Source organism: Manduca sexta, chromosome 23 (genome assembly GCF_014839805.1).
Source record: "Manduca sexta isolate Smith_Timp_Sample1 chromosome 23, JHU_Msex_v1.0, whole genome shotgun sequence".
NCBI classification, from domain to species: domain Eukaryota; kingdom Metazoa; phylum Arthropoda; class Insecta; order Lepidoptera; family Sphingidae; genus Manduca; species Manduca sexta.
This window is the reverse complement of record NC_051137.1, coordinates 603137-675225: the sequence shown is the minus strand read 5'-3', so window position 1 is coordinate 675225 and position 72089 is coordinate 603137. Positions and strand designations below refer to the sequence as shown.

Genomic DNA, 72089 nt, shown 5'->3' with positions numbered 1-72089 from the left:
GTTTGCATAAAAACGGAATCATTTTCAATTTGGCATTTACTATTATTATCGTAATAAATTGAATTGAAAAGAGAAATATTTGAAATAAAAATACAAAAGTTGGGAACACTTGCTCGTACACAGTCGGCAGGATTTGAACCTGCGCTCCCACATGGAGAATCTGAAATCTACTGGGACGCCTTAACCACTCGGCCACGACTGCGTGAGAATATTTAAACAAAATAGCGTATTTATAATATCTATAAATTTTCGGGAAATTTATAAATAAATGAAATACATAGATATTATAGTATGAAACAAAATTTCTGCCCGCGGATCCATCTCTCCGGTTAAAAACAACGTTGTAGCAGTCAAGTGTAGTGTATGTAGTACATTGGCATTAGGAGTACTTTGACCCGCGTCATAAGATTTGTCAGCCGCCCAACGTCGGCAGGGCGAACAAGTGACCCGAGCAACACATTATTTTTAATAAGTGGACAATCATTTGTATGAATTGCCTCTGTAGTTGTGTTTGGGCTAAATGCAGGTTAAAACTCTAGGTAGAGTAAAGTTGTATTGGGATTTTCAACTCAGTATCAGTTTTTAGTATTACACAGCCATGCCTTTTGGCAGTGGCGCTATTAGTACACTTATTTTTCGCCGTGAGTATTCCGTTCCATGGTGTAATGGCAGGGAGCATATCGTCATATCGGGCACAATTCCAGTGAGGCGGTACTGAGTAGAAATACCCAACTTTACTCTGCTTTATCCGGGGTTTGAACCCGAGACCTCAGCACTGCAGTCACACTACACTACGCCACCGAGACAGTCTTCGTTATTGTGCTCGGCTAAAGTTAATAGTCTCGTCTTTGTTACATGAGGCCTAAAATAGTTGGCGAAATCTAGTTTTGATAAAACCTCTGTTCACCCCTGAAAAGAATGCGTGATGCTATGTTTGAATAGTCTGAGACTTTCCCGCCCTCACACTGACCACTACAACTCCTGTAAGCCGGGATCAGTAGTGACACGCATTTTATCACACCGAGCAGTGAAGCTCGGAGAGTCTCAGGGAACACTAAAAGTTTGAAGAGATTATTTACATTTGTGATAGTTAGCAAATGGGTTTAGGCGCTAAATCAACACCGCGCGGTATTTAGGCGCGTCGGGTCCAGATCGCGCGATATCGCGACGAATTGGCGATGAGCACGCGACATCGACTGCATTCGCACGTTGTGTAATGGAGGAATTAAGGTAGAGACCACTGAATCAGACGATGCAGCGGTTCGTTTTATTTAAAATTGTATTATATCAACTACTTATATGTATAGGTACTCTATACAACATGTAGCTGGCTTACTATTACAAGGTCCGATCGTAATTTTTATTTATGTTGAAAAAAATGAGATTAAAAACTATTTCGCGTTGATTGAAATTTGAAAAGACAAAAAATCATGTTTCCCCGCTTTTTTATATTTCGTAATTATTTTATTGTAATTTTTTTGTGAAAAAGAAACATGGAATCATGTGGTGTATAACTCAATATGTGTATAAAATGTAACAAATCGTTTACGATTTAATTTAAACCAAAGGATAACAGCTTGGCAGTAGAAACAATGCCAATCTAGAAAAAGTCTTGGGTACTAGTTACTTTTATACAGGCACTGCAAAGTGACCCCACTGCGCCCGATGCTAAGTGGAGTGGGATCGTATAGAATGTGGACTGACAAGAGATGATTACTCCTCGACAGTTGACAGAATTATGCCGGCCTGTTGGAAGAGGATATACTCAGGCTGATCCCGGAACGAGACACGCTTACGTGGGCCACTACGGCGGGTTTCAACACCTTGTGTACGGTGGTCGCTATATAATATACCAGCAAATCACTTCAGACGATGTTTTTAGCCTTCTATTTGATTTGATAATAACATTGATATAAATAAATCTACATATATAAAAATGAATCCCTATTTCTCTTGGTCACGCCATCCCGCGTGAACGGCTGGACTGATTTCACTTTTTTTTTGTTGTGTTTGTCATTGTTAGGAGAACGTTTTTATGAAAGAAAAAATTCAAAAAATTGCGCGGAAAATTACAAAATTTAAAACTTAAAGAAAATATTAATTTTATATAACTGTCAATTGTTTGAAATAACTGTCAGCGATTGACAGAATGCGCGCTGCAAATTCATAGTTAAGACGGGACAACGTCTATCGAGTGAGCTAGTGATATTATAAATATTGCATAGAAACTATCTCGTGACAGCGAAAGAGACGGCAATACACGCAAGTAATCGAAGATATCAGTAAATATACACGCATAGCGTATGTTTGCCAGGAAGACATAACGTTTGTATTGAGTTAGCAAAGCAAACATCGCTTGTGTTATTGAGCGGAACGTCTCGTCAAATGTAATTATGTTATATAGTTCATATGATATTATAGTAATAATTGTCTATTAAGAGAAAATAAATATAGACAACTATCATAATATAATCCCGATTTCAGACATGGGTAAATGTTGTCCACTTATTGCTAATACATGACAGAATGGCGGCGACGTTACCAATTTGTTTTCATAAACTGACAGTTGCTAATCACTATTTGCTTAAGAAGTTCATAGTTGCTCCAACTATTAACCATTTTAATGATTTGGGATCATGAATTTGGTGTAAGAAGTTGAGAGCCGCGCTGTCTTCTTTCTTATTTGAAAAAAAATACGGTCTACTTATCTTCGAGGGTTTGGTAGACAGGCAACTGGTGAAACCACTTTTCGTAAATTATACATACTAGTACCTCCCCTGTTTTGCAACCTTAAAGTAGTACTGGCTTCACGTTAGACCCGAATATCCTGAGCTTAAGTCTTTGGGTCCGCTTTCATGACTTTTATACGGGCCACAGTTACGCAAAGGTTGCTCGTGCCTTTGCAATGCGTGAGATGGTGTCCTCTTCTGCACCTCATATTTACAACACGGTGCCACTGAAACATATGAAGTTCTGGATTCGTCCAGGTGAAGCGGTGTCCAGGAGCTGTAGTGGTGTTGCTTTGACCTGTAGAACAACTCGTGGCAGCGTTGTTAAACTTCGGAAGATATCCTCAAAGTAAGTATTTTTGTCCAGCGTTGAAGCTCACATTTCGATGTTGCGACAAGCTGCCCTTTTTAGATTTCAGAGGCTGCTTTTTGAAACTTCTTTTACTATTTAGTCTCGTGGTTCAATAAGCGTCAAATGCTATTCTGTCTTAACTGCCGAAAATAGACCTGCCCTAAAGATTTCTAGACCAAACAGACACGGCTTTAACCCAGTGAGTTCCGCGGCATTTGCGAGATCATCTATTTCTATATAGTCATATGAGATACAAATTCCAATACCGGCCAAAAACACTAATTCCAATAAGACGTGCTTTACTCATAAAACTCACAAACGCTAAACAGTTGTACGTGCAGTTTGTGGTGCGAACAACGTGCGCTAAGGTGGGAACGAATGCTAAGTACAACAGGGATCACAATATGTCTCGTTACCGACACATTATGCAATCGTGTGCGAGCGGCTCGCTGCATCGCTGCACAACCATGCACTATTCGAAGGATTCATGTGCGAGATTTTATTTCAATAATGTTACCGAGTTAAGCTCACAGCAATGCTATGATAATAAATCTGTTTCGCAGTGATTTCGGCATAAAAACCCTTGCAGTGCGTAGGTACGGGATGGAATGGAGTGTTGTAATTATTTAATATTATTGACATTACTTCAGTGTGCTACACAGTACAGTGTTGTACATCTACGGTTCATCACATTTAAATACTACGATGTTATAGGATTCACATGTATTACATACGTCATAAATGGTATACCGGGTAATTAGCATATGCGTTCTCGAAAAACGTAATTTCGTTGCCTGTTCTAGAAACTAAACGTAGAAGTACACGCTTATTTATTTGTAATAATGAACACCAACAGCACAATATATTACATCATTCAATATCAAAAAGCAATAAGGTGCAGCATCTGATATGTATGCCACTAATAGGTAAAAACAGCATTTACCACTAACTCTGACTAAACATTCTTACAATAAAGATGTTATTTTCCTTCCTGAACGCAAAAGTGTAGTTATCAATCTAAATCCGACTTGACTCAGGCAGAACTCAATATTAAGTTAATCGGGGGTCAATGGCGCTTGAGTCTCGCACCCTGGTCATTCGTATGGTGTGCAAGTGGATTTTCCCCGGACCTCTCTATAAACGGCAAGGCCGAGCTCTGCCATCTCTCGAGAGTTCGCTGCGGGAAATTCCTACGATTGATGTACAATTTGTACTGATTTTAAGAAATGTGGCATCGAATATTATTTGCGTACCTTTCCTACATGTAGTGCTATTATTGATATATGAAGTGGTATGTCTCTTGTATTTGAGGGACTGATTGAGCAGGTACCACTGCCAGCAGCAGTTGTATTTTGGTTTGTATGGTATTATAGCAAGTATAAATGCCGAGTATTGTAAGTATTTATAAGATCATTCTCTCGTCTCAATCATGCATGTACATAGAAATGTAATTGTGCAACGTTGTTGACTAGTTGAGAGTCAATGATGAATGTTGAAAATACAGATTTAAAAACAACGATTTAAGTAATAATCCAAAAAAAAGGTTGTCTAGGTTTCTAAAGCCGTATTATAATACAAAGCAGTGGCGAAGGGTGAAAATTTTCAAAAGGTAACCCGAGGAAATATTTTTTTCTACAATTATCATGTAATACGCTGTTCACAATAAATTAAAATCAGTAAAATATCATAATCTATCTATATCTATACTTATAACAAATCTGTAGAGAGGTCAATTCTGTACATGAAATATATTTCCAAAATAACTATCAGGGGGTGATTAGGGATCGATACTGATGCCAAAATGCAATTAGTAAAATTTTTGTCTGTCTGTCTGTCTGTCTGTGTGTCTGTCTGTATAACCGTTATAGAAACAAAAACTATTCGACGGATTTTAACGAAATTTGGTACAATTATTTGTCATACTTCTGTGCTGGTTATAGTATACTTTTCATCACGCTACAATTAATAGGAGCAGAGCAGTGAAGGGACATGTTGGGAAAACGGGAGAAGTTACTCCATTTTTTAAGCTTCCATCGCGTGTGCAACCTTAATGGTTAAAGCTACACGGAAATCATGTATGACGGAAATGTTCTCCTTAAAATTATGTAAAAAATATTCCACGACAGCATATGTCTATCTTTTATGGTTGACTCAAAATAACACGTGTAACTCCCGATAGCTTAGCAGTTCGAAGCTTTCTCATTATATTTGTCTACTCTTACGTTTATAACACTCTCAGTCATCCCTAATTAAAAAAGTTAACATTATTAAATATTCCATAAAAAATAATCATAGAAATCGGTATAGAAACACCAATGTTATACATGAAATACGCTAATAATAAGCCATCACGCGTGAATACTGAATCATGCTATAAGGATTATTTTTGTATATATATATAAGGTCGCGAACGCACACGCAGGCGGCTTGCTTGGCACCTAGAGGCTAGCGAATCACCTAGCGAGTAGCTTCGTAAAACGAACATTCTCGGACGTTCGCGACCGGCTCCATTTTTGAAGTGCGAAATCCACGCGGGCTAAGCTGCGGGCGGAAGTTAGTACATAATAATTTCCTTCTAACATAAACATTATGTCTAAACTCTAAATTTAACAAATAATCACATATTTTGAACATAGGTACTTATCTAAAAGAGCCCAAAAAAAATTAATAACCCACACTATACACAAACACTAATTATACATTCTAAATTATTAAAAAAAATTCCCGCCAATGGCCCAACATTAAGCCGCAAATTCTCGGGTTACCCTGAAGTACACATACACTCACGCACACATGGATTTTTACGTCACTTCCAAAAGATTAGACAAAGACTTGAATAAACTTATACTACTTTATAATAACAATAATAATTAACATACAGATATATTATGTGAAATATGAAGTTTGGATTCAAAATATGGAGTTATCATTGTGTATCATGCTTAGCCTATTGGTTTAGTAATATGCTACATGAATGGCTTTGAAAGTGAAGTTGGTAATTAATTCTATGTTCAGTTTGAGCAAGTGACTTTTATATTTTTAACAGACAAAACATTTACAAGTTTCTTAGGATTGGAATTTGTGCGTGATTCAGCGATAGGCTTGCCATTTTATTACTTGACAGAAATGAACCAGGAGAATTGGGTGCAGTGATAATAGCTTACTTTCTATAAATTTGAGCGAAACATGACGCCTACAAAACAAGTTCAAACTTCGAAATTTGATAGAAACAAGCGACAACAACGTAGATTTGTTAAGCACGGTTTCTATTAGCCGGTATTGTAATATATCAGAGCAGATAACAGTGTAATATATTAGCTGGTGAGTGAGTTGTACGGATCGCGGAAGGCGGGCCGCGGTAATAACTGTAGATCGCGCGATACGGCGCGGTGTGGCGGCGCGCGGCGCGGCGAGAGCACGCGACCTGCCGCCGCGCCGAGCCGCGCTTTGGCGCTGCGGCCAATTATGTTTCATTTATACATGTTTTTGTTATATGTTTGTACATATTGATTATTGTGGTTTGGTTATTAATCTTATCTTACTTTGGAATCTGATTTTTAAATAGATGGCGCTGGTGTCGTATAAATGACGTATCGGTATTCGCTACAATAATTTAGGGATTTTTGTAGCCGGAGTGTCAAAGGTCTTTTCATGCTCGCTAAGCCGTCAACGCCTGGTTATAAATAGATATAGGTATTGTGTTATATATATGTATTACGACATGTTTTTTGTATGTAAAGCTTGAAGCGGTAGAGAGGCATACTATGTCTTACACTATGTACCCTTTTGAAATATTTAACTGTGGAAATGGATATAATTTAAACTTTTACTGTTAATTCTTGTCAAAATCTTGCCTTTTTTAAACGTAACATCTAACCCCGTCATTGTACTTTACTGTCTGGATGATGCACTGTACTCCACTTAGGTAATCCCAAGTAGCTCATCCTTATTTAAAAATATCCTACCTCGTGATATGAACGAAGCTATTACGAGCACTATAGGTGTATAGTTCCGCTAGGAACAGGTTTATGGGGAGCTGTAAATTTTGACTGCAGCTTAGAAAATGGCGTATTAGCGTACATTACAATGTCGTGACGTGTTTTATGATGAACGTTTATGAAATAAAAATATAGAATACATAACGTAGTGTTTGTTGGCCGGTTGAGAAGCAAGCGTCGTTGGTGGAGGGATTTTTATGTCCGCCCGGATAGCGATACCGTACAAGACGTGTCACAACCCGCCATAGTGACTCAGTCTAAGGAATGCAATCTCGTTCTCGCGAGATCGAGATCTCGAGTAAATCTATAAGGCGACTAAATTGAATAAAAATTCAATAAATTTAGAAATATGCACCTTGTAATTTGTTCTTGTACTTTTTTCTGGAAATAAATTATTTATTATTATTAAAAAAAATCTAGTTACCCTCTCATCTATGCTCCCAAATAAATGGTAATACAAATACTAACTACATAAAATTCACTCGAGACTCGTGATTTTGTTTTTATAATAAATACAAAACTATTATTATAAAAATTTCAAAAAAATATAGGAAAAGCAAAATGTCCTTCCAAGGTGAAGCGCAGTCGGTAGGATTCGAACCTACGCTCCCAGAGGGAATCTGATTTCTAGTCAGACGCCTTAACCGCTCGGCCACGACTGCTTATTGGTACAAGACATAAATGTGTTATTGGTTCGTTGTAGTTTTCGTAGTTAGTTTAATTTTTACTGTAAATTTTTTCACACTAAGCCATCAAGTTCCAATCTAGGGTTACAAAATATTATTACGCGCGTGTGTAACGCGACAACGACTTTGTCACCAAAAATAAGGAGCTTAATATTCTTAGAGATAAAATTTCTAATTTTAAAAACAAATTATTATCCTTGTAAAATGTATATTAAATATATTATTAAAGAGTTCCATGGTCATACATCTGTACATATTGTATATAATATTGTTCTACCTAAACATAGCGAGTGAATTATTTTCCATTCATCTATATGTGTACTACGTACTAGATTTGGCGTTCCGAACATTCAATGTGTTCATCTAAATTGAACTGCAATCCATTCAAACTGACTTTTGTATTGTCAATATTGACAGCTTGTGGTTGTGTACGGAGTGGCACTCATGATATAAAAACTCGAGTCTAAGTGTAAACCTGGATTTGAATAAAAAAAAATAATGAAATAAGTAAAATTATTTGTTGTACAAGTGAATAAATAGGTTATAACAGTGACGTTTTGATTGCCATTTAACTTCAGATTTCGAACATATAGTTTATATGGAAGTTCGTGTCTATAGAATATTCGTCAATGTTTCCATTTGATCACTCGTAAAATTTGACTGGAAGCGATGCAGGGTTGGAAAACGGCGGGAAAATAGCGCTCGGCGATTTCCGGCTCATTGGACGCCGCGGAAGGGCAACCCGCTTCCGACCCGGGAATGTTGTTTGTGCTCGTTTCTGTGTTTTGCGAATATTTTTTATATTGTTACGTAGATGTCTAATGATTTATGGCAAGAATAAAAACGGTTTTGAGGTTAAGATAGGTAAGATGTAATAATATCAGCCCTGCATTATACTGTCCCACTGCTGGGGCCTCCTCTACTGAGAGTGATTAGGCCTCAGTCGACCACGCTGGCCTAGTGTTGATCGGCAGACGTCACATACCCTCAAAATTCCGATAGAGGACTTCTTAGATATATAGGTTTCTTCACGACGTTTTCCTTCACCGTTAAACACACGAAATATAAAAATATTTTTTATACTTCCTAAACAAAACATTGTGAAACGCCAATCATTTTTACAAAAGCCTAACCCTTGGCAACAACCGGTTCGTTTGAAAGTCGAAGCCGGTTAAAATGGCGGCGCAAAGCCCAGCGGTGGGACAGTCTGTCAAAGCGAAAACTGTAGTTGCCAATGATATTGTATTTGAACAAAACAAGAGCCATTAGCGGACGGACGCTAATTGCAACCTCCTTGATGTATTACCACTTAGTATAAATACTGGTATATTTGGACAGTAGGATAGGTTTTTATTAATTTTATTAGTTACAATTATTTATTGGATGATAAAGTTAGACTTGTTTATTATGTCTGCCAGTGAGTGTCGTAACGCCCTGATCCGTAACATTAGGGCTTCAGATACATTTTGAGAATATGACTGGGCTTTGAAATTAGCGAAATTATTTTTTTCGGGAAGAAGAACAAACATACATACATCCATCCTCACAAACTTTCGCATTTATAATATTAATAGGATTAATTAGTTTTGTCGCCGCCCATACAGCTAACTTTACGTACCACAAACACCCGCAATGTCAAAAAAAAAACATTTATGCGTCAGCTTTAAAACAAAACCATAAGGAGGAATGAGACAGAGGGAAGGAAGAACGGTCTTTGTAATTATGTGTTATTGGCAAATATCTTCAAAATTTCAAATTTCTATTTAAACAATATATTATATACTTATATTTAAAGGTATCTACGTAAGTATACAAAACCACTCAGCCATCCATTTTTGAACAATACGCCTAAGCCTAACTCGCCGATAAAAGTACCATTTAGCTTACTTTTATTCCAACTTAAGTTCTCTAAGGCTCCTAAGAGGCCCGCCATTTACCTGATTCCTTAAGAAAATACTGTAACATGTAAGCGCGTTACCGTTCTCTCTATGTGGAGCGCGGCGGGTAAAAGTTAGGTATTTCAATAATGATAAATAACTTTCATTATAAATATAGCTTTATTATTGGTCGATCAATGAAAGCGGACACATTCACATTACTAATAACAATACAATTATTTACAGTGCGTTAACAAATATTTCCTAATATTATTATAGATGTCAAATAAACCTCGGGCTATATTTTTTGACTTTGTTGATGCGTGAGTAGACAATAAACAGTATAGTTAAAGACCGGACATCAGAACCAAATTTGTGCTCTAAAAGTGATTACCAATTGTTAATAAGTCGTTAAGCGACGATAGCCTAGTTGGGTGTGGAACGGACTGCCAAGACGAATGTCAGCAGGTTCAAACCCAAGGGCACACCTCTGACTTTTCTAAAAATCATGTGTGTATTCTTTGTGAATTTATCGTTCGCTTTAACGGTGAAGGAAAACATCGTGAGGAAACTTTTTTTTTTTTTTTTTTTTTTGGTTTCGCGGAGTAAGTCCCTTATTACTACCGCCCAGCCTTCATGGGGGGCGACTGAGCGGTTATGCTGGGGTAACCGTGCCTTACGGCCCGGCGTTGAGCCGCCCGGATTTGATGACGACCTTCGGGCGACCGCCGGGCCGAGTTCCTAACCCTATATACAGCTAACCTATGCACGGCCTACCAGCTAAAACTCCGCGGTGGCCCTCTTCGGCGCATTAGGGACGACTGCGGGCTTCCTCTGACGGAAGTGTCTAAGTATTCGTCCGCAGCCGCCCCTGCGCGGTGCCGCCTTGCGGCCCGTCTCCTATGGGGGGGGGCTCAGAAGCCCCCGCGCACCGAAGGACGCCCTCGGCGTCTACGGCAGCATGAGACCAACTACACGCTGCCGTCCATCCCGGGGGTCAATCGAAACATGTGCAAAATTGCACAAAAATGCACTAGGGCGGACAGCCCCCTGCTGCCCGCCGACGACCCCCTTCGTGGCCCCTATTAGTCGCCTCTTACGACAGGCAGGGGATACCGTGGTGGAATTCTCCAAACGCCCCCATTCCACAGTGCGGATCGTGAGGAAACCTGCACATCTGAGAAGTTCTCTATAGGAATTTCGAAGGTGTGTGAAGTCTACCAATCCGCACTAGGCCAGCATGGTGGACTAAGGCCTAATCCCTCTCAGTAGTAGAGGAGGCCCGTGCTCAGCAGTGGGCAAGTATATAAAACAAGGCTGATATTATTATTATACTAAGTCGTTATATTTGAATGTCCGTGTGATAAGATCTCACAGCGTCCTTAGATATTAAAAAAAAAACTACGCAAGTTACGATATGGTAAGTATTTTACATTGGTGTTTTGCTATTTCACGATAGATTGAGTAACCATAGGATAAGCCCAATTTTGTTTGACAATGTTCCCAATGTCTGCTCTATATAATCCCAGAACTCTTTGTGCGTGAGCAACGTGTCGTCATGGCGACTGCTTTATGATCATTGTACGCACCGGCTTTCGATAATCGACTTTATGCTGTACCTAGGAACGACTACTTTTTAACACACGTTGGCAAACGACTGTCTGGAGTATCAAAATCATCCGATTTTCAATGATCTTTGCCACCAATAAACACGTCAAATTTTAGTGTAGTCAATTAAAATGGGCGAATTTTTTATTCTCAGCTCGACACAACAACGTTAGATGTGAATGAGCCGGTGGTATCTCACAAAAGTTTAAAAAATCATGCCTCTTATATTTATAATAGACTTGCAATGAAATGTATGTTCGGGCACACGTTGAATACTGAAGAATCTGCTAAATTATTCAGTCGGATGGTGAAGGAAGAAAGACGGGAAATCTTTTATCAACGTGTTGGTTTCTTTGTTCAAAAAAACATAAACTACTGCCCGAAAATTAAGTGAAACTTTCTTTATGCACCATAATCTGATAATAATAAACATAATTACGATAATTCAAGCTCATAAATTTTTGTTTGCAAATTGATTATATTTGACCACTTTGATGATTACAAGGAAAATGACCTAAAAATCAATTTCTTTTTTACGATTCGACTACAACAAAACAACTTAAGTATTAGTCATACAGCCGTACACGACAATAGGAACAGAATAGGCCGCATGCCGCATAGTAGCCGAATATTCGTTGCAAGTGTAATATATATCTATTTTCTAAACGACACAAACAATAAAATAAACGACATAACAGGACACATTACTGGACTCCAAACATCAAACTTCAGTCTAAGGATGTCCACAAACAAGCAGTCCTGACCTCTGGTGCCACTGACCCTCACAGTTCGCAAATAACACCAATTAAAACGGGATTAACGTAACAATCCCACAATAAGCAATTCCAACGAAATTGCCGAGACAATGTTCAATCTTCAAATACAATTTTGAAACTAAAACAATAATAATAAATAGCGAATGAAGGACTCCACTTAAGTGTGGCCTTTAAACTAGCGTTACACTATCAGAAATAAAGTATGTGTAGTTGATACAACTACCTGAGTACTTATAGCACGCATACACTGGTGGTAGGTGGTAGGTACTACTGGTGGTAGGTCTCTAATATGCGAGAGTCCGCTTGGATAGGTACCACTGCAATGTCTATTTCGGCCGCCAAGCTGTAGTGTGTAGGCACTGTTGTGTTCCGGCTAGAAGGACATTGTAGCCAATGTAACTACTGGATATAGTGTGACTTAACATCTCACGTCTCAGGATAGTGTTTCTACTATTTATGGGCGGTTGTATCGATTACCTTCAGGAGAACGGCAAGCTCGTCTCGTCATTGAAAGCAATAAAAAGAATAAAAATATAACTTACAATTTGACATTTTCCATTGGATGATCCCTACTGCTATGGTTGTGAAATTTCGACCAAGCTCCTTAATTAAAGATTAAAAAAAACTATTCGGCAGCCCATTTATAATTCTTCGGGTAATGCATATATGAGTAGTAAATATATGGTACTACATTACATTACATTAATATTTAGTACCCCAAGCGCCAAATAGTCGTATCAAGTATGAAGTATATCTCTATATTCGTTTGACAATACCTCAAATAAGATTCGTACTTTTGATTCCCATACATTTTGAGTTTCTATAAATCTCCGTGCTTAATGGCCAAGATGCAGTATTTTAGTTCCAAATACGCTCGCTGAGCGCTCTTTCAATTTCAATGCAAAAATGTACTAAAAAATAACTCATTAACCTATAACACGTAAATTAACGCTAAGGGTATGGCTGACCCACTTTCGTTCTACTTCGTTTGCTAGCTTATAGGACTAAAATACTTACCATTCATATCTTTACAATATTATCCTGCCAATTTCGCAAAAGACAAACGAAAATTAGCAGTCGAATGTGGAAATATAAATCTTAACTTATAAATTAATCCAAATTTCCTGGCCGTAACCTGGGTGGAGTATCAATGGACAATTTCTAGAGCCGTACGTCTAAGCGCAGTTTGATACTAGGCTCAGGATAGGCTGTGTATTTACGACGGCTTGGGCTAATGGCTTTCGTACAGATATTAGTGTTCGGACGTTAATCTGGTGTAATAATCTGGTAATACCCCGGACCTGTTTGTTCTTTCGAATTGGTTTCTGGTTTACGAGTTTAATAAAATTATATTCGTTTTTAGAAATTGTTTTGTTTTGTAAACTTAGAGAGGTTTTAATCCCAACTTATAGCGCAAGCTTAATGACTCTTCTGTTCATTTACTAAAATGTTTTCCAACAATCGACCAGTTACACAAATCCATTGTACTCACACTAGTTTGTTGAGACGTTCCGGATAGTGTGTGACCGCATTAGACAATTACCCGTCGGATCCGGACGTCTCGAGCGGCGTGTCCGTCCGGCCGATAGAGTTGTACCGCTTCCGGCCACCGCAGCACTAGTGACGAGGGGCAAATTACCCCTGCTCTTTAGTTGCTTGTAAAGGAGCTGGTGTAGTGGGAGCTATGTGGTGTCAGCTTTTGTTAGCTAAAGACTGCGCGAAGGAAAGTTTTGCATGGATTGATTGTATGGAGAAGAGTGTATGAGTGCTGTATAATTGATAGCAGAAGAAAAGAGAGTAAAGAAGTAAAAGTTCAAAGTACACTCCACGATAGTTCTTTATCAGTACAGTAAGATTAACGTATAGTTAATCTAGTTATAGTTCTTTATCAATACACGTAAGGTAGAAGGAGAAAGTGAGTCCAGCAAGTCAAGACAGTGATAGCATTTTAATAATGCGAAACAGAGGATACAATTTTACAATGTTTTAGAACTTGCAGTTAACATTTAAGTTTTCTACTAATATTATAAATGCGAAAGCTTGTGAAGATGTACGTATTTTTGTTCCTCTTTCACGACAAAACTACTGAACGGATTTGGATGAAACTTTACAGTAATATTGGTTATACATCAGAATAATACACAGGCAATAATTTATAACGATTTTGTGTTATTTGGTCATAATATAACGATATATATCGACGCTAGAAAGCATAAACGCTGTAACCCTGAAAGTATGAACTTTACACCAGAGCCAAAAAACTTTTGAAATTTTAGAAAAAAAATCATAACTCGTGAACCGTTACACCTACAAGCTTGCGGTTTTTAGCAAAGTTGTGCAGTTTGTGCTCAGCTATAATATGGTCATTAGCTATTTCACCTAAAGTTCCCTGGACAAGATTTAATATGGGTTACAGCAAATAGAACTTTTTTTTGAGACCTTGAAAAAGCTGTAACCATATTAGACAAAGTATAAAAGATTCTTTTTGTCACGTTTTTGGGAAAGCATAAAAATTGTAATTAGCATACTCTCTATTTTAAAATGCTGTAAGCAATGAAACAGACTATACTTAAACGTCAAAAAATTGCTGTAACTATGGTAGAAGTTGAAATAAAAGACTTTTAAAAAGTTAAAAACTAATATTTTTATTAGGAACTCTCTTTTTGACTACAAAATTATTATATTAAATTAACTTTTATTACTCTACTGTATATTCCGTTGTAGAAATCTCTCTTACATTAAATGGTAAGCAATAAAAACAATCTAAAAATATAAAAATGAGTAATCCTTTACTTTTATGATTCAACCTCTCATTGATTTTTAACTCTACTATATTATAGACTTTTTTTTTGTCATTAATCTTCTGAACATCTTTATTCCTTTTGAACAGCGTTCTTCGGAATCAGCTTCTTTTGCTTTGGAATCTTCGAAGAAATAACTTAAAAATGAAATTCTTAAAAAAAATCATAATCGAATCATAACAACTAGCTTTAAAAGCTATTTAAGCAATATTAATAATTAAATCAAACAAATAATATAAATACAATTTATAAAATAAATGAAACAAATACAATAAATAAATAGGTAATAATAATTGTTTTCTTCAACTAAATATTATAGACAAAATTAACTTTGGTCAATATTTCCTTGTCATAGTACGTTCGATTGTTGAGGATCTTTTGTTTCTTCAGAATCATTATTGTTATTATTAGGTATTGACGATGAGTATGGAGCTGGTTTCGTAAAAGAAAACACGGTACCTTTTTGGTTCCAACGTTTTCTTTTTGGAAATTTCGACCTTCAGAATAAGCCCCGTGGACTGCTGGAAACGAAAGTGAATACTGAGGAATTAAAAGTTATTATGGAAGCGGATCCATCGCAAACCACTTTAGAGTTAGCTGCAGGGTTAGGTGTGAGCGATAAAAGTATTTTAATCCTTTTGAAGCAAATCAGGAAAGCAAAATAGCTTGAAAGGTACCTCATAGATTGAGTGAATCAAACCAGCAAAATCGCGTCGAATGCTGCGTTACATTGCTCAACCGACACTATCATTATAGGATTTGTAATCGAATGATTACCTGTAATGAAAAGTTCTTCACAATGGCTGGATCCTAGAGAACCATCCAAATCCTGCCCCAAGCAAAAATTTATTCAAAAAGGATTAGTTTTGAGTGTTTGGTGGACTAGTGCTGGTGTCGTTCACTAACGCTTTCTAAAATCGGGCCAAACGACTATGGCAGATATCTATTATCAGCAACTGCAAACCGTGATGGGCAAACTAGCTGCCAAAAGGAGGCTGGTTAATCGCTGTAGGCCACTGCTGCTTCAGGACAAGGCTAGACCACACACTGCACAACAGACAGCCACTAAACTAGAGGAGTTGCAATTTAAATGTCTGCGACATCCGCCGTTCTCTCTCCGGACCTTGCTCCAACAATTACCATTTTTTCAGTAATTCAATAACTTTTACAAGGAAAAAAATTCGACTCCGATGTGGCATTCCAAACCACCTCCAGAAAGAAAGTTTATTGATTCTCGCCCCCATGTTTTTTTTAGTAAAGAGATCAATGAACTCCCTACAAATAGTAAAAATGCATAGCTGATAACAATGGCACATACTTTGATTAATTAATTATATTTAAAAAAAAATCCATTATGTATTTTTCCCATACAAAATGCCAATTTCTCATGTCAAAACCTAGTATTAGAATTTCTATCAATTTTCCGTTTATTTCTTTATAGATTTTTTCACTGAGAATCGTTATTATTTTATTATTATAATTTTCAGTTTCATCTGTCATAACATCATTATTTGAGATGGAATTACACTCTAGTATTAAATATTTTCGCCATATACGACGTTCAAACGACATCTGAAATCAAATTACTAAATATATTATTTAATTAAGTAATTTTAACATTTATTCTTAAAATGAAAAAAAAAAATCTTAGGACGTTTTTATTATAACTCACAGACTTATTTTATCTACTGCTTTTGCTTATCAAAATTACAAAATTTTCTCTTCAAAAGATCTCAAGAAATGCTTCAAAATTGTATTACTAAAATTAATATTGCTCCTACATTTTACATAACGATAGTAGTTAGGTTATAATTTACCTATTACAGTAAATCAGAATAAAAGGAAACATTGGACAATGGTTAATTAGTGTATAATCAATAAAAAAAATATGAATGTAATTAAAAACATATCGTTAAAAGAGCGCCCAATTGGCGGAAAGCTCCAACTTACAGCAAACACAACACTGCACGACACGAAGCGACTAAGACGTTTCGTCGGCTGCAAAAAGGTGCCACGCGACTGTATTAACGCAGTAATTCAAATATTTTCAAACGATCGATACGGATCGTATTTTCAAACGATGTAAAAGGATTTAAATTAGTAATCTCCTCATGTCACATACCATGTAAACGTTGTAACCTTTAGAGTGTATATTACTTACATACCGTATAAACGTTGTAACCTGAGTGTGTCTAAAAGTATTGTCCCGTATTAACGTAGTAACCATGGTCACACTTTAGATTACAACCGATTAAATGGTGTAAGTACCTTTACTACAAAAAAACTAGTTTTTCGGTGGGTTACAGCAATATAAAGTCTGAGATATGTAAAAAAATCACCAAAATTTTACGCTGTGCAAAAATTTTTTTTGATCCTAAAGCAACGAGCATGCGTTCATTCGACGCAGAAAAATTTTCTGATTCCAACGGTGTAAAAAACATATTTTCGATATTTCAAGGGTTACAGCGTTTATGCTTTCCAGCGTCGATATTATCAAGTAAGTCGGAAAAAAGTCTCCCGTAAAACTCCTTAACGCAGGTATAGCCGAGAGCAAAACCTAGTATACTATAAAAACAAGATTGTGTATGTAAAATCTTAACCATTACGAATATCCTGGTTACCAATTTTGAAGTGTTTGCCTCATTATAGTTAAACATTTGGGAAAAGGTGTATGTATGCAGTACAACCAAACTCAACGCAAAAGCATTATTTAAAAAGTCACATGAAAACAAAATTCGCAATTTTGTTTACTTGAAAGTCATACTTATTCCAGTTATTTTAGATTAAAACACAAAGTACTAAATCCATGTTGAAAAGCATTCTATACGAATAATCTGAAAGTATATTTTTTTAAATGACAAACTATTTTTCAAAATTGGTTCATGAATCAACTAGTTTCGAGGTAACTAACATAAAAAATTACACATCGAATTCATAACCTCCGCCTTTTCCTGAAGTCGGTTAACAACAAAGGTATTAGGTTTAACAATAAACAAAAAGGAGTGCGTAACATAAGATGCGCAGTCGGTAGGATTCGAACCTACGCTCCCAGAGGGAATCTGATTTCTAGTCAGACGCCTTAACCGCTCGGCCACGACTGCTTGTTCGAATATGACGAATAAAGCCTTCATTTACTCAAGCCTGCTTATTCAAGTTTATAGTTACATACATTTGAATATTCATCCTTAATTTAAGAATGGAAGTGGGGCCAGTGTCCTTGAGCGTTGACCTTGGACGCTACACCTAAACTAACTAGATGGCGGTACGTGTAGCTACACGGTATTGTACAATTACATCCTTAATTGTCAAAATATTAGGTATGTCAAAGTTACGTTTAAAAATATTACGTACTAGCTTTTGCCCGCGGCTCCGCCCGCTTTATAAAGTTTTTCGGGCTTAAGTTTTCCGTTATAAAAGTCACGCTGTATATTTTCCCGGGAACCTATATTCTTCCCAGGGTCTCAAACTGTCTCCATACCAAATTAAAAATCCCATTTGTATAAACTTATAAAAATATTTCCGCTAAGATAAACGTGTCTAAAAGTTCTTGTGCAATATAGTAAGTACTGCGAGAACTTGCTAGTCTAAAATCGGCTCTAGTGTGTACTAGACTCTCGTTTTGTGGTCCAAAACATGTCCAGGTATCGACTTTAAACGGAGCCCAAAATAATAATATTCAAAATGGTGGCCAGCAATACCAAATCTAACATATTTTTCTGTCTAGTGACTATTGATCCATAATATCAATATTTGTAATAAAAGAATTCAAACATCCACCCTCACCCAAATTCCTATTATTGTAATATATCGCAACACCGAAAATTACTCTTAGTTACCGAGTGACAAAATATACATAGTTACCTAAAAATATTTTAGTTTGTCAAAAACCTTTAGTATGGAAGGGTAAGACATTTTTTAATTCTTATTTGTGTTTTTTAATTTTACATAGAGTGTATACAGTATTTTAGAATATTTTATGTTACTTAGTACATAATATACACATCCTAATTGAAATGATGTCGACATCAATTTGTGAGAGCGCCTGACTGCGCGTAACTGCAAATATTCCTGTTACTATAAGCCGTTGTTTGAGTAAGCGTTTTTAAAAATAATTAAATATTTTGTTATATACAACAGTATTAAAAAAAAATAAGATGAGTGTATTTAAAAATAGAGTATAGTATTATTTCAGAATATAGTTAACTTAAGTAAATAAGAGAGATATCGAAATGTTAACGATGTAAAATTCTTACCGTTGAGCGATGTTTGGCAGATATTAATTATGATTTTATTCACAGTATCGTGTTTAATAAAATAAAAATACGCCGCTGTGCAAATGACCATAAACCAAACTACTTATTTCTTGAAAAATATTTACAAAGAATGCTTACATTATTTTTTGCAGGACGCCCAAAGTGGACATAAAATTGAGTTTTACATATCTTAACCCCAGAATCGATTTGTCGAAACCTCTACGAAATAAATTGACTTAGTCACTACTTTATAATTAACGTGTTTGAAAATACCGTATAAATCTACCTGGGAATCAAACAAAGGATTCAATCCACACGACTAGTACGGTACGGTAGTCGCTGCCACTAAACGTAATAATGTGCCATCGAAATCATCTAAACACTCCTAAAATTCCATCAGGCATACAATAAGTAGAAAGCTTCCGCAGTAATGTAAGCCAGGATTTTCTTGGCGCTCTCTCGTCTCTGCGTCCACTCGAAATGTTATTCTAGCATCAGACGGCCCGTAAGCCACCATCGATCATGCTCAGCACAATGTATTGACGTCACAATGCATCTCCGCTCGCTGCAGGCTCGAATGGAGGTGTAGGGGGGTCATAATGAATTTACTACTCCATCACTCTACATAGAGCTTTGATTGTAGCCTATGTTTTGATTGGTAGGAGGTTATGATGCCCATTGACCCCCTATGAAATCCAGCCCTGTGTTGCCCGATGGTATGCTATTGGTGAATCTATTGTTCGGATAAGCTTGTGAATTCAATACTAGTCATGCTAAAATGGATCCGTTGTATGATCACGTCTATGGCATTGAGAGGTAGACTGAGATTAATTCTGAAACCGTACATGAAGATGTTAAATAGACATTTGTGTATTGAATTGTTTGCGATGAATGCTGGATTGATTCAGGCCTGATCGGGAGATAAACTGTACAATGTAATTGTACATACATACATAACATCACGCATTTTATCCCCGAAGGGGTATGCAGAGGCGCAATTAGGGCACCCACTTTTCGCCAAGTATGTTCCGTCCCATGATGTGATAGGGGGCGAGCCTATCGCCATATCGGGCACAAATTCCAGACTCCGGGCTGATACTGAGCAGAAAAACCCAAATATCACTTTACCCGACCCGGGATTCGAACCCAGGACCTCAGAGCGCTATTGTACCGGACGTGCAATACAACTACGCCACCGAGGCAGTCAATGTCAATTACAATGTAATTGTAATTGCGCTTATATATTAAAGTATAGTTATTGGATATGTAAATAGTAGAAGACATGAAAACCTCGTTTCGGAAGCCAAGTGAGCATGGACGCCGCTAAGATTAGTTTTAGGGAGATACATCTGCACCTACGCACTACATAATATCATTAAGATTCTTTTTTTTCAAATTCAACTCGTGCGGGCTTTTGAAAATGCTTTATCGTAAAAAAAAACTGTTGTCGATAGTTCCCATTGTTGCAAATGTATTCAATGACATATTTTGTGTGATTTATTTCTGGGCAGGGGGGATCACATGCCCCTACTTGTACCCCCCTCCCGGCGCCCATGCAAGTGAGTAGACATACACATAATTGGTTTCATGCAAATAAGTTGACAACATCTGGAAATAGCTAATGGTTGATAACATCCACATCGCATTCTTAATAAAATAATGACCTATTTCAAAATTGATAATTTGTGGCAGTCGTCGGAAAACTAATTTTAGTTTGCTACCTTTTTTTTTGAAGTTTCTATAAAATTGATATATTAAAGATAGGTAAAAAATGAAACCTATAGCATGAAAAAAGGGAAAAAACTAAAAGGTCGCAAACAGAAATTGGTTGTTTGACGATTCCCACAAATTGGCAATTTTGGAATGGGTCATTATTTTACTAAGAGTGCGACATATGTAACACGTGTAATACGGGGTAAGCAACCTTTTAAATTCATGGATTAATTATGTATAGAAATAATTTGCTAATTTCTAATTAGTGTAGAATTTCGTACAAGGAAGTGTGGAGCGTAACATAATCTCGCGTTTGGATGCCGTCAGGGTAGGCCTGCAATTAATATCAACATAGAATACAAAATAGTTCTGGTACCACCCACTATTATTTTACTTCCGTCATATTTGATAAGGGATGGATCTATTTCCTAGAGATTAGTCCTCTGAAAGGTGAACTTACAAAGGCTAAAGAAGAAGAACAATCTATAGAAATGAATAAAGGTAATTTATGAATTTTTGGGTGCGTCATCTGACCATTACTGGTCTCTTATAATCACCAACAATTTGCTGGTAGTAGTATATATTTAAACGACCAATGCACAAGTTGTGAAAACCTGCCATACTGACCCACGCAGGAGTGTCGCGGTCAGGGATCAACCTGTATAACACATATTCGTAGATTCGGTTTAAACCGGCCGGCATAATTGTGTCCACTGGCGATAGGTTTCCGTGCCAGTACATATAAAACAATACTAAACTGCCCTATTTTCGATTAAATGCCAATTTTCGGACAGACAATTTAGTCACAAATACTTCGATGTTTAGTGTTCGATGTCATTAAGTGACACATACGAAAATTGTAGTGTTTGAGGGCTGATTAGTCTATACTGTAGAATATACTCTGTAGACTTTCAAGGGGACAGCCAGATGCGAGGGTAGATAGTATATAGCATACCAGTTGGGTACAAATTACTCGATACCAGCAAATATTCACATTACATTCACCTGAACAATGTTGTGTATAGGCGAATTTTCAAAGATATCTCCGCAACAAAACCTTTGGAAAATCTCACAATTCCGCACAAAGCGATCGGTGGCGTATCGTTTGATGCCGGATCTACTGTATCTTGCACGGTATTGTGTTGCACATATGCAGAAATATTTTATCGGATTATTGCTACTGATATACTTAGCATTGGTACAGGTTCTCCATGAGGCTAGTTAGGGTAACGATGACCTAAAATTTGTTTATTTTTGTTTTTTGTTTTGTTTATTGTTTATGACGATTACCCCTTGGCAGTCGACATAATTTTGGCCACCTGTTGGATACACACAGGCTGATCCTGGAACGCGAAACACTTATGTGGGCAACTATGGCGGGTTTTACCACCTTGTGTGCGGTGGTCGTTATCCAGGCGGATAAAAAATATATCCCACCACCAGAACACACACATTTCGGTGTCCACACTTAAACGTGTGTACGAGTGCACACTACACTGATCGAATCCACGTGCTCTCAAAGCCTTTAGTACTAATATAAAGATTATTAATAAGTGATTAAGGCGATACCTCAAGATCCATTTTCATACATTTTGTTTCACCTTTAATCTGGGTAACTAAACAAGTATTGGCAAGTAAAGAATTTAAATTCACGTCTAGTTAGTGATTAGTTCTCGCAGTTGAAAGAAAAACGTAAAAATAATTAATAATCATGGATATTTCTGCCTTTAAAATTTCGTCATATTAAATTCTTTACTTGCCAATACTTGTTTAGTTACCCAGATTAAAGGTGAAACAAAATGTATGAAAATGGACCTTGAGGTATCGCCTTAATTAAGAGTTATTACTTTTTGTTACTGACCCTCAAATAATTCGAGTAATAGAAAAAATGATATTGATAAGACATTGATTACATAAATTAAGTATACTCAATGTTGATTAGGAGACATTTTATCAGGAGATCCGCTGCTATTTTACTATACTCATATAGAACTGTGAATATTTATGAATAAGTATGTATGTGTAGATGTGTGGATGTTTTTATGGTTCTGGAGTGGAGGCCACGAACTGGCAAGCCCAGCGTTGGCCGTCCACCGACGAGGTGGACAAATGACCTCATAAAACTCGCAGCAGGTCGCTGGATGAGGACCGCTTCCAATAGGTCGATCCGGAAATCTTTGAGAGAGGCCCATGTTCAGCAGTGGACATCCTACGCATAATTATGATGATGATGTTTTTATTATTTGTTACAAGTTCACGCTCTAATTGCTGAATGAATTTGAACGAACTTGACTAAGTTATTTATATTCCAGCAAATTACTGTTAGACGTAGATAACGATTAAGGATTTATACGCGAGCTAAGCCACTTCTAAAAGCTAGTATACTATATACAACAAAACCTTATTGCAAGTCAGACCCAGGTGTAACTCGAAGCTGTCTCGCGGAGATGAGCTCCGAAGTGCTACACGACGTAAAACTGCTCTGAGCTACTCAAGTTTACAATGTGTGAATTAGTTCACTTGAAATTAATTAACAGGAACAACTGACGTTTCGGCCCGGCGTAGTAAATTACATCTACACGTGATTAATATTATAATGATAGACGTTTCATATTACTTGTATAATGCGAGATCAATGAAGAATTTCTTATCTTCAGTACTCTTTTCTCATTTTATGCACCGGAGTTTGCGTTTCAAATATGACTTGTTCCTAATTTTTTATTATATTATCTTTAACATTAATAATATGGAGATTATAAATACTTTTAATATTTCTTTAATATAAGATAAGAGTTTTAAATAATTGCGGCTCATACATCAGGCGCGTGGTTTTCGAACCACTGCTATTTATATCTTTACTATAAAAAATAGCTTATGTTTACTAGAATATTCGATAAACAAAACAAAGAGCCGTTGGAAATATCAAATCCGTGGATGATACTCTCAATATTTTATGAATGAGTGGGCCTGCGAGGGTGACAGACGCTCAGTCAAGGCGTCGCGGGCGTCCGTCACTTGGTATTGTGTACAGACGGGAATCGAACCCATTACTCCTCGCGCCGAACACCATTTGTCTCGCTCAGCTGGGTGGATGGTTTTTTGATGGAAGGCAACATTGGTAACGTCGGAAACTATTGCCTATATTTTAGGGATCATATTGTAAAAACTGTAAAGGTTTATTTCACCAGGTGCTTCTATTGAAAAATCGTCTATATTTTTTAAACTGTTACACAGAGTGTTATATTATACTTGCATGATCCTACATTGTATACGATCTTTATGAAAGATGTAAAGTCTCGAAATGCCAAGTAATGACCCCGGTTACGATTTTGTTCAAAGCAGTGAATAATAATGTATGTGTACTGCTCAGTGCGACGATAGATAGACAGTATTTCCTATATTAACCTTTGCCAATGCACTACTTGATCTAAGCAAACCTACTGTTGTATACTAGAATCCTTCTATATTAAATAAATTTACCACCTTTCGATACCCATTACTTCTTTGCCACTTCAATCTATTTGGCGTACAGATACCCAAAGCTTCGATATACACTGTTTATTCTTCCTTTAGTGTATGATGTTTAATACAGGATCTCTGTGCCTGTCGCGGATCCACTGGGCGTGGGACAGTATTCCGTTGATTGAATTAAGAAGCTCGTCTCACTCAAGTACTTCGCAAAGAATCGCCCTATTTTCCGCATGAAATGAGTCTGTCCAACAAGATTTAGGTATGGGGTACAACAAGGCCACTTTTGGACAGTATAATGTACAGGTTTTACTCGCAACTCCATAATGAAAAACCTTTTTCGAAATAAAGATAATTTGTGTGGTCTGTATGTTTTTCTGCATTCGATTTATTAATTAAAAAAATATATCCAGTTCAGCCAGGAGTTATTTTATTAATTGGTGATCTGGATGTTCTTCGGTATTTAATAATAAAAAAAACATTTATATGCGTAGTTAAGGTAGGAGTTGGTCTATAAATGTGTCAAATTTCACTAAATTTTATTATGCCGTTTGTGTAGGATGCTTTAATAAATACACAATTTTTTTTTACGCACTTTCACATATAACATCAGAAAGATTAATTATTTTTCATTCCAACATCTTAAAATTTCTTGAGCTTGTAATATTGTTTGGATAATTTATTTGTTAAATAAGGCAAAAAATTAATAACATAATTACAGTAGTTAAGTGCGCCTCGGTCCTAACACTTAGCAAGCGAAACTTTTGATTTGTACACAGTCTCACGGCCGTTGCCAAGGAATTCTCATTACTTCTACTCTATTACTACTCGCTCACAGGGACTACAGTCTACACTGCTTTAGATTCGTCTTTTTGATTTAATTTATTATCTTATTTCGTAGGTGATAGGTATCAATGTAAAAGGGTCATTTGTGTTTGGAAATGTATTCTAAATGTCTATATCCAAGTATTTCAGCAGTATTAGACTTAAAACCGAATCTCTTATAGTGAGGAATGTAATGTAGTAACTATGCTCCTATTTCCATTTAGTTACTTAACAAAACGATTGTCCATTATTTTCTATATCATATTAATTCACCTTTACAAATGCCATTTTATATTCAAATATAACGTTAGTGTGCACGTCGCCTTAGCGCAGTGAATAAGGAAGTCGCTTTGGCTGAAAATTGGGCGTTCGCAGGAGCTAGCTTTATTCCTTGCTCAGTTTATTAGAAGCCCGCGTCCGGCTTTCTTGTTACAACTGCGCCCGTCGAGTTGTCGAGTTGTCTGCAACTGTCCCCCGCACTCGCCGCCCTGCGCCGCGAGGTTTTATAAACGCCTTTATATTTGATATAGATTGAACACAAAAAGCTAATATAAGGTTCATTGCATGCAAGTGTACCATTTATATCTTCATGCGGCAAATCAGTGAAATTACTCAGTATTTTGGAATTTGAGATTATGGAATCATTGGACCGAATCGTGTCGTCATTCAATTATTATAACACTCTAATATATAAGTTTACTATTAAATCAATACTACTTACTTTTACAAATAAAGCAATAAAAAATCCTTTTACATTTATAGTTATTTTCGTACAGCTGAAGAGTTATTTAGACACATACAATCCACGCAGACAAATTCGCCGGCACAATTTATATTCGGACAAACAAAATTTTAATGCAGAGCGTCGAGATAATCCTGAAATTAAAAATTCAGCGCAATTAATTATTAATATTCTTAAACTCACCCGGAGTCTTGATTAAGTGGGTGTTAATTTGGGTGAAGGTTCTTTCTTCCCATTCGACTTCGCGTTGCCGTTGAATCGCAGAATCAGTCGGCAATTAATCGACCCATTAAGCAATACAATGGAATGTTCGAATTAATTGCACATAATTAAATCAACCATGATTTTTCTTTGCGAAATTCGCACAGATTACAATTTTTCTCGTATAATTATTTTAATTTGCAATGCAACGTCCTTGTAGATTTCGCTAGCTTTTTGCAGTAGTTTCTAATAGATATGAATTTGAGATATTAAAGTTTTTTTTTAACTTTATTGAAGATAAGCTTACAGACTAATAAATTAACAAAGTGAGTTACATCAATAAGCGAAATTAGGTTGCTAATTACAAGCTTTCACCTATAAATTATCAATGTAAAAAACATACATTACAGTACTCGATATTCCCAATCAGAGAATGCACAAAACCAAGATGACGATAATGTTGATACCATTATATACAACACTTATTAGTGTTGTATACTTATTACTTATTAGTAAGGATGCTAAGAGCATTTAAGAAGTATTTAGAAGCCTGTGATGCGTTTACGATATCTTTGGTATTATGAGTATATGGGTTAGGTTGAAGCAGGCAGTGTTTGTAATTCAGAGTTATTCTTTTTGAGCAATCATGACATTACTGATAGCAACTTGCAAGTCTGGTCCTTGATGCAATTGTATATAAATAAGTTTAGTTGAATATGAAATGAGCAGTCTTTAAAACGAGGTTATGTTGACTCATCTTTGAGTATATTCCTTATTATATAGTGGATAGCTAAGTACGATAAGCCACGTTCTGAATGTGTAGTAGAGATGGTCACCTTTTTCGCAGGTTCGCAGCGCCGACATCGGCGGAAAGTTTTTGATTTGTTACAATAAACTCAACTCTTACGCTGGAAATGTAGGGTGGCCATCATTTGCGACTTGATTGAGACTTTCTACTTAGCTTTTGGTGTCCCGTGTCGTAACGACCTGTGCTTAAAAATTGGTTGCGACGTCATTTTTCTCTGCATTTAATGAATCGAGGCTTTGGAAGTTGAATTTTTAGCATATGAAATACGCTTTCAATAAATTCTAAGAAGAACACGGAAAGAACTCTCCATATTTATCTATTAATGAAAGATTCAAAAATTAAATCAGAATATGGCTGGGCAACAAATAAAAATTTAACTTGTGAGCTAATCACATGGTTTCGTCCTATAAATTATGTAAAATTAGAAAGTTCAATGATTATTCAGTTAAACTCCACACAAACCCGAAACAAACATTACCGTTAATGTCCATGTCAACATACAGACAATATAAGAGAAACTTATCTAAATACAGTTTTTGTCTGAGTTATCCAAATATAACTAATATTAAACGAACCAGACTGTAAAAGTATATCTTTGTATATTTCCGTTCATATGTATACTGGCCCGCCTACTAGTACAAAGAACCTTCTCGATCGTGGCACATTTCAGTTCACGAAACAAAGCGTGCCTGTTGCTAAAAATAACACGAAAAGGTCATGGATGAATGTGATAAAATACAAACGACATCGGTTTAGTAACTTTGTAGGGACTTGTGTTTACAAGTAGTTAGGTGTAGGTGTTTTTGAAAGTTAAAATAAATAGCAAACGCGCCGCTTGCTTTAAAGTAAATGTTACGACTACATATAAACAAGGCTTCGTCAAAATAAACGATAGAAACAAAAAAATCGAAAAGAAAAAAATAAACCAAAAAATATCCCCCTAAATCCACAAACGTGGTCACCCACCTCGGCCGCCACGTCGGACCGATCTCCGTATAAATCTGTACATTTTTCCAACACGAACTGAATTCAAATAAGTTGGGAAGTTTCAAACTGTGTTGATACATGTTATGGGGCTTAGGAAGTTCCCGGCGCCTCTGTTACGGGCTTGGGCTTAGCGGGTGACCTTGTAATAGTGACAGGTTCAAGGGGAGTATACAGTTGGATTGTTAATCTTTGATGCGGCATAAAAATGATAGCATATTTTGTTTATAGTGTGGTTATTGCTGGTAGAATGGTATATCATATGGTGTAGAGTATCCGACGGAGTTAGAGGGCTAAATATTCGCCATAGCGGTTTTATGGTCAGGTTGGGTCCACCGGAGAAAAGCATTATCATCAGGTACATTGTAGTCATCGCTGAAAATCAGTGCCAGGTGGACCGTTCCACCTAGGACGCTGAGCCCGTGGTCTTTCTGATCATACTACGGACGAGGATGAAAGGGGGATTTTTTGTGTAGGTACCTATTTTAAGTATCTTACTTATAGTTTTATGTATACTAATTATGTCATCTATCGCTGTACTGCTGTGTATACCTATTTCTTTCCGCCACCTGGTCCAGAGACAATGGCCGAATAAAGAATTTTAATTTTTTACATTGTAGTGTCTGCAGTAGTAAAAAAAACGTTATTTGGTGAACTTAGCTTTAGGTAATAGGGTAAGCCAGTAAGTCCAATGTTTCCATGTTTATTTTTTAAATACTCATACGAAAAACGTAACTTATTAAAAATGTCAACTGAGATCTCGCCAAGGCCACATCAACCGTACCTAAAACCCTATGAATAAAGTAAACAAACCGCTCCCACATTATTTTATAAAGCCCAAGACGAACCGTGCGAAAGGAAAATAAAGCTTATCTAAAGTGAAAAAATGACAAACAACAAATCCCAAACGGTCTCTAACCGAGAAACTAAGAAAAACTTGATCACGCGTCCAATATCTCCGGGTCCCGCGGGAGGTGTGTAAATATTGTATACCTAATAAAAGTAATAGGAGCCGTCTGTGCATCAATACGCGCGTTATCATGCCGGCGCAGACTACCCTCATTTCGGGCCGATGGCGTGGACAAATGTCTTCGCGTCTCGGTGATTTTTTACCAGCGTTCAGAAACCAGGTCAGGTATTTAATTAAGTTAGATTTCTGAGAAATTTTCTTATTTGAATTATAAAGGGACGAGGGATGTATGAGGTGTCATTTTACGCTTCGTTTGTTTAGTGGCTGTGTTCTTTTTAGCTACTGGCGAGGGTCTGGGTTCGATGTCTAGATATTGTGGATCAATTGTGAATTTTAGTATCTTTATTTTTATAGAGACATATCCAATATGGTACTAGACTCACCCCTTTTAAGTCATATAACGGACCTTCATTAAATTAGTCGAAAGTCTGTACAGAAATTACCACGCGCTCACGTTATCTTGGTTCCCTAAACATATTGGTTGAACCACCACACATTTCTGATGAAAACCCGCTCAGATGAATGTTTCTCGATATTCGTGATTCAGAGTCAGCCGACGTACATGCAGTGAAATTCTTGCTGTAGCGCGATGCAAAATCGCTTATTTTACTCTGTACCTATAACGGGTGCAGTACTATGATTTGCAAGTTATAATCTCAAAAATATATCAAGACTATCAGTCCACAATTATCTCCCATGAATAAATTATAATAGGTCAGAAACCCGAATCCAAGTTACAAAACAGATAACCGTAAAATGTAAAATTTTACTACCCACCACAGGCAATAGGTATTAACGTCGGCCGAGCACAATCCATCAGAAACTAGGGAGAATTAAATTCTCATCCCAAAACGAACCTTAACGCGCTAAGCTCAAGATAATTGCCGCTGATTGTCTCCCAAAGCCGAAGTTAAAGAATCGACTAAAGTTATAGGGGGGAATTGGCAAGGGTTAATGTGGGTAAAGCAATTAAAGTTGCTGATCCCCTCCAAGTTAGATGTCCGCCAGCCGGCGGTTAATTTACCCGGATTTAGTATTAAACACAGCTTTTGATTTGTTTCGTTTTAGCGGCTAGTGACTTCGATACGTCGAGACGGCTCTAATAAAGTAGTCTGGCAGCCGAGGTATATGACAATTGATCAGCATTGCCTGGGAACACAACGCTAGAGGTGTTGCTGTGTTGCTGATTTAAGGAATAGGATTTTTATTACTTATTTGATGTAAGGAATATTCCTGATATTCTATATTTAAATTTAACATGACGAGCAAGTCTGTTGTTAGTTACTAAAATAGGGGACCGGACTCATTTTTGTTCTTTATTATTATCAAATATTTACGTTATATAAATTATAACACAGAAAGAATTATTTAAATCCGGTAAAAAATCAACAAGTCATAAGTCTTTCAATTTCGGTAGAAGGGGCAAGTAACGAGAAACAGAAAAGAGGCGCAATACCCACGTGTGACGTCATCGGGCATTACGACGCGTGCAAAAGAAAGGGATGAAGCGATATCCCCACATCGCGCCCACTTCGGCACTTAGTAATATTTGAAATATGAATTACAGGCTCATTTTTTAACCAATTTTAATGCAGTTTTCGCAGCAGGGTTTCTTTTAGTATTATTAACCATTACATATAGAATAATGTACAAAATCAATCACAGGACGGTCCCCTATTGAAAGACTTTTCCAATATTAATAACATGTACAAAAAAAATATATTAAAAGTAATATATACCTACCATTGCCTAAACAAGAGCTAATATCACTTAACATCTATTTACTTTACACTTTATGATTCATAATCCACAGTACTATAGGCTATAGTATCCTTAAAATTGCAGCAAAAGAGCGCCTGCCTACTGCTTGGCTATACAAGTAGACTAACCTAAAGATTACCTATTCGTTATGTATGTCTTACTAACTAAATAAGATCGTTTATTAAATATGTAATTCCTTAACTAAAGCAAATTTTCAAAACAACGAGTACGAATGAAGGTATTTCGAGAGGAATACGAAGAGCCCGCAGACACTCGCGAGAACATATTTATAATTAATAAAATTCTCTGAAGTCGCTCTTCCAAACCAGAAGTAATTGTTGGGGTGGGTGACAGGGGACGAGGGTGACAGGGGGTTCCTTATTGGTAATTACCCGGCCACGAGGCGTTCTGTGAATTCTGACGTCTGAAGAACTCAAACAAAAGGGAGACTCCAAATGAATTCATTAAGTTACTGCTCAAATAATGGCGAACGACAAAATATCATAAGGCCTGTGTACAAACGCTTGTTTTTTGAACATGCTCGCTCCGGTTGGAAATTAATTTCTGTATTGTCTGATCGGTAAGGAGTAGCTGGATAGTATATTTTAAAATAAATCTTTTAAAACGTGATGTTCGTTTCAAATATTGCAAGAAAGACAGTAAAAGCTGATTATAAAATACTAAACGGCGTTTTAATTTTTTTCTTTGTCTATTTTTTATTCAGGCTTAGTTAAGCCAGTGGAGTTCCTCTGCCTTATGACAACTAAAACTTAGAGGCATTAACTATTAAATTAGTGACACGTTAAAATAAAACTAGAAGTTGAGTTTATAGAAAATATAAAAGATGAACTAGAACAGCGAAAACTCTCAAAGTAACCTTGAACAGACAAACAAGGGGTGCCAAAAATAGAAGATTTAAAACTTCGCCGCCCAGTCGCAACTGAGACCGCAAATTAAAAGTGGGCGGAAACGGGCGGAATAATCGTACGTCGCTAATAAATTGTTATTGTTTCTAATTGGACGGAGTCACGACAACTAAAGGGTACACTGTTCGAAACTAGTTTCTCCAAATTTGTTCCAAACTTTTACCACTTTGTGGATATTATTTTTACCCAACTATGGCGAGGCTAACTAGTGTTATGATTTTATCAGTGCACTTACTTATCTATTCAGTCATATTATTTATTATATTATGGTACATAAAGTGTTATTCGATAAGTTCATTTTTCGCATAGCTAGAATGCTAGTGCCTTATAATCTTAATAATCTAGAAAAATTGAAATAACGTGCAAAGACTTTCTATATAATATTTGTTGAGTTAATTGTTATTGAAAGTTAGGAACCAAGAATATTATTCGCTAAATGCTAATTGGAATCGCATAATAACAGTTCTGTAGATATTAAATCAATTTTATTTTTGTCTTTATTATTATTATTTGAGATGTTATTTGTTATATGACATAATCAGTGAAAATTTAAATCCTTTCCTACCTATTAAGATTCCCTAAACCTATTTTGTATACAGTATTCTAAAAGCGAAGTGACTTAAATCAAGGACATCAGTATACGGAAAAAAAATAAGTTATTGTAAATGTATGTACTTCGCCTTAACACAAACGTGTCGAAGTGGCTAATTAGAAATGCGTATTGTCGGAAGATGTGAGACTTGCTGATGATTTCATGGTATGGCGCACGCAGTCACTACTATATCTTATAACATTAGGTTGGTGAATACTATATATCATTAAGGGCTGTTTTTTAATCAGCATATTAAATACATTCGCAGGATAAACACAATTTTTTTACGGGCATTGTAATTTGACCCCAATGTACCTGATGGTAAGTGGAGTGGGGAATAGAATGTTGACTGACGAGATATGACCCATTGGCAGTCGACACAATTATGCCGGCCTGTTGGAACCCGATATACACAGGCTGATGCTGGAACGCGACATTTTTGCGTCCGCCACTATGGCGGGTTTTAATTAAAATAATTGTTGTAAGTATAAGTTGTCAAATTGTCTCACTTTTATTTTCAGTCATGGTAATTTATCTGATCTAAAATTTTATCTGACGATTGAAAAATTGGCCCTTGACGATTTAAGTTATATTGTTGCTGTGTATATTTAAAAGTCGACTGATTTCTCGCAAAGCCTAGAAGGATAATGGAGACAAATATGTCAGTTTTGTAAGCCCTGCCGTAGTGTCTATATCTGCCGCAGTGTGTATGTAGAAGGACAATGTAGTAATGGGTTTTATTTTATTTGCAATTTTTTATTTTAAATAGCCACTAGTAAAATTATATAACATTTAAATTCTTCCTTCTCTGATTAACAATAAACATTGATTAGGTTATCATTTCAATTTGATAATCGAATCTATCTCTTTATCTACTTACATTCTAATCTCACGTAATACACATGATAATTGCTAAAAAACAGTGTCCTAAGAATTAAACGCAGTAAATTCTCTATCCAAGTTATCTAATGTTGCACACATGTTAAGAGTTTTTTATAGCTTATTAATTTTATTGTCAATTAATCCAATACAAACCACGCCAAATGCACGCCCATGTACGGTGGGACATTTATCGCTGCCCTAGGCACACAGTTAAATTTGTATAACACATGGTTGCCAATTCACATTGAGGCCTATGAGGGCTTGAGGACATTTCCTAGCTTGGCCCCTACTCCCATCTTAAGAGGGTCCCTACTCCTTCCCCTACACTTCTTTCTCCAAATATCCCTCCCAACTTTCCTCCAGGTGCTTGCAATCGTTAAGCCGGGGGATTCTGTGATCCCATTTGCCGATTCCTCCGGTATAGACTACTGGGTCCGATAAAAAACAATACAAATCGGCCAATCATCTACCCGGTCAATTCACTAATGAAACAACATTAACTGAGTGATTTCATTAGCTGTATCAGTAATTCGTTTCGATTGCCATTTGTCGACGCCTGATGACTCGGTGACATCTAGATGGGATGCGTAGCTTTCAATAAAGTCCGCGCGGAATATTTTCGCGGTATGTAATAAGGTTTTAACAGTTGGAATTGTGTAATCTGACGATTGATGGTGAGGACAACTGCACTTAAATGATAGGTGTGCCGAACGGACCATTGTTATTCACCTAATTGTATTGATATATTAAATGGTAGTTTTGATAATTCTAATAACACCGGCTACAACTATTCAATACGGAATATAATAGCGTATGCAAGTACGACGCACAGAGTGTTTGTTCCTTTTACATTTAGTAAAAGTTATTTCGTAATAAAAAGTATCCGCAGTCGGTAGGATTCGAACCTACGCTCCCAGAGGGAATCTGATTTCTAGTCAGACGCCTTAACCGCTCGGCCACGACTGCCTTGATTTGGCAATGCGAATTTGCGTGTATTATTAATTTGCATAAGATATGTAAGAACTACATCAATACATAGTTAACACGTTTTCCATTAATAGGTAATTAACATTAAATAGGTATATGTTTCCAATTTTAATCATTAAAAATACAGAGACCTGTGTAGTCACTATAAGATATCCCGCGGAATAAAAGGCAAGAGCATATGTTTCTACGCTTAGAGACTTACAACTAGCTTGTTTCGACGCAGTACTTAACTATCTCACATCATCGATACGAATTAATCCAAACATAATATATTTCAAACAATTATTTCAAATTATTAATTGGTTCAAACGCAAACCGCGCACGTATTTGTTGGATCAACAGCCGGCGCGGGACGCAGCATTTCATTGAAATAGTAAACTAATCGCTGCTGCGTGTAAACATTCAAAGCAATTACAAAATTAGCTGCCGTCATAACGTGTTCCGATTGTTTGGACATTTCGCAAAAGCACAGCCGCGGGCCGACCGCTACTATCGGTGTAGTTAATGTTATCTTGTTTCGTGTATAAAATGTTATAATAAGAGCTGTATACGATGTTTTTTGCGGGCTGATGTCTTGAAAACGCTGCTAGAACGCACAGTGAACGTGATATGGGATCTTTAGACAATAATATGAACTCTGTATTATATACCGTCCCACTTTAATGAGAGGGATTAGACCTTAGTCTACTACGCTGGCCTAGTGCGGATTGGTAGACTTTACACACCCTCAAAATTCCTATAGAGAACTTCTCAGATATGTAGGTTTCCTCACGATGTTATTCTTCACCGTTAAGGCAAGCGATAATTCACAAAGAACACACGCATCATTTAGAAAAGGCAGAGCTGTGTGCCCTTGGATTTTGAACTTGCGGACATTCGTCTCGACAGTCCGTTCCACAACCAACTAGGCTATCGCATACATAGTACAAAATATTATGTAGTCGCTGACATAATTACAAAGCACACGTATTAAAAACGTGGGTGGCAGGTGGAGTTGTAGTAATGTGGCCAATACACGTTAACGCCAACAAAAGTATCGTCCGATATCTGGATTGGCAGTTATAAATTGGATAAAAAAAAAATGGTATAAACTTGATTAAAGATGAATATAATTAATGCCAGATTTATAGTCACGTAAAACTTTTCGATCATCTGACCAAAGTCGTTAATAGTAAACACTCAATAAAATAATGTTTGAATAAAATATTTTAATCTTCTATTCAGTTAGGTTCTAATGTCGGGAATGGCTATTTGATCTGATCAATGAAAAGTTGGTCCCAAGCGATTAGATATATCGATAAATAGATATTTAGTATTTCAAGCGTGAATAGTTTATTGTAAATTGATTTATTCGGCATTTTCTGTATTATTTATACACACAAACTTCACGCCTTTAATTGATGTAGAGGTAGGTAGATACGCAACTGGTTCACCCTCTCCGCTGTGCGTATTCCATGAAACTATGTGATAGAGGACAAGCCTATCGTCATATCGGGCATAAATCCAGACTCTGGGCTAATACGGAGTAGAAAAACCTAACATCTCGACCCGGGAATCGAACCCGAGACTTTACCACTGCAGTCGTACCTAACCAGGCCGCCGAGGCAGTCTATTATTTCCATTAATGAACATTTTAAACTTTAAAGGAATATTTTGACTTGTCTTTATTACATTATGGGGTGAGTATGCCTAGCCAGGGCGACATGTGTATACTTATATATTATATATTGTGTATAGACATACGTATGTCTCCACCTTTATCCTTAGAGGCAAGAGACGAAAGCTTTTATGCTAATATTAAAAATGGAGTAAGAAACGGTAGTGGTTGCACACTGTGTACTAGATACATCTCAATCCCTCGGGATTTGGCGTGAGTTTATGTGCAGGTAACAAGTGGTAGTGGTCACGTGCCGTATGCAGGCGGTGGTAGCGCCGAACACCGCCACAATCAACAACGAACAAACATGCACGCGTCGACGCCGCCCCTCGCGCCAACGAAGCCGACTCTACAAAACTACACCAATCGTATACCTGTGCTATACCCAATAATTATACGGTTAGGTAAGGTATTTGAAAAATCGGTTAAATGTGAGACACGAGTATTCAGGGTTCTGCACACCGATTACTTTTTGTTGATGGTTAAATATTAGTAGCTATTGCTTGCGGCTGTGTTTGCGTAAACTTTCCAGGGATAAAAATATCATATAGTACTGATAATAATATATAGCTTCGTATTAATAATAGTAAAAATACCAGCCCTGTATTATATGCTGTCCCACTGCTGAGCTCGGACCTCCTCTAGTACTGAGAGGGTTTAGACCTCGGTCCACCACGTTGGCTTAGTGCGAGTTGGCAGTCTTCACATACCTTTAAATTCTCAAGTAAATAATATGTTTCCTCACGATGGTTTCCTTCACCATTAAAGCGAGCGATAGTTGATTGTATATATATTTAAGCTTCGAATTAGTAAAAGAATTTTCATAATCGGTTAAGTATCATTTGAATTGATTCTTTACATAAAACATATTAAATACCAACGTAGTCTGGCACATGAAAATGCTAAAGCTTGTGTGCTATTCAGTTATATAAAATCTAGTTAATTTAACACGAAGGGGGTCGGGGAGGGGGGCTGTATGAATTACTATTGACCTACTAAAAATAAAGCGATCTCGATTTATATCTCCTTTCACCGACATCAAAAACAGGTTCTTTGATAGTTTTGTGAAAGTACGCATTAAGACAATCCGCGATTACACGAACATCACGTGTGGCAGTCGTGGCCGAGCGGTTAAGGCGTCTGACTAGAAATCAGATTCCCTCTGGGAGCGTAGGTTCGAATCCTACCGACTGCGAATATTTTTTGCGTTAAATGAAAATATATTATGAATACGACCTTGAGAGCGTTTTCGTGTATGCTTTTTGAAAGTTTGCTAAGTTGCTTCATTTAGGCGCAATTTAACCGATTTATTCTAGGTAGGTTTTCGTAGGCGAGATTTACTTAAGGTAGTTGCCATCGCCTTGTCTATTTCTTAAACTAAGCAGCCACAAAGACTGTCGCACTTCGATCGATATTATATTATATATTACTATAACTAGTTCTAGTACAAATGATGACCTTAATATTCTATTCCAGAAAAATAATATACTATACATATAAAAATGAATCCCTGTTTCCCTTGGTCACGTCATCACGCGTGAACGGCTGCACCGATTTCACTATTTGTTTTTTTGTTGTGTTTGTTATTGTTAGAAGGTTCTTATGAAAGAAAAAAAATCAAAAAATTGCGTGGAAAATTAGTAAATTTAAGAAAACTTAACGAAAATATTAATTTTATATAACTTTCAATTTTATTGTCTGAAATAACTGTCAGCGATTGACAGAATGCGCGCTACAAATTCATAGTTAAGACGGGGCAACGTCTGTCGGGTCAGCTAGTGTTTTATAAAACCGTGTGAATCCTGCCTGTCCAGTTGACACTGACATATTAACAGAGCGACGCGACGTGTGTTATTATATTTCAGGACAAATATTATGTAAAATACTTCATAAAAATAATAATATATTTAAATTCATAGACGTTATTTATCTAAGGACGGAGCATTGCTGTGGTAACAAGTCTGTTTCTCAGCTTTTCTTTATCTCACAGCCAACCAGATTCAAGTTGTATCTCAATATTAGCCAATCACAACGGCCCTATGTCTATGCACTGCGAAGGCTGCCATGCCGTCAGCACTGAGAAACAGACTTGTTATCACAGCAAAGATGGAGCTTAGATAAATAACGTTTATGAATAAGGGGGAAATTCTATTATTCTGCACTCTAATCAACTTTAATTATGTCAAACTCACGCTCCTAAAATGGGCAATTTGCTTGAAAGAGTATAAACTTTTCCTCACGTATAAATATAGATTATAACTATTCCCGAATGAGAGAGAAAACGCATAATTACTTCTCCCTGGCTTTGTCAATTTATAGATACGGCGAAGGCGAACTTCTAGCCAAAGGGCACTGATTCTAATTGCAGTCTCGGACGACTTACTATGTATTATTTAGTTTAATAATTTTAAAGTTCAATAACTGTTAGTATCGTAGTAAACGCACGTGGAATGAAATATTAACAGGTCTATGGGGATGGAAACTATGTGAAAAAAAAACATCGTAGGTTATTTATTGGTGCAGTACTGGGTATAAGGTGAGTTATTTGTTAAATGCTACTGCAGGATATCGTCTATATTATGTAATTAAAAAAATATTTATGCGGTTATAGTAACCGAAAATACAAGGACTTAATCAATATCCAAATATCTGCATAAACAATTATAATATTGTCCAAAATATGTTACGAAATCTAACTAAACTATTCCGTTTGTCTATGAGTGTACCGCAGGCTCAAGTCAAGTATCTGAGCTAGTACCTACTAATTTCTCTCGTAACAACTCATGGCTAGAATATCTACACATGTGCGGGTCGCATTTCCCTTAAATTATAGTTATCCGGTAAATAGTGTTTGTGTTAAACGAATTTGTAACGTATATTTACAATTTTTTTAAAATTTTATTTAAAAACAATAAAACATTTCAGCAGATATAAAAAATATACAATAAAGTGTTTCGTATGCGAGACTAAAGGATTATTTTCTGCTTCTACGCAATTTACAAGAACTGTTGTATATTGGTTATGACATTCTATGTACTGTCACTAAATATATTGTGACAAACATATTATAATCCTCATGTCATGCAGTATTTTGTTTGGCGTTTATCATCAGGCGAAAGGCAAGTTTGCGTTATTCAGTTATATTAAAAGTACAAAGCATCAAGGATAAAAATTAAAGGTCGATGTTCGCTAAGTAGGCGGTGTTTCTGAGCAAGGAACAAATTTTATTACATAAGAGGTCCCGCTAAAAGCAACACTAGAATATAAGTTTATATACACAAATTATCCTAGATCGTATCTTACTAAGAATATAGTTCAATAATGTGCTTCTAATAAACGGGTTATTCCAGAGCATCTGTTCTAGGTGGATTTCCATCGAAGGTGTTATTTGATTCTAGCCTTCGTACAAGCAAGACCACAAGGTTTTAGCTTCATGAGTCTTTTGCCGCTAAAAGTCTTAGTGCGCAATTTTCAAAAATAGCAGAAATTTGTAGATGCTTTGGGTTACTTCGCCATGTTACTGCAAAAATAAAAAATAACACTGAGCTTACTATCAGTATTCGATGATTTTTCTTAAACATCGCCAAAAAGGCCCTTAGTAACGTAATTTACTATTTTATTTGATAGTAAAACTTATTCTAAGAAAGGGTTTCTATCGTCCCACGCGGACCCAGCTGCAAACAAATTTTGGCTAAGATAAGAATACAGTTAATTGGCTCATCATAGACTAATTATTATTTATGAACACTGTTATTAAATAAAAAGGCTTTCGTACTGCGAAACTAAAGTTGAGATCAAGGCTCTAGGGAGAGCTCGGGGTTTTTTGGAAACATGTCTATTTATGTATTTTAGGATAACTTCCAGTAACATTTTAATTAGTAAGTAATGTAAACAAAGAAATATCAATTAAACTTTTCCATAGTTTTATGACCTGACACTGTTATATTGGGATAATTTTGATTTGAGTGCCAAAATGAAATATAGCCCTTGATTAAACTTAATTTATTTAGTTGTCGTTTAGAGTGGTTTTTGATTCTTATACCAAACTAGCGACCCGCCCCGGCTTCGCACGGGTGCAATGCTGATACTAAATACACTACAGAAAAACTGTGAACGTTGTATATAAAAACATAGCGGCCAGCTCAGACTTCGCACGGGTATAACATAACAAAATAACAATATTTCTCCACTATTTGATGGATGTTATTATACATATAAACCTTTCTCTTGAATGACCCTATCTATTAAAAAAAACCGCATCAAAATCCGTTGCGTAGTTTTAAAGATTTAAGCATATAAAGGGACATAGGGACAGAGAAAGCGACTTTGTTTTATACTATGTAGTGAAGACTAAAGATCTACAAAATTTAGACGCTCCTGCATTGTTGTGATTAGCCGAGGGATAAATATGTTAATAAATTAGTTCTTAGCAGGACGTATAAAAACCCAAAAAAAACGTATAAGTTTTAGAAAAATAAAATATTCGCAGTCGGTAGGATTCGAACCTACGCTCCCAGAGGGAATCTGATTTCTAGTCAGACGCCTTAACCGCTCGGCCACGACTGCCTTGAGAGAACTTTCATAATAATGTACACCAAATAATTTTAAAAGAGAATGTACGCAACACCTAAATAAACTCATTGATGATCGCGATAGAGGCCTTGAGCGTACTGCAAAGATTGTTGACAAAAACACAATAATGGTACAATATTATATATTGTATACTAGAAATATTCATCTTTATAATTTATTTTTGTACTTTTTCTGGCAATACATAAGTAATAATTATTATTAACTTCACTTCAATGTAGAACACCACATTTTTTTCCTGTAGGGCAACTCAACATGATAGAGACTCTTTTACACACTTTTTTTTAAATCTATAGTTAATTTTGAACAATAATGACATCATTTAAATCATTACAAACTATGGCCATCTCACTCTATCTTAGCGAATCGCAATGCTTTCACTCCAGTTTGTGCGGTTGACCTTAGTATAATTCTATACTTATTATTTTAAATATAGTATGTATAAATAAATACAAACATGAAAATTCTAAGTTAATATTAACTGTAGTACTTGTGTACAACTACAACTCAAGAGCTTCATCATTTATTAATGCCACTTGATTAGATAGACATTTTGATAAAATATTAATAGAGTTTCTAATTAAACGTTATTTTCATTTATTATCTCTGTTTCAGCGCTGTCTAGTGTATAGTTCACAGTAAGTGATATTTTTTAAATTATTTTATGTTTCTAGCTTAATTACGGGTAGGGCTCTCATATGTGAGGGTCCGCCTGGAAAGGTATCACACCAGTGTCTATTACCGCCACCAAGCAGCAGTGTGTAGTCACTGTGGTGTTCCGGTTTGAAGGACATTGTAGCGAGTGTAACTACTGGACTTTATAAGACTTAACATCTCATGTCTTAGGATGGCGAGCGCAGTGGAATACCAAACAATACTTTATAAAAAATTTGGATAGTGTTACTACTGTTTATGGGTGATCGTATCGTTTACATTAGACGAACGGCAAGCTTGTCTCGTCATTCTAAGCAAATAAACAAAAAATATATAATATATTTACTAATTATTAGATTATAAATCATTATCAACAATCATCGTAGGTATAATATAAAGGATTTAAGTGTAATATGATTTGCATCGTTTTAAATGATCTTGCCGACGAGTCTTTAGTCCAGATCAATTTAAGTCTTATAATTATAACCTAAGCGGTCATATTTCATTATTATCGTAAAACGTCAAACGGTAACACGACATAATTGAGAGGCGTCAATCATATGCTTTCAAAAGTCTTTTAATTTCTTTGAATAACTTTCGTTTATAATTTATGCAGAACTAATTAATGGCGAACAAATTTGACGTGCTTCAAATCTTATTATTAGGTACATTGAATAGATAAATTTGTTGAGAAGTGATTAATTATATTAGCTATTAAATTAAGTGTCAAAGTAAGTGTTAAACATAAAATTAAATCTATAGTATGTTTGTAATTATTTTGAGATATGCACAATATAGAGCATCGGGAGGCATGTATGGAATAAAATTAGTTTTGAGCGATTTAGGATATATTTTATTTTAATTTGATTTATTCAAGTAAATTTTACAAGGAATATTGCCGTGCTCGGAGCTCTAGTTTTATTATTATAAAATTGCTTTGAATGATGAAGCGAGCTTGCCGTTTGCCTGATGGTAAGCGATACGACGCCCATAAACCGTAGAAACGCCATCCAACACCTTGAATCACAAAGTATTGTCTGTTATTCCAATGCGTTCGCCATCCTGAGAAATGAGATGTTAAGTCCTATTGTGTCCAGTAGTTACGCTGGCTACAATGTTCTTCGAACCGAAACACAACAATGACTACACACTGCTGCTTGGCGGCAGAAATAAACATTGCGGTGGTAGCTAGATAGACAGACACTTACATATGAGAGACCTAACAACAAACAGATTCAAATTTCTGGTATTTTATTATATTTAGATAGATGTAACAGCGTGATAGTTAGTCAAATACACTTTCGCGTATTAGAAATCAACTTACACATTCTGCCTTCAGTACAATTATGATAAAACCCTTTAGTGAATTTCGGAATAAATATACAAAAACTCATTAAACAAAACTACATGTTCATAACAAAAACAATTTCAGACTCGGCTTAATTCAATAGACGCGACCCCGAAGTTCCAAAGTGGAACTTTCTCATCTCCTTTATAACTAGAATAATTTCGAAAAAAATGTGTGCGTAGACATCGCTAAGCGAGGGTTGTAAAGAAGTCTACGAGACTTGTTCGTGGCTCCCGCGGGACGAACGACGAACGCGCCGCTTTAAATCCAGATGGTAGGCTTGTCTTCGCACTGTGCAAGGAATTGTCGCTGTTTTTCGGCGTCAGATTATTTAGACCACGCACACATACACATACACTTCCGCTAACTATCCTCGAAGTGGTAGGCAGAGGCGCAACTGATGCATCCACTTTCCGCCATGTGTATTCCGTCCCATGATGTGATGCGGACTATATTATCGCCATTTCGGATACAAATTCTACGCTTCAATTGAATAAGAAAACCTAATATTTCTTTGCCTGCCTAGGAATCGAACCCGAGACCTCAACACTGCAGGCGTAACGTATTACAACAAAGCCCCGAGGCAGTCATCTTATTATTTAGTCTAAAATATCTAAAATTAGTCATTAGACTATATTTTAGATACAATGGTGTGACCGTAAACAACCTATATATACGTATAAATTAGGATATTGCATGTGAAACTTATTCACTAATCATTTGTTACAGATTAAGAGGTAAGACCAAAAACTATAATGTTTCTAATAACTACGTCATAGAATTTTATATTAATGATGGAGATCTATGACTGTTGATGTATTATTTGATGTATAAAGCACTAAGACCGTGTTTCAACCCGCCCGTGTTTTCAGTGCAGTGCGTACAAAACACGGATAACCATCGTCTCTCGTTCAAATGATCTACGGTAATAGAAATATGAGTTATTAACCAGCGCCCGAAGCGAGCTGTTCCACTGTATTCGGCAACTCAGATAAAGATTTTATCGCCGCGATAAAATAAACGTCTTTTTGTGCCAATAACGCGAGTGAGACGCGGAGTTTGGCGGTCGTTAAAACGCGACGCGTGCGAGATTAGCATGGATTATGATTTAATTTGTTATTGTCTGCGTCCCCACATCCTGAGTATATGTAATCGAATTGGGGAGACGTTCTATTACATATAAAGAGTGGGTAGCTAAGTTTAGTATTATTCTTGTATTATACTAACATTGTGTGGCACTTTTAGCAAAGAACAGTTGAAGAGCTAGTGAGTTAATAGATGTTGATTGTCGCACATAAACTTCCATACTAGACAAAGAGTTGTGGATATTGCTAACCTAAAAGAAATAGGGATAGACAGAGGAGTATCTAGTCCTAAAAGACCAAGAGGTGTCACTTAGAAGTGGTTTTCCATATTACTAGATAGCAACACGGTTCCACTCACGTAAACTTAGTCGGAATTGCCGACCTACCTTCCTAGTAACTTAATACGTCTCACGAAGTTTTAATAATATTATCGGTTTTCTATAGTTGTTTTTAGACCACAGTTTATAACTTTACCACATTATGTTGTATTTTAGATCTAATAATAGAACTGAAACAGTGTTTTGTAAATTCTAACAAAATTCCAAAAATGTTTCCGCAAATAAAACACATAAATATCAAACTTCCATAAAATTACACCAGTACAACGTCCAAGTAGTAAATTTCAAAATTGTACGATTCACGATCGCACCGCGTGGAATCCTAATTCATGAAATAAGCTCACGACATTATTCCTTGGGGTAGAAAGTGTCGCAACTAGTACATTGCTCGTAACCAAGATGCCTAGAATCGTTAACGCTAACGTTATGTATGAGTATGACATATCCTAGCTTGATTTATTGATATCATTCGCCTACATTTTTCTGTTTTCTATTAGCGTTATCGTTTCTGGAAAGGTTTTTTGGCTGAGGCCCCAGCTCTGTTTCGTCTACTTTTATATCATTTAACTACGATCAATTCACCTCGACATCATATTTAAACTACTAGGCGTAGCCCGCGACTTCGCCGGCAAATAAGACTTTTACGGGACAAGTCCTTGGATATACAGATAGTGTTCTAACATCGTAGTACGATAATAATAATACACAAGGTGTTAAAACTCGTCATAGTTGCCCACGTAAGTCGCGTTTCGAGATCATTCTGTGTATATCCGGTTCCAACAGGCCGGCATAATGTGTCAACTGTCGAGGGCTATCTATCGTTAGTCGACATTCTATTGGACCCCACTCTACTTAATAACTGCAGTTGGGGTCACTTTGCTATGCACGTAGAAAAATAACTATCTTTGTGCCAATTATCATTCAAATCCATTAAATGGTTTTTACGTTTTACTTCTAACAAACATTGAAACATCTTCATGAGTATTATTATTATTATTAATTTTAGTAAAATTCACCATTAAATGACAGTCATTTCGCCAGAAAGAACACAAACTTTTAAAATAAAAGTAACGTCTTGATAAAATAACATGTATGGATTTGATGTGGGCAAAGTTGGGACTTTTTCCCGACCATTATGCGTTTACAGTGGAATTTGGCAAACTTTCCTCTTCAAACAACGCCGAGTGATAAAGTTTGCGCGAGAATTCAATTAATTCTTGGATTGTGTGTGTTTTCAAATGATTTTGAAGGAGTGGAAGCATTTTACTTATTCCCAAAGTGGGTTTGTATTTTTACATAGAACGTGTCGTCTTCTGATGGTAAATGATCGATTTCTCCCAAAATACAAAGGCAATTGTACAATTTCATGTCCACCAAACTATGTTTCAGTTAAGAGGACAAATCAACAAATCAAAAAGGAAATATTAAAAATAGACATCTTTATTTACCTTTCAATAAGGTTGCAATTACTCTTGAAACAGAATTTCAGCGTGCAAAGCTTTGAATCCCATTCAGGTATTGTTCGTCAAAGCATTGTCGAGGTGTCGAAGACAACAGTTTGTGTGTGATAACGGCGGGCGGTTATCATGCTCAATTTTACTCCGCACGGAGCACCGCGTGCGAAGTAGGCCAGTGGCATTGTGCGCGAATGTAATTTGCCGGAGTGGAACTATTATGGCGGTTGGGACGGCGCGAGGGTTGTGGGGGGTCAACGTGGGTTCAAATGGAGATTTTTTTTGTATTATGATTGAATGACGAGATGAGCATTCATATGATGGCATAGCCAGTAGCAACATCATATAGAACTTTGAATTATAATGTACTGCGTGGCTCTTCACTGCGCTCGTCACCTTGAGGCGTATGATGTTAAGTCCCATAATGCTTAGTAAATACACTGCCTACAATGTCCGTAAACCGGAATACAACAGTGCATGCACAGTGCTGCTTGACAGTAAAAATAGACATTGCGCTGGTACGTACTAAGACTGCTCTTCGCTTACGAGAGACGAACATAAAGTGGGAGATTGACCATTGAGCGAGTTCAAGAGGATGTTGATTGCCGCATTTTAGGAATATGGAGAGTAGTTATTGTTAGGTTGGTTAGATAAGAGGATTGAATCGTGTAAGGGGAAGTACCATAACTTTAACATGGCCACCTCGCTCACATCTTAGAAATAAAAAGTATTTGATTGCATTACAAAACAATAGATGACATACTCGAGTCTTTAATGTTCTAAGTGGTACATAATAAGGCTACCATTTTATTGCGGTAGACATAGATAAAGATACCTACCTAAGTAGCATTGTCGAAGGGTCTATATAAGGTTCCTGTCGGCTTGCCTTTATGTAGAATTTAATTATCATTAGAATCATTTGCAGACCGCATTAATGCAAATTAGTATCTATATGTTATGTCGGGTTCCCTTTCGCCACTGCTAAGTAGACTTGGTTATTCGAAAGATCTTCCACCAAGCCTATCTATCACGTGCAATTGCTATCGAGCATGTGTCCCCATACAACGTGACCTGTTCCGTACCTGTGCCGCTGTAAGCTGGCCGCCCGCAGCATGACCTTCCAAATAATTCTGATCATTTTTATTATACCTGACCTCCTCCCGCCACGTTTACTACCAACCCTTGACACACCCTTATTCACTTTGTCACATGGACCCGTGATTGTGTAGTTTATGAGTTATAAACTTTGGTGAGCTTAATTAGAATTTTTAGGTGCGGGAGCTGGAGTTTTTATTATTGTTTACTTTTGACTGTACGTGCAAACATTACTTTCATAATTAATTCTCAATCATATTTTATTGATGTAATGAAATATGACTAATTAGTTTAATGTAAGTAAACAATGATTGAATTTTTAAATATAGGCTGGTTAATTTTATTACATAACATATAACCAGCCAGTGCGCATGACACAAAAATGGCTAGTTCAACAAAAACATATTTTTATCTGGACATTTCTGTGACCTGTCATCATTTTGTATCAAGGCACTTTTTAGTTCATTAATCATTTATTTCAAAAAGATGACTGGAAACCTTTCTAATGGAACTACAATTAAATATATGGTTTAATTTCAAAACACGTGATCTAATAATTCATTTACAACTTGATTTGACAAAACAGAAAGAAATTCGAATCATCTTCAATTCATCTTTATTCTAAGTTCAAATGTGTTTTTATTTAGTAACCTTGTTACCACTCTAGAGTCAACAGCCATTAGTTCTAGCACTCGTATACACTCGTACATATTAAGATTAGTGTTAATCCCAAAGTAGTGGAAGATTGATCGTGGGCGGCGCCGGCGGCGGTGAGAGCTAATTTTTTAGAGCACCCTACTCATTGACTTTCCACGAAGGCTGATATGGATGGATACAAAGATGTGTGGATGTATGGAAAGGATGTTATTTAATTTATTATTTGATAAACCTTGATACAATTCTTTTCAAGTGTAAAATATTTTCTAAGATAGGGCTCTAAATGGTTAGTTAATTTGACGATGTTTTACCCGAAAAATTGTACAGTGGGCTGTTTTGTTGTTCTGTGTTTGCCTTTTTAGAAAAAAAACACAAAGTTCGGGAGCCAGAGCGAAAGCAATTGTGTGATAATAGTCACATATTTATTTTAATTTTATCACCAAGCGATAGAGTATCAGACTCAGAGTCTAAACAAGTTGCCTTGAAACCGATGACATGATCATTCCATGAATGTTACCTTCCATATTCTCATTGATGAAATGAAACTTTAATTGGAATTTGTTCTGATATACAGCTGACTTATAGCTAAACTTATTCTTACTAAACAGCTATATTAAGAAATTTCTGACACTTCCAGTAACTCCGAGAGTAGTTCTGCGCGCAAACCCTTTCGAATAAATTTGCTTATATACGGACGCGGTATCACTAATTTTTTGCCCTTGTAACTGTATTTAGGCTCTAAACAAACTGCCTAGGTTTACTATTTCGTCTGCTTGACAGGCCATTAGCTACGCCTATATATTAATAACACAGTAGGGAACCTGTTTGCAGTATTTTGTGAGTAGTTTCATTAACTGTTATGTTTTTGTTTTGACCTAAAAACCTACATTTTGAAAGCGTTACGCGAGTACTTTAATTTTGCTTTTAGCTATGTTTTTAGGTTTCTAATTTGATGATTAATACTGCGTTTGTTTATAGTTTTTTCGTGCGGATTCATTCGAATTTTAGTCAATAAAGGATTATAAATAAACCAAAATAAATTACGGTATATGTTAAGGCATATTGCAGCTTTTTACTAGAGAATGAAATTTTTTTTACAATGGCTTTAATAATTTTAAATAAAAGTCTTATATTAATAACAAGATTTTCATTTTGTTTTTCTGGTAAAACATTTCACAGCGTCTGCGCGCTGCTTTTGTTTTCTAATTGGTGTTAGTTCTGGTTAGACAAGTCTATTGGCATTATATTATTAACCCAGTCACCATTCAATTGTTTAGAAAACACAATATTAATTCGTGTTATTTTAACAAACAATATGAACTCCGATAAAACTGAATAATTAGTTGTTTCACAAGTAGTACGCCCTGACGTGTGCTAATGAGTCGGTGAAACTAAATACGAGCCGCAAATAAGTATTACATTACAAATGGGGGTTCATTTTCTCCATGTTTTTAACTTTAATACTGAATTTATGTAGAGAATTTATAATTTCAGAAGAGATTCCTTAAATTTTGTATTGGTAATAAACAGAACAGTGTCGTGGTAAGTTCACATGCCTTTTTGAACATCAAATTCCCTAAGAAATTATCCCTAAGAAAGATCAAATAGCAATTAGAAGTTAGTTGCGTAGTAAAAAAGCGGTGAGCGGTCTTTAGGGGGTTGGAAACTGGCCCACCTCGTGGCAAATAACAGCCAAAATGGATGGTACCAAAATATATGGAAAATTGTAGAAAATTCTAGTTATTAATAAGTATCTATCATACACTTTCGCTATATCTCCTTTTAAATTGAAACACATGTGTTTCATAACATTAATTCGGTGAGATACTATTCATATCTACCGTGACGTCAGCCTTGCTTATGTTATTGTGTCAAAATCATTATACACCTAATTACATATAATATAAAATTCTGGGCTCCATGCAAATTCACTCGTATAGATCCCTTGTAGCGTATAGTATGAAGATATGTAGTATAACATAATATGTTTGACTATTCGGTTACTGACTCGGTGGTGTAGTTGTATTACGATTGGACTGAAGTGCTAAGGTACCGGGTGCGATCCTCGGGTCCGGGAAAGTGATATAAGGTTTTTCTACTGAGTATAGACATGGAATCTGGAATTAGTGTCCGAAATGGCGAAATTGCCCTTATCACGTAGTGGAATGGTATATGCACGTTGAAGTGTGCACCGGTTGCGCCTCTGCCAACCCTTTTGGGGATAGAAGGCTTGAGATACAAGAAATACCTTATTAACTATATTTAAGTACTTGAAAAATTATTAACCCTCATCGCCTCGCAACATGTTAAAAACATCCACCGAAGTTACCATACTACATATCTTCATACTATACGCTACAAGGGATCTATACGAGTGAATTTGCATGGAGCCCAGAATTTTATCGGGCCGCAAAGCCGTTTATTGTTAGGACAAAGCGTATCATTTTTGATTCATAAAACTTTAGTTTTGCGCTCTGAATAACATCGGAATTTCTGGGTCCGCGGCGAGAGACTGTTTATTTGAATAAAAAGGGGATTTTTCGTTACAATGTTTTTAAGGGAATATGGTAATGGATATGAATCTAATTTATTTTTTTTAACGCTATTATTAAAAGATATGTATGATGATTTTGTCATATTATGTTATATAAAAAAAAATTATTGCACTGGCAATATTTTGCATGCGAATTTGCTTGCTTGTTTAAGCACTATAGCCATTAATTGGTCATAAATAAGCCGGCTAGTTTATCGTACTAGTGTGTTTAAAATCTGATGTGAATTGGGAGCTAGTTACTGCATTTTCTACGATAATTCGATTTCGACTTCTTTACTAGTCCTTCTTCCTTCTACTAAAGGTCGATTACCCGTCAGCAATTTGACCATTCCTAACCGATTCCACAAGCAGACGTTCCAATGCTTACAATGAATCTAATTTTACAATAAACTAACAAATATATTTTAATCGAAGCGGCGATACTTTAGTTGGACTTTGTGAATTATCGCTTGCTTTAACGGTGAAAGAAAACGTCATGAGGTAACCTGCATACTGCGTGCCCAGCAGTGGGACAGTATATAATACAGGGCTGCCATTATTATATTAAAATCTTAAATACAGCTCAATTACCCTGTCCATTATAACTAGGGTAAGAATCTGGCACATGACAATCTGTTAGCTCAGTACTAAGGCACGTTAGCACAATACGTCCCGAGTGACAGCCGAAGCACAAGCATTATACTTAATAGGATTTGTATACTAAATATCCGGGTCGGGGAAGTAACGTGACGAAGCGATGTGGCTGTAGGGATGGGACATCGTATCGATATAATGTTTTATATAACTGAATAATATGGCGTTGAATTGATGGTCACAGGTATACAATATTAAGGATGTTCTTCATACATCTTACGTTTTATCCAGATTTTAAGACACTGTGAACTTATTCGGCATAGATTGGACCGTCAACAGCTAAAAAAATAGGTAAATATTGAAATATAAAAAGTAGGTGGATATTGAAATTGACTTTTCGGACGACCAACACCTCAGTCCGCTTAGTGAACATAAAGGCTGCAAAGTCTTCGAAATGTGGGAAAAAAATTGCGCCGATTATGCCGAAGCCTACATAACCCCTATCCTATCTCTATTATCAGCCGGGAATAATTAAAAAAACCGGCGGTAAAATCAGAAAATTAATATTGTTTCGATTATGTTAGAGACACCTATCTAAGTTATCACAAACACAACAAAAACACTAAAGGTGGCGTAAAATATTGATTTTGCCTTAGTGTCCAATATGGCGGTGGTTTCGCCTCTGATCACAGCATTGGACGAAACACCCTTGTCAAAAACTGGGTGCTCAGGTTAGACCTTTGCCTACCCTTTGGGGATAAAGACGTGATGTGTCTGTAATAGTTCAGTGCCACGCAAAGTTTGGTAAATCAAAGTTGGCGGCTTACCTGCTATATAGGTCAAACATGGCGGTTACTGTGAAGCGTTAGACTCGCTCCTCTCATCCATTAGAATAAAGCAAAAAAATTCTAACTCACAATAAAAACCAACGAGAACGGAATACTAAGTTTCTTTTAAAATATATAAATTTTCAAAGCACCGGCAGAATTAACAGATTCAAACAAATCTCGCAAAACTGTTGCGCAACAATGCAATGAAACATTTTAAAACTCTTGCTAAAAGTTCTTTATTCTGTTTGTATCTCGCTTGTTACTTATCAAATCTACATTTTTTTCCGTGAGACTGAGCATGGTGTGTGACTGGTACGTTTTTGTAGTAATTGTGTCTTGATGTGGTTGGGCTATGAACTGTAAAGTTTAAGCATATTTTTATTATAGGCAACGATAATCCTTGTTTTCGAAAAATACTAGATCTCATCGAAACTGGATTTTATACCCATTATCACAATAGTCTCGTCTCCTATCACATCAGAGAAAGGATGAATATTATGCTTGGCTTTGGTGTATGCTAGTTGCATATCTGCCTACTTTATCCTAAATAAATGCGTGAGCTTTATTATATTTTATAATCATATAAAAAAAAAACATATAAGGGAAGATTTTTATTAATGATTCATTCGATATAGTGCAAAGTAAACTAAATAAAATTAATATTTCTCCCTAGTTTATATTAAAGATACTTTCAAAATAAAGTAAGTAAGCCATTCAGATTATGTTTGTTATTAATTTTATGATGCCATTATTTACTGAGAATTATTGTCGTGTCGTAGAATAGGGTGAAATATGTTTTGAGTTCTATTATAGCTCGTGGAAGTGGGAAGAAAGTTCGATTTTTTTTTCCAATATCAAAAAAGTAATATTTATAAATGACGGAGGTCACTCTCGGCTATGCCTTTTTGTGAAGTAACGGAAAAAAATATTATTATAAAATAAGTTTTAATGTAATTTATCGATATCCAATATTTCTTCGTTCAGTTCTCATCACTAGTGATTGAGACATTTCCGTTTCCGCCACGAAGTATACGATACCATCAAAATGTGTAGGAAGCACCATTACCCACAAACTGCTGCGCCAGTTATTTTTTACCTGTCTCTCACTATCGATTGAATACTGCAGTAATACTACATTTAAGGTAACCCTAAAAATTAATACCTATTTTTAAAGGTAGTCACTAATCAAAATGTCTTCACATCTTGGTTTTATTCAGAAACTAGCTTTTGCACGCAGCTCTGTAAACGTAAAAAAAATCCGGAATAAAAGTCCCGTTTTATATTTTCCCGGGACAAAATGGAGAGAGAAAAATAAAAAAAAAATGGCTTCCGTTGCTCTATTAAAGACTACCAGAATTAGTTTTTCTTCAATATCCATACACAGACTTCGGCCTGTTAAAACTTTATTATATATGTAAATAAACGCTTTAATTCACTTCCAGGAAAACCAAATTACATACAATAAACACGTAACATACACCGAAGTGTGAACCGACATCTCATTAAAAAAATATAAGTTAAAACGTTAACTTTTTAACCGGCGGGTTTAGTCCAAAATGGGTCCGCATTAAGAATCATGGGGATAAATAATTGAGTATTTTCGGCAAACAGTAAACCTGTAGGAAGGTTCTTTCTGGCTCGTGTATTATTCACGTGTGCGGCCCGAGATCGAACCTGCTATTCCCGACAATCGAGCAAATATTACCGACGACAGGGACATCTTGCCTGCTAAAATAGTAGGGACGTCAAACGCACGTGAGCCTTGTGCTGGCGGCTGCGATCTATGTTTCTTATTCTTAAATTATGTAGTTTGCGCACAGGGTCAGGTCGGCATAGTGATATAAATACCTTATCTATCTTATTAGTGCCTAGTTTTAAGACAAAGAATATAGGGTACTGGAAAGTGTTAACAGAGTTCTTTTGTATTCAAAATATAGAATATGTTAATTAAATGATACTGTTAACAAAAATCTACACTGGGTTGTTTATTTAATAAAAACACAATTGCAATTAAGGTAGGTTATTTTTGATTTCTTAAAAGAATAATATTAGAATATTATTAAAACTTACGCGAGACATATTCAATTAGTCAAAAACTACTCTCTACTCGTATAGTTCGACTAACCTTAAAATAATTTATAAATAAATTAAAATATAAATAGTGCAACTATGGCACAACGCACACGGTTCCACTAGTTATTCCTCTGAGAGTCCCAACCGTTCTTTAAATATGTGACGACAGGACTGCGGTTGACCTTTTGCCTTTTTTATACAACTTAATGACGAGATAGCTCGCTTGTCAGGAAATCGTCACGCTGTACCACATACACAGTAGAGACGTCGCTCAAGACTGAGTTACAAAGACCGATTTACGATAATAATACCAAACAATACTGTTTCTATCGCCATATAGGAGTGTGAATGTATTGTTGTGGGGTAACTTTAAAGGCATTAAGTACTCAAGGATCTATATAATAAATAATAACCTATATAACTTGGTAAATTGCTCGTTAATAATTATAATAATATAATAATATCAGCCTTGTATTATATACTTGCCCACTGCTGAGCACGAGCCTCCTCTACTACTGAGAGGGATTAGGCCTTAGTCCACCACGCTGGCCTAGAGCGGATTGGTAGACTTCACACACCTTCGAAATTCCTATAGAGAACTTCTTAGATGTGCAGGTTTCCTCACGATGTTTTCCTTCACCATTGCAGCGAACGATAAATTCACGACGAATACACACATGATTTTTTAGAAAAGTCAGAGGTGTGTGCCCTTGGGATTTGTACCTGCGGACATTCGTCTTGGCAGTCCGTTCCACACCCAACTAGGCTATCGCCGCTTTTTTGCTCGTTGCTTAGTTAGTTAATATGTATTGGAAATTATTCTTATTCTTAGCTACAGTTTGCACAGTTTTTAGATTATTTTTATGTGAGTAAGTTTCGCTAAATATATGTTGGTTAACATGTTACGTGAACGTCTCTAAATTATATTGTGTTTAATTTTCTGCGTTTAAGTCACTTTTAGATTAAATTATGTGCATGTTGAGTTTTCCTAACCTGGGCTTGCATTGTAGCTATAAGTTATAATATTTAAATTATTGTAATCTTAGTGTTAAGTCTGCTGGAAAACCTAATAAATAAATAAATTATACAAGTTTTGTATATACTGCAGAGTGCTGCGCATGGACCATCTCTACCCACTATTGAGAGAACCACTGTTGGGTTGTTGCGTGTCATATTAACCAAATTAAGTACCTATATAATAAACAATTATACGGGCCTTGTATATACTGCCCCCTGCTGAGCATGGGTCATCTCTACTACTGAGAGATCCACTGTTGATACAGTGCGGGTAGATAGATCGTATATACCTTTTAAACGCTAATGGAGAATTCTCGGTTTAGTACGAAATTATAAGACCACTATAATACCCACTCCAATATTCGCAAATCGGAATACAATATTGCTTGTAAGCTGCTCTTTTGTGAAATAAATAGATAATGCTTTAGTATCCAAACGGACTCGCCAATAAGAGTGCTTCCATATAATATCTAATTATATATCCACAATCTTTGGATATCGTAAAATATTAATAGGAATTATGACTCAATGACACAATTAATAATTGGACGATCATATTTGACATGTTGACGAAAAGATGCTTTAGTTGCGAAGTTGTAATCCTGTACGATTGCAATGTTGAGGGTCTGGAGTTCGATCCCCGGGTCAGGCAAATTGATTAGGGTTTTCTACTCAGTACCAGCTCGGAGACTGAAATTTACGCCCGATATAGCGATAGGCTCGCTCCCTATCACATCATGGGACGGAATACACACCGCGGAAAGTGCACCAGTTGCGTCTCTACTTATCCCTTCGGGGATTAAGGCGTGACTGTGATGAAAAGATCACGTGTTTCCTTCTTCATACAATTCGAGGTCTTTAAAGCACAGTGCGAAGAAGTATTGAAGGCAGCCGACATAACTTTGTCGACCATTAAGGGATATTTGACATGCTGGTAGACACGTTTAGAGGTCCATTTCAATGACATCAGGTGCATTCACTTTACTGTGTCTTCAATTAAAAAAATCTATGAAAACCTAATGTAGCTGAACCAGCAGTAAAAGTAATCCCTCCCTTGACTGTTATTCATTAAAACTAACCTCAAATATGTCCGTTTGACATTCGCGTGCGAGTCGAGTGTCACGTGATAAGGTCACGTGTCAGCGGTGTCCGTCTGGTTTCAATGGGGTTCACACGATGTATTATACGATTTATGGTTTGATTTGAGGCACGATTTATCTATAATGTAATTTGGAAGGACGAAACAAAGTCAATGAAGACGCCATTTAGAGATGGTCCTAATATAAATGGGACAGTTTGTAAAGATGTTTTTAATACGGCACGTTTAAATCACTAAACGGATTTTGGTGGAATTTTCCAAACAGATAAATAATTTTATCGTTCATTTAAAAATACCGAGGAACTTTGCATACCTAAGAGTTATTTATGAGAATCTAAAAGTACGTGATTTAACCGTTCGGCGAGACTTCAAAATCAACTCTTTATTTTGTTGGAGGTGTGTATCTCTTGCATTTATATTATATAGGAAAATAGGGTGCGATAATGTCACTCTCAATAATCTAAATCTTAATATCTATTATAATATAAAGTTGAACTGAAAACTGAAAACTGTTTTATATTTTACCCCTAAAAACTCCAACTATAGCTCTGATTACTAAAATAGCTAGTTATTTTTTCGGGAATGAAATTTCACACGAGTAGAGTTGAGAGTAACATTTAATGTTATAAATAAAATTTGCAGAACTCGCTATTATATAACAGTGTGAAAAGTTGTCGGAACCTTTTATTTGGTTATTCATCTACAAAATATTATTATGGCCAGGTATTTATTGTTAATAAAATAATATAATATCATAATATTGTTAGCATAGAACATTTTAGTGAGGGTATTTGTAACACTTTTTGCTATAAAAACACTGAGCGTTTGACAGACCGGGCTAGTTGGTTGTTGACAGTCGTACCAGTCGGTTGGTTGGTGAGATATTTGCCGAAAGTATTTCTGTAGTCAGTGATATTTCTTTTATTTTAATTAGAATCGTGACAGTTTTCTAACAATATTATAATATCTCTCTGTATTATATACTGTCTCACTATTAGGCACGGGCCTACGGTACTACTGAGAGGGATTAGGCCATAGTCGACTACGCTGGTCGAATGCAGATTGGCAGACTTCACATATCCTAAAAATTCCTATTGAGAACTTCTCAGGTATGCAGGTTTCCTCACGATATTTGCCTTCACCGATAAAACAAGCGCTTATTTACAAAAAATTACACACATAATTTTAGATCAGTCAGAGACGCGTGTCTTTAGCTTTTGAACTTGCGGACATTTGTCTCGGCAGTCGACACCATTCCCAACTAGGCTATCACAACTCATTGTGTTCACTGTTGTAATAAAAATATTTTAAAATTGTATATTATAAGCTAGTTATGCCCCTTGTTAGCCCACCAACATCTTCCTGAGCACATATCCTTTGAAGTGATAAGGCGCCTCGTATTGGAGCCAAATTTAAATGTAAGGCAACTTACAATACCTATTCCATATAACCATTGTTAAAAAAGAAGCAGAAACAACATAATGAATATTCAATATAACCAAACCCAAAGGAGAGTTAATTTTTAAATAGTATTCGAAAATTAAGTAGTTTATAGGTAGTAAAATTTAGTTTCCATACAATTTATGTTTATATAACTCAATTAAGTATAAACAGATGTTTATATTGTTAATTGTTTTTTGTAGAGTCGTTTCCATAGTATAATTTCAATTAGGGCATAGGTTTAAGGAATACAGTCTAGTCTTAATGTAATTTAGTGCTTAAGTATTCTTTATAATGATTGTGTTCTGTGTTATGCTTTTTGTTAAATAATATAAAACAAAAAAAACTACATATTCTATACATAGTCATGCTGACATTGCATTATTAAACGAAACCACATAATTATCTTCTTGTAAATAACACTTTACAGGTAGTTACTCGAACTGTAGATGTAAAACAAAGTGTAAGTTTCGAATAAAATAAATATGAATAAAAAGTTATTTAATTTTACACGCTGTAATGCCACTATTATTACTCAAAGAGAATTCGTAAGAGTAGCGACATCACACTATCAGTCAGAAATACTCCCACACACATAACATATTCGCACTAAACTAAAAAATAGAGAAAAGTAGAACTGAGATATTTGGTGAAAATATATCTTATTCATGGATACTTTTGGCACAGTTACCTAAAGCGAAGAAGAGTACATGGTTTCGGTTATTTATGCAATGTGTAATTGACCCTGTATAATTAATTTTAGTCACACAATCTTAGAATACACCGTCTGATTTTGAAATGCAATTCACTATTGCAAGCAACTATAGCCCGTATTTCCACGTGTCACTATCCAATCGGATGAGAAATATATGAACTCCTCCCACAAAAGCAAATTGCAGCTCAACAGCACCGCACTATATTTCGCCACTAGCTCATTCGAGGTGTCCATTCCTTATCCGCCTGAGTCGCAGTTTGCAAGTCTATCTCAATCGTCACATCTCGTACGAAATCTCTTTACATCTTCGCAACGAGGACATAAACTAGTGTTACTAAACGTTTTTGATTACTTGAAGTGCTGTGAACTGATTGATAAATGATAAACTAGGCTTTTGGAAGTATATAGGTAAAACTTTTGGTATTTTCTTTTGATTCGATCTTAAAACTTTTGGTAATTACCTTGCACGTGTGTTTTCTGTCTATAATATGACGACATTTATATTACTGTTTGTCGACTTAGGTCTGTAGTAAATTAGAAATAATAATATTATGTCCTTTCATGGATTAAGTTTATTCCGGACTAAGGTTTATTCAAATCGAGAAGATTAGGCTTAAAATGTAACGGAAAAATCTATTTTCGCATTTATGTTGTATGAATTACACAAATACACATCACGCATTTATCCCCAAAAGGGTATGCAGAAGCGCAACCAGGACACCCACTTTTCGCCAAGTGTGTTTCTTCTCATGATGTGTTCGGGAGCCAGCTTATCACCATATTGGGCACAAATTCCAGACTCCGGATTAACACTAAGCAGAAAACCCCAAATATCATTTTCCCGGCCCGGAATTCGAAGCCAAGACCTCAGAGCGCTGTCGTACCGCGCATGCAGTACAACTACGCCACCGAGGCATTCTGTTGTACGAATTATTATTAAAAACAAGAAACAAAAATTTAAAATTGTTGACAGATATACATCCATATTTAACTAAATAGCCGCGGGCTGTCACCTAATAAAAGCATGTGTAAAACGATATGAAAGATGCGGCCATTGCAAACACGGCGCGGTTCTGTTGCTTTAATTTCTCATTCAACGCTCCGGTATCTATGTTTGCATCCTATTTAAAACTCCCTCGGACTGTCAAAAGGAGTCAAAGAAAGCCTATCTCTTCCGTTTACACGTTTGCTCGCTTATTTCGCTGTGTATGAATGTGTAGGGTTGTCGCGGAAGCTCTGGGGAAAGGATTTTTTTCAGTTTTTAAAAGTATTTTAGTTTTATCAATTATTTTTTAATGTAAATATGATTTAAATTAAATGTAAAAAATACAGGTCTAGCGGCTACCTAAACTATGGTTTCTATGACTCTAGATTCGATTCACAGAGCGGGTATTCCTGTGTCTTTAGAGTCGATAATCACGCGCTGTTGCTCGGGTTGGGTAGCACGGCTATCATAGGACGGGAACAATCTTCTGGACTTGTTGCTTCTACTCCAATCTATACTTATGTTATCAAGGGGAAAAGTTTGTCAATTTGTTTAGTCTGTAGGAGTCCATCACTGGAACTACTAAACCGACTTTGACTAATTTTACTAATAGAAAGCTATATTACTCTTAAGTGCTAGACGTTTTTTATCTTGGGAAAATATTGAAAGCTTGTATGTAATATAGGTATGAACTTATTTAATTATAGAAATAAGATAATAATACTTAAGCGTACTACAGAAAGTACAAAATTGGAAGGTAAATTCTAACTGTGTGTAACATAGAGATGTCATGATATTCCGTGGGTAAAATAGGGCTGGCAGAGATAATTTACAGGGCATTTTATGGAAAAGGTGTTATTTCAGATTATTTGAAATTAGTAGATACGGTTTTGATTTTTTTATAGCCGAACAAGCAATTATGTCCTTGTATGGGATGTGATGACTAGCAATCTCTAATACCCACACAGCGAATTTAGTACCCCTATTGACAAACTATATTTCGTAGACTCGTAGTGCGCCCAAACCCATTCGCGTTCCGGGATTAGTCTGCGTATACGGTTCCCACAGGCCGGCATAGTTGTGTCGACTGTCGATGGGTAATCATCTTTTGTGTGTGGACATTTTATTGGATACTCCACTTACTATCGGGCAGTGGTGTCTCTTTGTTGTACATGTAAAAAAACAACGCATAGGGTTGGCTGTTTCATAGTTTGCCTTGACTTTATTTATATTACAGCTAATGGAAGTAAAATCCTATCTTAATATTAACTAATCACAGCGGCTAATTCTATCGTATATGTACTGCGAAAGTTTTCATGCCGAAAGTACTAACAGACTTTTTATCATAGCATTCTCTACTAAGAAACTTTTGGGAATGCGGGCGTATTTCTGGATGCGGTGGGAATCTATAAGGAATAGGGATTAGAAAAACTAGGGCAGATGGGATAAATGTTAGGCTGTAAAAATCTACTACTATCAATGGCTCTACGTATTATAAAATAGGAGAAATCCGATTATGTTTTTAGGTTACTTCTTGCCCTTCAAAAGTAACAGTGTGATGATAGGTAATAATAATATTTGGCGTTCCATATAACACAAAAATACTTTCGTTAGATGTTCGTCATATAAGACATACTTGCATAGTATCACGTCTCTATCCCATAGGGGTAGGCAGAGACAATAGATTACCATTTTGCACGATTCTGGCATACTTCTCTCACTTTCTCCACCTCCATCAATCTTTTCAAGCATTCCCGCCGGTCTAGGGTACTTTTAACCTGGTATTTACTGAGAATTTAAAAATACGGCACAATATTAATATACCACACTATCATAGAAGATCGATGTCGTTTAGAATTATTTAGTACAGTTATTATTTACTTAGCAAAAATGTAGCTAAGATTTTCGCTTCGTACGGTATAACCGCCTCTAGTTTTAAAATACGGCTAACTTAACGAGTAATATCTTTATAATAGTATCATAATATTTCAATTACGTAGAAGTTTCTTGGAGATTTTTCAAAACTCTTTATTAATGGAGTTCAAAATCTAATAAATCTAAATACATTTAAAAGATTTACAGTATAATAACGGAATTTTCACTTCGAGCCTGAAACTTTCATAAACCTTGGATATAAATAAATATATTTAACAGTTAATCTACTGTGGACAATTCGGTCATAATTATAAGTTTTTAATCTTTTTATGTAGTATCGTTACATTTCTTAATTTTTGAAATCAGAATTAATAATAATACTTTATTGCAGACCCATTATAATTTTAAAAGATCAGTTTTTTTGAGTATAATGTTTTTTTAAGGTATATGTTTTCATTCCTACAACTGGCTGATGACAACTCTACAAAATATATTCCTATACGCGAGGTTTGCCAGCCTCCTCTATTCTCATATGATCTCTATTTGATTTACCTTTTATCTGCCGGCGAGTGTTGCATCCAGAATCTTTGTCCCGTACGTCATTAGTACGAGTCGTTGTGTAATCATAAAAATTTCATTTATCAATCTTAAACCACGGTCAGCAGGACCCCTAGACATAGAGTAGGAATTCGGGTAGAGAAATGTTTGGTGTTATTTTGGTACTAACTATAAGGAGGGCTTAACAAACAATCTCTTCTCATAATCTTCTGATAATCTTTTCGTCTTAGCTGGCAGTAAGATGTTCACAAATAACTCTTTCCGTGGTCTACTACTCGACGCTTTGCATTGGCTGAGTTTTCAGTATTAAAACCACCAAGTTTCCAGTTGCGTATCAAAATTTAAGTTTTCTCTTGTAAAAATATTGCGCAGTCTTGTTTTAATTTTTTATTTGATGGACTTTCTATATGGGATGATGTAGTTAACGAATTATTGGTACAATTTTTGTATTTCTCTGCTTACCTCTTGAGGATAATATGAGCGTGAAATTATAAGATATGTGAAACATATTATTAGTGGGATGACTTTAATTTATTTAACGAAAATGAATTTATTAAAATATTTTTTGACTACGCTTTTGTAATTTTTATTTAGTATTCTCCGTAAAATGAGTACATTGCACTTTCAGTTTGTGAATTCCGCCTGAGGCGTGAAACAAGGAGTTAAGTGTCTATTTAATCTCATAAAATGCCTATTTGTTTAAGTTCAGTCTATAAAAGCGATTTTGTCTTGAAGGTCAATCGTTTCAGTCTAATACCTTTTTCTTCTAAGAATAGAGTTGCGTGTGTTACATAAAAAACAGCCAAAGACTGTTCATTTGGGCAGTTTTCCCCATTTCCGTGTATGACAACGCAGCAATTCGACCGATTTCCAACACTACAGTTTCTTAATCTTTGACCGAGCACCGCAGAGGCTTGCGCGGCGAGAGCTCAGTAGTAGCCGTGACTTGGCGTCGTGCGGACGTACGCGCCCCGGTACTTTACCAACCAGTGAGTGATATCGAAAAACCACATAACAGTGAAAGTGTTGTGCAGTGGATAAATGCATTGTGTTTGACGTGTGTTTCACAAAACCGGGTTCCACGTACAGTGTGTGATTGAATAAATTGTGAGCGAGGTAGGTGAAATTACACATTCGAGAGGATTATGTGGGGACGCAGCTGTTATTTCATATTTAATTTGTTTTTAGCAAATATCAGTTGACAGTTAGAAACAGGTTATATTATTTTTTTACCGTAATTACAGGGGAGTGTAATACATACGTGTATGAATTCAATAGAACGTTATTTTTCATTAATGGGACGTAGAGCGTGCATGTTTCATGTTTTGAATATAAAATGACCGTGGAATTGTTTCGGTTTGGGGTTTTTGTGTGCTACACGTTGGGCGCCATTAAGATGCAACACCATGTTGGGTGACAATTGGACGTACTTTCTAATTAGCATGTTTTTATTTGTCTCAACTGTATTTTCCTCGTTAGCAAATCTGTTGGCCTGGATTTAAGGAATGCGTTATCAAAAATATTCTTAAATATTTATTTTATGTCAAATTAATTTCATAAAGAAGAAAAAAATATTTCCTACTTAATACTTAAAAAAACATTAACCAAATACACATACGCAATAGTAAAAGCATTGTCGTCTTAATATAAAATTGTGGATTATTATATAACATTTTTAATATGACGTAATAACTAAAATATTTAAAAAAAAAACTATAACTAAAATACCTACCACATTATTCTTAGTAAATACAATTTAAATGAGCTCATACGAGTTAGAATATCATTCTACATCATTAATTTACATATTTGAGCTTGTTCTTCACATAATTGGACTAACTAAATTTCGTTTATTCAAGGAATTTTAGGGACATTATAGACGCAAATTTAATAAGCTAGTGAAATTTTAAGAATATTGTTATAAATTTATGTTTGGTAATTAATTTAGGGCGGTCGATATCCTGATGCTATAAAAATAAGAAACTATGCTATACATATTAGTGGATATGTGATCGAATTCCTTAGTTTCTTGGAAAGAAACAGGAACAAAAATGATGGCTGAGATTTATACGATACAGTCTTTAATTATGTAGGTTGGAGACGAATTTTTTACAATGATAATATATTATTGTTCTTGCTGTCTACTTCCAAATATAATATATAAAACTAAAGATAAAATATCTTAATTATTCATAAACCTAAAACCATATAACTTAAATACTGTCTTGATTCCTTTTTAGAAATAAAGTTTGCAATTTAATAAAATAGAAATATACGGCACTAATTTCAAAGCTTTTCCAATGAAACTTCCAACTGATTTTTTAAAATAATAATAAGAAATCGAGTATAAAAGTCGAAGGTTGCAATGCTTGAAACATGGTTGGAATTCTTAAACGTTTCAGGAAACGCTTACCTGACTCCGAGGTTGAGATTTTTCCTTTGCCACTGTTAACTTGTTTCAATGGATTTTGTTTTTAAAAAGATTTATTCTTCGTCTCTACAAATGTGCATTTCGATACGCTTTAAGTATTGATGTCGTTTTTTTATGTCATAATGTTTTTAAAAATATAATTTTAATCGATTTATTTTAACCTTGATTTCGAGAACGGGGTTTTATCGATAAACGTCAATCAGTATTACGATTAATACGTGTAGAGTCTTTCTAACTCTTAGTTTCTATAAATACTCGATAAAATAAATCAGTACATTGGAAACGTATTTGAAACAAGCGTTACGATATATTTTGTTGATGTTTGCGGTCGCGTTCTCGGAAACAGGTAACATTTTTGAGCGTATCTTAAGATTTGTCAAATTCCAAACGTATTTCGTTTCAACATGCTCTTTGACAATTCGAACGCGGTTCGATGCACAAATAAATGTGTATAGCAAGTCGAATAATTTGTTTTATAAATATCTATGTAGTGGTTATTTTTATCGCAATAAAATTAAAAGCTTTATTTGATTTTATTGAAATTTGTATTAAACGTAACGTTTGCTTATTATTAAGGAAATTGTAATTTAAATAGATAATATAAAAATTAAAGAAGACATCCAAAAATTCCAAGTATTTATAGACAAATTTTCTTATATGATTATAAACAATGAGAGGGATTAGGCTTTAGTCCACCACGCTGGCCTAGTACGGATTGGTAGACTTCACACACCTTCGAAATTCCTATAGAGAACTTCTCAGATGTGCAGGTTTCCTCACGATGTTTTCCTTCACCGTTAAAGCGAACGATAAATTCACAAAGAATACACACATGATTTTTTAGAAAAGTCAGAGGTGTGTGCCCTTGGGATTTGAACCTGCGGAAATTCGTCTTGGCAGTCCGTTCCACACCCAACTAGGCTATCGCCGCTTCGCTTATGTGTTACTTACTATGTTTTTATCTCTGCACGAACTCACGTTGACCGGTAGAGAATGCCTGGAGCATTAAGTCCGCCTTTACATGATATGTATGAAGAACAATAAATAAATAAAGTCCTCTACCCTATCGTTATCAAAAGTGTTGTTTGAACACAAGTAATCCAAATCGACGGTAGACTGCGACTATTCATAAGAGCTTCTGAATTTCCTACATGAATAAAACATGTTTCGTCTTTAACTTATTCTTTATAATACTATCTTAAGACGTGGCCGTCCGTAACCAATGCCTTTTAGTAAGTTTGCCATGATCTTTATGCTTCGTAATAATAATGTCTTAAAATGTTTTGAATTAAACATGGCATACAATATTTATGGAATTTATTTCATAACTTTCTTGAGTGATATAGATAGGAGGAAGAATTTGAGTTTGTCACTGAGAATGTTGCTAAAAATAATTATGTCTACCAATTGATCGCCTGTTTGTTATTGAACATGCAAACGTTTAACTCCTATTCTTGTTGCCTTTACTCTTTTCCGCCACCAGTTCGAACCACTGTATCAAATTACCAGAAATCCATTATAACTTTGATAATTACTTTAGTTAACCTCCCATAATCGCGTCGTGCTGTCGACGCTTCTGAATTCACTAACTTCTCACGTGTTCAATAAATTATTAAGGCCTTGGGCGTCACCCTCAACTACAAGGCACCTTTGTCGAAGATTCTTCTAAGGTTAAAGGGTATTGAAAGTTTAATATTTACTTCGAAATTCCTTATTTATGTAGACTAAGTAACTCACTGTTTTCTCCTCGAAAGTTTTGTATTACGTAGAGGTGTAAATAATTACCAACCTATATTACCGTAAGTATATCTCATAATTTAATAGATGCTTATCGCAATGCTAAGCACAAACGCAATACGAATACCATTCCTGGATAATTTGGACCTTATTGAAGTCTAAACATCACGGTTAAAAGCCTAGGTACAAAGTAAACAAATACGATGTTCAAATAGGTATTTTTTAACATAGAACAAATAAGGATTGAAACGGTGAAGGAAAACATCGTGAGGAAACCTGCATACTTGAGGAATTTTTTATAGGTATTTTCGAGGGTGTGTGAAGGTTACCAATCCGCACTAGGCCAGCGTGGTGGACTAAGACCTAATCCTTCTCAGTAGTAGAGGAGGCCCGTGCCCAACAGTGTGACAGTATATAATACATGGCTGATATTATATTATATAAATAAGGATTATAATTAAGTCATAAGCGCAATATAAAACGCTTTATTTTCTATATTCTATAAGCTTCAAGTGCTACGTTTATGCTCTTAAAAATGTAAACATAATTTATTAGAAAAGATTTTAAGTAATAATCCATTTATAATACTAATGAAAACGTGACTGAAAATTTTAAATTCAATATAACTTTTGTCCATAAATATTAATATTCTCAAAAACTAAAACGAGTATTTTCATACTAAAATTTAAAAAACGATATCTAAATATAAAAATTTTATTGATAACAATTTAGTTTCGTTTTTCTGGAATATAAAACCGACTAACATTTGATTTCAGCGAAATCTGTTGGGTTTAACCTCCAAAATGTTTTTTTTTTCATTTTATACTGGCTGGATTATTCACGTGTTTTCAATTCAATTTCCGACGACAGAGTCTTCAAACATATTTAGTTTTATTTGTTAGCATTTTTCGTTTAGAAACTATGTAATTGTTGATATCTCTTAGTAAGTTTTATTAAGGATACAATGCATAAGTTGACTGCCTCTAAAATGTATCAATACTACCATAATAATTAGCTTTTTATGGCACAAAACTTACCTAATTTTACTTATTACATCATACTGAGACAGATTATCTAGACTCGTTAAGCATTAACTCATACAGTCGAGTCCGCCGACTCGCGAATTACTTACAAATTGTAGTAAATTCCAAGGAAAACATTTGGAAGGCGGCGAAAGTTTCAACATTCTAATATCAATGATGAAAATTATCACAGGATCCGACTCTCTCCCAATACGAAAGTAATGGATGAGGTGCGAGTGCCGTTACCTCTTTCCTCCGCCCTCCGACTTTATATTCAAATATTACTTTTTTTTCGCCCTTTCTTACTCAGTAGAGAAATATTGAAAAACTCAATTTGGAATTTATCTTCGTTTACTTTGAACAAAATATTACAAGGTCGCGCTGAACACTTTACTGCAGTTGTTTCTCTCATTTTTATTTTGTTAGGAAAGTATTGGATATATTTTGTACCCTGGATAGTAATATGATGATGGATAATTTCGAAGACTTATTTTCATCTCAACCACTAAGGCCAGCATAATTCCAGCAATCGTTGACGCAGTTAAGGTCTATTTTTGTATAAATTATATTTGGGTTGCATGTGCTTACAATTTGATCTATTGCAACGTTTATTACTTTGTTTTATTTCCAACAGATTTTTTATACTGTTGGTAAAATTATCTGTACCAATTTATATTTGCTAGAGGCAGGATTTAATAAAACTGTTTAAACAATCATATTATTATTTCACAATATTTAATATAAATAATAAGATTATTATTATATCTATCTAAAATATTACAGTAATAGTGCAACTAGCCGAACCACACTAGCAATTTTATCGACGATGCTGAATAATAAATGCTGATGAATAATAAATGCTGGTCTGTAATCATATCTCAACGTAGCCAAACTCAAAAATCATCCCAGTCCATCTAAATGTTGGAAAAGCAAACGCTCTAACATAATTCAGGAATTGAAGCAAAAACAAACTTATAATAATAATATCAGCCCTGTATTATATACTGTCCCACTGTTGGGCACGGGCCTCCTCTACTAGTCTTAGTCCACCATGCTGGCCTAATGCGGATTGGTAGACTTCACACACCCTCGAAATTTCCTATAGACAATTTCTCAGGCATGAAGGTTCCTCACGATGTTTTCCTTCACCGTTAAAGCAAGCGATAATTCACAAAGAACACACACATATTTTTTTTTAGAAAAGTTAGAGGTGTTTGCCCTTGGGATTTCAACCTGCGGACATTTGTCTCGGCAGTCCGTTCCAGAACCAACTAGGCTATCGTGAAAAACAAACGCTCCAACATAATTCAGGAATTGAAGCAAAAAAAACAAACTTGAGGGCTCAAAAAACGTCTCCACACTAGTGGTTCTGCGAATGACCGCGTGAAATCCTCAGGGCACCGAACGATTGTTGTTTTTGTTTTACGGGTCTCATATTTTTGCAACAGTTACGAGCTCTCTAGTTTCTGCCAGTTTTTGTGAACTGTATTTCTTTTGACGCTGCGACGAAATAACATTTTAAATATATTATTTAATATTAGCCCTTTTAATATGAGTCCGTATCCATTAATTTATATCATAAAGTTTTTGGTCTATTATACGGAAATTTAATATGTAAAATTTTTTATCAAGGTAGGAAATAATTACAAAATAACAGATTTTTGTACATTTTTATTAAAATAGTTATATTATTTAATTTTTTTATTATTGTTAATTATAAATAAACGATTAAAGATACGCAACAATCATGTATAGCGGGATTATTCCTCTTAAAAAGTTCTAAAAATACATTATAACACAAAGTCCTCCTTGCATCAGTCTGTCAAGAATAATCAAATTTTATAACTAAATTGTAATATTTTATTCATCAATATATTTAATGGTTTTAGTCAAGTTTATAAATACAAACATTTGCCAGTAAGAATTCAGTTACAGAGCATTGACTACTAGTGCAGCCATGACGAGCTGAATACATCCAAAGATAAAATAGACAGCGTGGTTACAGCCACATTGAATTTGAAATCCAATCGTAATGTGAATGTTTTTTAAAAGATTTGATCCATCAAATATTTTTTTGCTCATCTAAATATATAACTCATGCATGTTTCATGACTACTACGCTACGATGAACCTCAACAAAAAAGCGATGTGTATAAAGAAAACGGTAATGTGAAGACGTTGTAAAATATCCTAAAATATTAAGTAGGGATAAAAATAGGTCATAATGTTTTTATTTAAACTACAATCTCCATTACATCATCATACACGCGTAATAAAAACTTATTAAAACTTGCAACAACTTTTAATTGAAAAAATCGTCCAATGTAGGCGTTGAGCCGTGAACTCTAACAGCGAAGTTAACGAAATTACTAATTGGGGTATGTACGATGTTACCCCGGGGCGATATGGCTTCGATAATTGGGGTAAATGTGTGTTTCTATTTTTGATTTTGTTTAGTTTTATTTGATGAAAAGTTTTCGCGTATTAACGCTGATATGGAATGAGGTAAAGTTGGTCGGGGTACCACTAATCAAATTATTAAAAATTCTTTTGTAAGTTACTCAATTACACAAGATTCTGAATTACAAATTACTGCATGGTACTTACTAAGTTTGCAGCATAGACACGGTATATAATAATCTGTTTTTAATATTTTTCAAATCGAAACAGTGGGTAACTGTTACTTAGAAATAGAAAAGTCAGTAATACAGACGTTAAAGAGTTGTTGCTTACAAGAGCGAGACTCCTCACATTATAAGTACAATACGAAGAGATATCAAACTATTTTATCGTTACCGAATTCAATAACGTAGAAACGAAAACTACAACCCAGCCTTAATAAAATTAAGTGTATCTTCACTTATTATTGTTTTTATAGAAACGGATAGCTTCCATTCCCGTTCAATGTAAATGTTTGTGTAAGGGCAGGTGTTTGTTCTCGGGTCTGATTGTTTGTGATGTGTTGTATGTTGTGTCCATGCCATACATTCTGGAGAATCCTTATTTGCGCTGACACGGTGAGCATTTATTTTACGTGCTATTGCTGATTTTGAAAGCGTACACTTTTTGTTGTAAATTCATATAACGATATGTTATCTAAAATTAATGAAAAATTTCGTAAAATTTATGTAAGCGTATATTTAAAAAAGATGATCATTATGCAAACTGCTTCATTGAGTTTGAAATCATTTCACAAATATACAGTGACATTGTACAGTTTCGGAGATAACAAGCAAAAGTAGATTTACTGTAAACCAACAAAACAATATTTGACTGACATTACTAAAGAGAAAAATATTATTTTTCCAAATACGTGGCAAAATTATGTAAAGGTTAAGAAACAATTTATTGAAGATCCAAAAGATTCTCCTTTGAATATGAGCGAAATTGTGAAGCCAGTGGGTACGAAGGCAACAAAGTAAAATGCCGAGAAAGTAATAAAATAAGCCAAAGTAGAGCAACGCGCGTAGAGACAGACAATTGTTTAACCACATGCTAAGATAGTTCAATTTATTCCTTAGGATTTCTATTAAGTCAAACACAGGAATCCTTTATTGTCTAGATTTGTAAACAAAAGGATATAAGAACATTCTTCGAGTAACTAGCACTTAGTATTGAGAAATGAAAAGGAAAGTGTTCGATTTCCGTAACAGACTTTTTTTGTTTCGTGTTTTAAAGAGCGTTAGCCTGATACTGATATAATTAAATTTGTTTCTAACGTTTTACTTTGAAGTTTAAAATGACTTACATTCGCCCAAATTTCCAACCACGGCAAAATATTTTTCGAAATAATATGATGCCAAATTACTTTTGAAAAATTTCGAGTTTCAGTAAAGAAAATTCATTTCCGTCAAATAGGTTCCGTGTTTTTGAAGATTAATCTAGACAAAGCACAGTAGAAACAAAAGATTTGAGTCATTGTAAAGACATCTTTAACCATACTTTTATATTAATTGAATTTATTTTTCCCCATATAAAATAATAAGCCCTTTGAAAATGTTACATTTGTACACAAAATCGTTCCAAATTGCCACATACTTCGTTCAAATAAGTCATCTTTAATACATTTATGAATGTAATAAAACGTGACATTATTTACTTAACCTATTCGCTTGATCGTAAATTTCATATGACACAAAGGTACACAGTCATAAATTTCGACGGCGTCGGCTCAAGACCCATGGTGTTGTTGATCTCCATAAATGGCGGAATGATAAAAAGTTTTGGGGTATCGCGTGCGATGTTACCCCATCGATTTACGTATACTGGGTATGTTTAACAGGTTATAAACAGGGCAGGAATGCGTGTCAATATACTTGATTAGTTTCTATTGATTTTTAGGTAATTTTATAGGTCGCGTTTTAGCCATCTTTATTTATTAATAAGATACTTTAAGTTAAGCGCTTTGTCCATAAACTTTTATAGATAATAAGATAAGTGTAATATTTTTTCGTGTTTCTTTGACTATTATTTTTATAATTGATAATTAATGATCCTTAGTCTTACATAAATACCATAATTTTCCAGCTTAACCTATGAGAATTTATTTTACCAGGTTTTAAGAGTCCTGCTGCGCCTTACTAGAGCAGAAATGTGAAATAAAAATTAGTTTTATCTTCTTCAACCTTGGGGTAGAAATACACGAATATACACTCAAACACTTAAGAAAATTGGCACTATGTTTCTAGCAATTCAGTTTATGATAATAGAACAATGTTTTCTAACTTATGTAACTTAAAAGTGTTCGCTTTTGTCTAGTGTTTTGGGGTAAAATTTTATATTGTTACATTTTTTTAGACTTGGAATTGATTTATTTCTACTTTTGGAGTATCATTACATGAGAACGGAATATTAACAAATTACAATATAAATCATCTTAATTCACGGTCAAAGATTTTTTTTTCAAGTTGAATGAGGAGATAAGCAAAACTTTCGGTCAAAGATCTGCAATTTGCTGGTAAAAAGTAAAAAAAAAAAATATTATTAACATTCCCGAATTAAATACATTGCACCGCACACAACCGATGTCACTTTGCTTGCTTTAAGATTTTTGATACACATACACTGTCTAGAATTATAGTTTAAAATACATTATACAAACTTTCTAGCATTCATAAATCACAAACAGATTTCTTAAATACTTAGCTATAACACTAAATATTTGAACCATGAGCCTATGAGTAACAAAGTCCACATTTAAGACTAAACAAAGCGTCTAAAGGATGGCATCGAATTGACCCCAACAGAATATTATAGTACGGGCGTGTTATGTATGTTTCGCATGTTTCATAAAACCGTGAGAGGTTCTCACAGCCTTTGTTCGTACACGAACTTGCGGCATTCGACAGTTCTGAGGCGCATAAAGGCCGGTAATGGATGAACGGGTGTTTAACGATAATTAGCGTTGAAGGGAAATGCGGCATAAATCATGAGCTGGCCCATTGTCTGCCACTCCTTTCGAGTTTCGAGCTGATTCCTCGAGCAATTTGTGAGTTTAAGAATGTACGTAAGTGTTACACTGCGAAAATGTTCATTCTAATTAATTGTAACGTTTTTTTCAGTTTATTTTGTAGGAAATAGACAACTTATAATAACATAAACTGCGTTAGCAATAATCAACAATCATGCTACTTGCACTTGAAAATATTGAAAGTCTGATATTTAACAGCCTAATTCGATTCCTACTTCAGTAAACATGACCATCTACATTTAAATATTCTTTACATAATAAACATTTTTGTAAATACCAACCCCCTTATTCATAGACGTTATTTATTTAAGGACGGAGCATTGCTGTGATAACAAGTCTGTTTCTCAGCTTTGTTTATCTGTCAGCCAACTAGATTCAAGTTGTATCTCAATATTAGCCAATCTTGTTATCACAGCAATGTTTCGTCCTTAGATAAATAACGTGTATGAATAAGGGGGTAAATATTTAACTACAAGACTGCCTCGGTGGCGTAGTTGTACTGCATGCGCGGTACGGCAGCGCTTTGAGGTCCTGGGTTCGAATCCCAGTTCGGGCAAAGTGATATTTGGGTTTTTCTGCTCAGTATCAGCCCGGAGTCTGGAATTTGTGCCCGATATGGCGATAGGCTCGCCCCCTATCACATCATGGGACGGAACACACTTGGCGAAAAGCGGGTGCCATGGTTGCGCCTCTGCATACCCCTTCGGGGATAAAATGCGTGATGTTGTGTATTGTTGTGTGTATTTAACTACATCATTTGTAGATTTTCCGTGAATGAAAAGTCTAAAAAGGTACCACTTTCATGTCATATTTTTTCAACCTGCCTGATTTGCAATATTCTGGTTTGAAAGACGTCGTAGCTTGTTGCGACTAGCAGTCGCATACATCGCTTT

General features: G+C 35.6%; 5 non-coding genes across 5 annotated transcripts; 1 reads left to right on the top strand and 4 right to left on the bottom strand.

Moving 5' to 3' along the window:
- Nucleotides 1-7659: 7659 nt before the first annotated feature.
- On the bottom strand, nucleotides 7660-7741 carry Trnas-aga. The gene has a single exon. It is a non-coding gene; the product is annotated as a tRNA-Ser (tRNA).
- Nucleotides 7742-17846: 10105 nt separating this feature from the next.
- Nucleotides 17847-17928, bottom strand: Trnas-aga. The gene has a single exon. It is a non-coding gene; the product is annotated as a tRNA-Ser (tRNA).
- Nucleotides 17929-33836: 15908 nt separating this feature from the next.
- On the bottom strand, nucleotides 33837-33918 carry Trnas-aga. The gene has a single exon. It is a non-coding gene; the product is annotated as a tRNA-Ser (tRNA).
- A 2791-nt stretch (nucleotides 33919-36709) lies between these two features.
- On the top strand, nucleotides 36710-36791 carry Trnas-aga. Its single transcript has one exon. It is a non-coding gene; the product is annotated as a tRNA-Ser (tRNA).
- Nucleotides 36792-40080: 3289 nt separating this feature from the next.
- On the bottom strand, nucleotides 40081-40162 carry Trnas-aga. Its single transcript has one exon. It is a non-coding gene; the product is annotated as a tRNA-Ser (tRNA).
- Nucleotides 40163-72089: the final 31927 nt, after the last annotated feature.